The following is a 72,089-nucleotide window of genomic DNA, read 5'->3' as shown; positions in this document are numbered from 1 at the left end:
CGTTGCAATCTTGGAGAAGTGGTAGTTGTAATTAGAGGTCATACCTGCTGTAACATACGGCACTTATATTGTTGGATATTAATTGCGAAGCATATTTTTCCCCATTCCTGGAAATTTGCGGCATGGCTAGGCCGGTTCCTGTCTGATCTTGCTCGAATAAAAAGAAATGCTGTCTGACCGACGAACCGAAACTCTGCAGACTAGCACAGCAGCCCGTTGCGCTAACTATTAGGCCACCCACGAACGCGCGCCTTTTAAATCGAAGCTTTCTGTATCTTGCTGATTCGTCAGTGAGCACCGAAAACGCACTGCAGGACAGCCAACTAACACATCTGCGTAGAACACTACAGTTTACATTCGCAGTACGGCGCCTACGTCGACTGGCCGGCCGGTCAGTACCTGATAACGGCGAAAAGCGAGGAGCTCAGGAAGAGTAGCACATGGGCACAAAGTTCACTGGAAGGGCAAGATGCGTCTGCTAGGCGTAACCCCCCCCCCGTCGCGATTAACTGAGCTTCCTTGCTTATCGGAGACAGCAACTGCTCGTGAACGCGGGCTCGTCTTAGAATCTCGAAAAAACAAAAGATGAAAGCTCCTTTCTTAAAGAATGATGGTTGAACACCACGCTGCCCAGACGAACTGTGTGTATCTGCATTGCATTACGCGCGTCACGCAATGAATTCCCGGCCCTTACCATGGGTAGGCCGCGGATGCAGAGCACGGTAGAAGAAGAGGCTGCTGCATGCGAACATAAGCGAGAACGCAATCATGCCCGTAAGGCCGATCCCGTGAATCGGCAAAGGCACGCAGAAGCCATGTGGGAGACGCTTGTGCGGTCGAGATGCCTGCTGGTCTTGCGATCGTCAGCGTATACATCAGACCGAACACGTCTCCTTGTGACGCGGAAACTTTCCTGGCAGAAACGATGAAGACCTTAAACACACAAAGTACGCCGATCCTCGTGTGCGGTGACTTCAACATCAATGTGAGGAAAGAGCACGGCAAATGGATCAAGGGTTTCATGCTGGATCGCTACTCGTTGAAACTGAAGACGCTGCAGAGACCCACAACGCAACATCGTTCCTGCATTGGTCTCACGTTTGCAAGCAGGCTGTGTCACGTAATGATGGAAGAGCCTGTGTCCGTCTACCACAGCGATCACAAGGCAATACTGTGCAAGTACAGTCGCCCGTGAACGTGTGATTGTGTAAATGTAATCAACGGCTACATGACTTAAAATAAAGGCTATTCAACTTAACGAAATGTGTCTTCATTCAACTTCAACCTTCGAAAAATACAATACTAAACAAGCAATCAAATCACATATTCATAGCATCGGGTCGCTCAGCATTTCTTGGATTCGTTGCGTGGTCGTTGGCATTGGACTTATTCAGTTTGCATTTGGGGAAACCTTCGTGTTCAACCATCTTTATTTAAGAAAGGGGCTTTGATTTTTTTCGTTATTGCATGGAAATGTGTGTATTGTTCACATTCATATTTCTGTCATTCGAAAGCCAGCCAGCTCTTTGAAACACTTGGCGCATGTGACCCGTGCTACTGCCTTGTCTTCGTTCCTTGTGAGAGCTGGCGCTTTGAAGTGCTGAGTCAGACTGCAATATCTCCATGACCAGCCTACTTTCCTGAGTACTTTTCACGTAAGATGCCCCGTAAAAATTGTAAGGCGGTGTACCGGCGTGATAATCGCCCATGTTAATCAAGGCTTAACATTTCTTTCCAGATTATGAATGTCATCGCCATTTTGCATATATCACACCGCAGATACATACAGTTAAGTAACACGTAGTTGATGATGACGTCCCAATCTGTGTTCTCTTTTACTCTTATCCACTACCTATGCTGAAACCAACAATTGGCGTGTCCTAAGCTCGCGTCCAGTGACTGGGGCAGGTGATGCCACGGCCGCCATCTGATCGTCGTTAACGTAATCGTCGCCGTGTTTCGGTCGTCGCAGACGTACGTCCGCGAGATCCCCCACCACCCCACAAATATCAAGTCAATTTACACAAACAGGTCTGTTCACCTGGTTTCGCTCTGAGGAACCTCAAACAATGCTAGATAGACAGGTATCCGCATAATGCTTCGCATAACGTCAGTTTCCACAAAGCCTGGGAACTGCACAATTTTTTATACAGCCTTATGTCGGAAACGATTTCGTTATACTTACTGCTGCCTTTTCCACTTTTAGTATAGAGCGGCGTACAACTTTTTGAAAGAATGTACCGATCTCCCAGCCGAAGCAAATATCTTGAAAAGTATTTTCCTGCCATTATGAGTGGCGCATCCTTCGGCAGGCGTTATAGCCAAAGGACGTGTGGTCGACGTAGGCATTAGTATACATACGTCGTTCTAGTTCTTTTATTTATTTAACAATACTGTAGGCCTTTGCACAGGCCCAAACAGGAACTGGATTGTAAAAATACACATGAGCATGGAAAAAACAGGAAAAAAAGAAAAAAAGAAAGAAAATAGAAAACAAAACAAATCTACCATACAACACTGGTATTCAAAACAAGACACTTTCTTGGTTTCTCATGAATCAAGGAACACCAGAGAGTGCTCAAAACAATTGCAATATTAGTCGTATAACATGATTGTAGTTATCGGGGGTCAATAAACCACCACTATTCAGCACAATGCAGTATTTACATTTTAAATCGTAAGGCTGTATACAATCACACGTGCACTAGTGTCTAATCATTCAACCAACTCATTAACTTTAAACTACGCGCTCAAATGCTTTCATGAGCAACCAAAATATGGCTCCAATTTTGCGACATAGCCATCCACAGAATCTGATTCTACAATGCCCTTTGGCAACGCATTCCAGATTTCGATTGCCCTTGGGAAATATGAATATCTAAACGTGTCGCACTGTGTCGGATACCACCTGATGTGTTTATTATGACAGGTTCTGTTGGAGTGTCGGTGTGGTGACTGCAAGTAATCTCGCTTATTTATGTTAATGTTGTCATTACATAGCGTAAAACGAAATTTCATGACAGCCACACGACGCCGACAAACAAGCGTAGGCAGTGCTGCTTGGTTTCTAAGAGCACTTATGCTTTCGTGTCGAGAATACTTATGGCATATAAATCGCAACGCTTTATTTTGAATACCTTCTAATTTCTGTGAGAGACCTTTCTGGTGCGGGTTCCACACTAGGCTACCATACTCAAGAATTGGCCTTACTAAGGTTTTATATGCTGTTAGTTTCACATAGGATGCTGCTGCAGTTACTTTTCTTCGCAACAAACCGGGTGTTCAGAAGGCCTTTGTACATGTATTATCGATATGGGTATTCCATTTTAACGCGCTTGTAAAGGTTATGCCTAAATATTTTACTGTGTCACTTTGTATTAAATCAATCTAGTTCTAGTACAGTTCTAGTACAGCTCTAGTACGTTAGTACGTCTAGTAAGTTCTAGTACAGCTCTAGTTGAGAAGAGTATGGCAATAAAAAATAAATTTATCAAATGCCGTACGTTGTTACATGAATCTTTTAAATTTTTGTTACTTTTCACTTCTTAGAGATAGGCTTGAAGTCAGTGAGTGTGCCCATGCATTCCGCTTCACACCTGGCTTGCGCCGGCATTTCTGTGGTGTATGAATAGCAACCCTTGCCGTTTCTCCGTTTGAAGTTTTCTTGGACTATACGTGTTGAAGAACGTGTGAGGAACAGTTGTCGCATAGAAACTTTCTGGAGCCTTCGCATTACGAGAATTTTTTTCACAAGTGTTTGTGAACACGCACACATCGTTTCACAATTCTTTATGAAATCGTCGTTTGAGGCGGCGCCGACGACAACCAACACAGCACTTGACGGTCATAATGGAGATTCATCTGTGGGTTGTGAGTCATTCGATGTTGACATAGAAGCCGAAGCCGAAGAGGAAGACGAAGAGGACGAGTGATGAAAACTACATATTTCCGTCAAGTGGGTATGTGGCTAGTGGAGTGAAGTGATGCCCAATGATTACCAAATAAAACGGGCGAACTTTTTGGATAAAGACGTTTTTATTTACTGATACTACCTGTTAGATTTATTGTTGGGGACTTTGCACAATTGTAGAGCAACCAATAACAGCGACAGTTATGCACCTCAGATATGACTTTCGGCGACTTTCGGCGTCGGCATATTCTAGATCATGTTTGAAGTAGGTATGGTCGGTGAAAAATTCAAGCGCGAGTTATTCTTTCTTAAGTCGAATCAGACCTTCATCAAAATTCTCGTTGCTGTGTGCGACGTTTTCTTTTTTCTACTAGCCACTGAGAAACCTAGGAGCGGCGATTGGCGTAGGCATATTTATAAATGTCTGAGAAACATTCTGTTTCAAAAGAAGCCTTGAAGGAAGTCTGATGGGCCAGAATATTGACCCTTAGATATGAATCAACAGGTTTCCTTCAACGATCGTTGCGATTTCTAATGCAGACATTTCTCTTTTGTATTAAGATGCATATGCCCATGACATGGAATACGAGAAGAACGCATCAAATTACTCACTTTTGTTCAAGTAAAATTCTGGCTCTAAGCAACTATGGTGCAATGAAGTATACCATCGCGAGCAGTATCACTACAGATTTAGCATGATAACTATGTAGTCATCTTTGAAAGAAATAGCAAAGTGGCATCTGATGGTCCTTCGATGTTACTTGTTGGAACGGCACTTGTCTTGGAACAAACTGCCAAGCGATAAGAGGGCGGAGAACATAGGTTATCGTCATTTAAGGACCCACTGTGTTATGGACTAAGTTCTGCACGCAGCAGCGGCTCAATGGCCATGTCACTGTGCATCGCTGATTCGATTCCCAGCTGCGACGGCCGCGTGCCGATGCGGGATGCACCCAAAAACGATAACGTATATACGTATACGTTATCGTTTCTTGGTCCACTGTTAGAGGGAACACTTGAGTGCACAGCATGTCCCGATTTTCCTCTCCAGCAAGAGTGCGATCACCTGGATTTGGAGCAGGTAACTTGTAGCTGGTAGCTCTCATCTTTTTCGACGCACCTGTGCAGTGCACTGACATTGCTTCCGCAGCCACTTGCAGCTAGGATGCCAGCCAAGCGAGGGCAGCCCATTCGAGTGTTCCCTCTAACAGTGGAGTGCACTGTACACTTATTCCGCCTTAGATATTCCGAGCGGCCAAGATTAATCTGGAGACTCGCACTTTCAGCATCTGCCAAAGCCCGCGTTGCTTTGGAGCGTTAGACCTCTTCATTTGATATTATTTTGCATGCGATAGCAATTGTACGAGCCCGTGAGGAGCATTTACATCAACAGCCCCGCCGTTATCGCATTGTCCCACTCGACAGCGTATGCACGACTCTCGCGCGGAGGGTACAAAGGGCCTTGAGTGACGCGGAGTACGTTTAGCTGCAAGAACGACGAAGCTTCGAGGCACCCTATACGAAGCGGACTCGCCCTCAGCTTTACGTTCAATCGCTTCGGTGGCCGAGGAAGGGCCGTTCTGGGCTATGTAGGCAAGTTTTCAGGACTTAATCTAAATTCGTAGGTCTTAGTGCTCTTACTCCTTGCATCCACGTACTACTCCAGTAAGCGATGGGGGCAAGATTCGAGAAGGCTCTTGTATGAAATAACTAAATAAAAATAATAAAAACAAATAAAAAATACCGCTCGGATGAGTTCCTCACTTTATCAGCTTTTAAAGCGGGATTCTGCAGTTACGACTGTTTTCAGTGTGTTCAAATGTTCATTTCGCCCTATATGGCGAAAGTAAGGTTGACGATAACGAAAAAAAAAAATAAGTTCCAAAGCTTTACGTCCCTGGACGACGATTGGACTTTCAGGCACGCCGTAGTGGCGGGTTCTGGCTTAATTTTGACCCCGTGGTATTCTTTAACGCGCACATAAATTGAGTACACACGAGCATTTTTTTTTTACTTTAGAACGATTGAAACGCTGCAGTAGTCGTCTCGATCAAACCTGAGACCTCCGGCACAGCAGTTCAAGAAGGTAATATGGTGGCCTGGAAACAGCGACACGATAATGCGGACAACTTAATTTTGACGACGACGGCTGCGGTAGTTAATTACAGCGACGTGTCACTTCGTGACTGCGAGTTGCGCGCAAGCATATGGATGCCATTCCTATATAATTGCGACAGCGATGGGGTGTACATTCAGGACGCATTTCTGCCGTCGCCGTCGCCGGGATGTTCCGTATAAAGTCCAAGGCGATAACATCGTAACTACGCGCCGAGTACGAGTGAAAGCGTACGACGGTAAGCGGAATCGCGCACAAGGGAGGAAAGGCGGAAGGCTGAGCGGGAAGGAGGTGGGCAGGTTGTACTCTAGCTAACGCGTAATTTGGGCAGCGGCATGCGCCGTATCTTGAAAGCGATCTGCAGATGGCTCATACCATGGCGCGTGCTGTGCTCTCGCCGCTCAGTTTGCGTGGACGCGATAGACAGCACGAAGGTCTTCGCTCACTGCCGCGTTCGCCGTAACTTGAAAGCGATGTGCAGACGGCTCGTACCTTTGTACGAAGGTACGAATTTATAGTCACGAAGGTCACTTCGCTCGCTGTTCCTGGCGCGCTTCCTCACGCCAGCACTTATTCAGCTCTTGCCCGGTGCTTGGCCATAAAGAACTTCAAGAGGGGACACTCGGCGAAAGCTGCCAACAGGAAACGCGCCACGCCTTATGTTCGCCCCATCAGTTTGCTGACGCGGCCGTCGGAGGAAAAGATTGTCAAATTAACTTAGAGACGACGTTTTATATCTTTTGTTCTCTCGCTGAAACTAAAAAGTTCTGCGCATAAAACAAGTTACACATTGCGACCTACTTGCGTTACCTGGCGGCAAGACAATACACGTCAGACGCACCAGATGCATTCGACACGCGCCAGACACGCCACCGAAGCGAGCGAGGCCTGCTGCACATGCGAGTGCTCGTCTCCGGCGACCTGTCTGTCTTTTGTGGTTGTAACCTGGTTTCTTAGGCTCCTTGCGTATGCTGCATTCCCTCTGCACTTTTACACGGCACCACTACAGTATTGGACGACGGCAAGGTGAGAAATTTTGTTTGAATGCCGTTCACGCTGCATTTAAAGCGATATAGACTTATACGGCACGGTTACCAAACATTGTGACGCAGTTAGCGAAAAACAGCCCGACCGTTATGGCCAGTTATCTATCTTGGACATATTTGTGGCACTTTCTCAGACCTCCGACATTATTGTAACTAATTTCGCTGCTTTTTGGGCTACATTTGAAGCGCGGTGGCCGCACCCAGGTTTTTGACGCAGTAAGCGAAAACCAGCTCGGTCGTGCTGTGGTGACGCAGTTATTTTCGCGTGTACTGAAGCTTACTGGGGCAAGTTTGTGACGATTCGTAGGCACCCCCCCCCCAACAACCTACAACTTCTTTCGGTGCTTACGCTTGTACAAAACGCGACAAACGATTGCAAAGAGTTATAATACGGGAGTGTGTTGCTTGCACCGGCAGAACGCGCAAGTGATAACCCCGTAGAGCTCAGGAACCGGGAAATTTTAAATCGAAAATTTTGACTTCTGAACGACTGAAAACAGGCTTTGCACCAACGCATTTTCATCAGTGCGAGTAGAAGGTATTCTGCGAGCGTCTGGTTGGGAGCCTTTGTTTTGGCGCGCTGGTATACGCGACGTACCGTCACGTCGGCTGGGGCGAAGTTGAGTCCAAAACGGGCAGTCGTCTATGTATCTGTACTTTTAAAGAGCGGGAAATCATACCCAAGAATGGAGGAATGCTTGGGAATCGGATGTTATCGTCATATTTTATGTATGATACTGATCGGGATGAATCGGGTATTTTCGACGCCATATCTGTAAACGGGGATTTATTTTGTTTGTAATGTCACCCATTAAATACTTTCGCAAGTTTCGCCTGTACACGAAGTTTTCGTATTAGGTCTAAATGCCAAAATGGCACATGCTTGTCATAATGTTTTTTTCAGATGATGCCATCCGGTGGAACTTTGTACGGGAAGTACTTCTGTTTACCGGGTGCCGCAACATTGGATGAAGGCACCAAAATCATGAAACGAGCATTTAATAGAGCAAAATAAACATTGCTCCATTGCACAAGGCGTCTTGCGTCTGCTTCATGACATTGGACGTTGCACGGATTCGATGGACGTCTGTAAAGGCCGCTCGCAGTCGCATTTATTTTACCGTATAAAAAAATACTATTCCTCACTAAGACAGCGTGCGGTTGAGCAGCACAAGCTAAACCAAATGCCACGCCGATCAGCGCAGCCGGCGTAACGCGTAGCAGCTATTGGCGGCGAGGAGTTACGGAGTCGCCATCTATCGGAAGCGCCTCGCTGGCGTAGTATGAGGGATCACGTGGCGCGCTCCTCATAGGTTTTGCTGTCAACGCTCACTGAAAACACCACGCGCGAGCTCTCCCGGACATTTCTGTAAGTACTTTCGAAACGAGAGAAGTTTTTTACTGTCCAAATAATAATCTTGGGCAAACTGAAAGCACAGAATCGTTTACAGACGCTATCTCTTTACCGAATACGTACAGTGAACGCCACTGCGCGCGGTCGCCGCGATAGAGTCTCCCGAACCGGCTTTTTGCGTGAAAGGTAGGTAAACGCTGAGAGCAAACTATGTGAAATATGTTCTTATAGTGTTTGTATAACTAAATGGAGCGCAATAGAATGAAGCCTCAATGCAGCGATCGCACAGATTCGCAGCGACCGACTGCGCGTCTGCATGTTTGTCCGCGCACTGTTTCGCTTTCGCCGCGTGCGCGTTTTCGCACCGTGCCATGTGCTTTAGGCCGCAGAACATGAGCATTTGACAGTATACAAGCAACCATTGTTGCATGGGCACTATCAGAGCTGTTCAAAAATAATTTCATTGTAGAGACTTCGACGCCTGTGATGTGCCGTCGCGACGATTCAATCTTTTTTTTTCTTCTAAATTCTTGGACGTTTCAATATTATTTCTGGAGTTGCGTCGCACTGTATGTTTCTCGGTGTTCTCAGCGTGCGATTTCCTGCTGCTTCTTTTTTGTAATCCAGTCCATTAATGCATAACACAAACATGACCATATGCCATGCTTTTTTTAATGTGCTTCTTACCGCTCCCTTTCCACTCCAGTGAAATTGCCAGTATCTATAGCACCGACAAGTTCATAGACCAAACCTTCATGACATAAGTCGGGCAGCGGACCCGGGCGAGCGTCTCAGTGCGCGTTTTCCGAACATCGCAGACCCGGCGCCGTAGCAGGAACCTTCCTCACGTCTGTGCTTGCTGCATACCCGAGTTGTAGCCGATGACTGTTTGCCGATTTTATGTTTCGCGAGCCAAGCTTCACGCAGCTTCTTGTCCTGCGGCTACGTTGACACCAGGCTCCGTTGCGTACGTCCGGCACTGCGGCACCGAGCAGTAGCCTACCATGTTGCGCGCCTTCAAAGGCAGCCACTACCTATTGTAGTGCTTTCAAGCGTGGTAAAGGAGACACTCGAAGCGGGAAAATCTCGCCACTAAATGAGGACCGCAGCGTACGAGGGAATTTAAACTCTCGTTTTCAGCTCGCTTCGGCGCTCCCGAAGCAGCCGACGCGGCCGCTATGTCCACGTGATCCCTAATAGCACGTCACGCCGACGGTGGCGCCAGCTTTTCCAGTGGTGGAGCTCGAGGCCAATACCCTTCAAAGCGGGCGTACCCAAAACCGAAACCGGAAGTGTGGTTCAGGTTTTAATAATGTCCGCTTGGTGCGCCCCAGTAAATTCGTACACGGGGATCTATGGGAGTGTCCGCTCTTGTTGAATGCCTTTCTCTATCGCTTGGCGACCACTTCGGGGTCTCTCGATTTGCGATCGGCCTGCCGCCGCTTGCGTTGCTGCTGCGACCTTCTCGCACGGCGCTCGGCAATTCGATCACGAGACGAATCCGGTACCTTCGTAGCGCGCGCACAACTCGTTGCAACTGACACGGGAGGTCAACCCAGAACGCCTCGTCTACCCTTCTCCTTCGGGAAGCTTCGCCTTCTTTCTCAGTCTCCACTTCGCTCAACGCCACCTAGACTCCTCTAGGTGGTGATGGTATGCCGCGCGCTCCTTCGTGCCTTCTCCGGCGCGCGATTCCCTTCTCCACCACCAGGAGCCTCCCTCCTCCGCTTCATTCGCGGCTTCGCGCTACCCCTCGACGCACCTCGGCGTGGCTAGCCATTGACGCTTGCACGTAAAAAGATCGCCGGAGGACGGCCGTAGTCAACGCTTCTCCGAAAGTAAATCCGGCCGAAGAGCGCGGCGGCATTATGCATGTGTCATGCACGACGTGTTTCGGGTGTAGTAATAGGGTGCGTCGCCGCGTTGCTCTAATGCTAATCGCAGTAACTCTTTGTAGAACAACAGGGCATAGCGATCTTTTCAACGTGAGCGCCATAGCTATCGCTCTATTGCCACCCTGGCTGTGCTGTGCTAATTGCAGCGTGAACCCTCGCCCAGAAGCATCACGCGACCTACTGCGCATACCTTTGGGATTCCCTTGCCACTGTCCAATGACGAGGTCCTCACTCTCCGATAAAAACGTCCATACATGCCACTTTAATGTGCCCTCAAAAAACCCTTCTCGCAGCAAACATGAGCCTCATTTATTTAGTGCTGCCTCGTATCGAAAGGTTTCAGCACTTGATGAGCAAATCGTTTTGAGAATGGGTAATAGTTGGCGAAAAGCGTGCAAAGCCTTTAAAAGTTCAGAGAACGCCCACTATATCAAGATGGAAGACCAGTGAAGCTGTTTAGCACGACACAGGAGTGACCTCATAATATTTGAACAAACGTGCGAAGATATTTAATTTCCTGATTTGTAGTCATCATGGCGATATAGGTGCGCAAACACATTCGCCTATCACCTCTGGAAATAAATGTGTCCGTCACGTAAGACAATTAATGGTTCATTCCCCCGAGAATGCGGCCTCCCCATCAGGACAATAGAAGTGAAATTCTACGCTGGAATGATGAGCGGCAGCGGACCCAGCTGTGTAACAAGACGACGACGAACGCGCGAGCAGTGGCACTCATGCGTTCGCGCGGTTGGCGCCGAGAATTTTTAACAGTCTTTTTTGAAAATGTTGTCCAAAACATTTTTTCAAAAAGATCGTTCTTACTCTTGTGCCTGGGACCCCTTTGGGTCCCACGTGTGACAAGGGTGTTTCAAGGGCGCGTGCCCTTGAACTATCCGTGCCCGTGAAGCGTGCCTTGAACCGTGACCGTGAGAGGGGCACGTGCCATTGCGCTTGGGCCCTTGCTGCACTATCACCAGGATCGCCCCACGTGATTATTAGTTTTCGTCAACATCTCGGGGACACATCTTTTGCCAGACCCTAGCTTCGCTGTAAAATTGTTTTCATTGTTGGAACGCTTCCGGAACTTGGCGCGCGATGCATCGCGATGAATAACCTTTGATTATGCCAGTGAAGGTGTTCTTAATTCGAATAATAAAGCTATAGCTTTAGGGAACTTCTATGCAGAAAGTGCGGCGTCACTGGCGTTGCCGGTGCGTTGACTGGGAGCAAAAGTTTTCTAGCACTCACAGCTCCTCGCGCGCAATGTTTTCCGGTCGCTTCCATGAAGCACTACCAGAGGGCCCTCACCTCCGCGGCTACGGCGGTACCGGCCGTGCGAGTGAAAGATAAAAAAGAACCAGATAGCTTGCCTTTTGGCATGGCTTTCGCCGGTAAAGATTGCGTTTGCGTAAGCTGTCGTTGTGTGGAAGCGTGAGAAGTCAGAGAACCTTTAATGCTATCGCATTCAACACTTCAAGGCGAAGTTTATGCGTCTCCCAAGTTTTTTTAGATTGAAAGCTATAGCTCGCAACAGCCAGCAATTTCCCTGTATTGAATAATTATCTAGACTGCGAAAGTGTCTCTTGTGAACACACCTGCAAAAGCATCCACGTGGCAAGGAGGCGCTGATGTTGTTGCCGTTCGATGCACAGGCGAGAAGTGCGCACAAACATTTTTTATTGATATATGGTGCTTCGGCGAGGTTGGCTGTTTCAATTGGCGCCGGTTGTTCCTTTGCACATAGAGATAGGATGCAACGAATTGACTTAAGGGCGATAAAGCTGCAAGTCAACTTCGAACCACAATAACACAAAAGTCCACTCACATAAGCACACCACTAAAACAAAAGTAAAACTGAAAGTCAACTTCGAACCACAATAACACAAAAGTACACTCACATAGGCACACTATTACAACAACACTAAAACTGAAAGTAAACTCAAATACAGCAACACAAATTCCAATTGCATAAGTGCAATAAAGTCCACACAAACTCTGGTCACATAACTAGAAAAAAATCGGGAACTTAAAAAAGCACGCACTAGATTCAAATGAAATGCACGAATTCAGGCACTGAATGGGCCAAAGTAGGGTCAAATTAATCACATAGAGTGAGCTTAATACAAATGGTCTTCTACTCCATAGTTTCTGATAATATTGGCCACCTCTAGAAATGTCTGGAGTGCTAGCAACACTCTTCATTGCAACGAGTATGTTGGACAATGACCTAAGATCTTTCTGATGCTGCAAGGCCATTAAAACACTTGCTAAACGCTGTCACAGGGTGTCGTGCCGCGGATATTCTAACAGAAGATGCTGTATATCCTCATCCGCGCGGACACATATGCATTCCAGACTATCAGCTCTTGAAAGTTTCTGTAGGTGTTTTTTATACGCGGTACCGAGCCAGAGACGGTGAATGAGCGTTTTTAAAAGCTATGGTCGCATCCAGTGTGAACGAATTTTAATTTTTAGCGAAAAGTCAATGTGAAATAAATATGAAGATTTCGAAATGCTATCTCACGACGTCGATCTGCAACCACGGCTTGATATCTGTCTTGGTTTGTACCGCCATTTGCCTCGTGTCAGAGGGAGTCCATATGTGACGTTGTTAAAAAGCGCTTGTCCAGCTTTCGGGCACACTGCGACATACACAGGGACATTGCAGCATCCGGGTATCCACTGCAAAATTTTTTGCAATTCTCTTCACTTACTTTTGTGAGCTCCTACAGTTTCTTCTAAGCTAACGCCACGTTTTGCGAATAGACGATGCCACCGTGAAGCTTCCTGCGAGTCCCAAAGGACCAACCACGGTTTCCTTTTTTGCATTTAACTGAAGTATCGTAAGAAAGAAAATACGGCAAGAAGCTCTGTTATCGTTGATGAGGTGATATGAGAGAGTTTAAACATTTGTAATTGTTTCCATTCTGGTATGACAAAGGCGGATGTTGAAGAATTCGTTTGCCAAGAACCATCTTCGCGCACTTAAATATGACCAGGGTATCGAAACTATATCTGGTATAACGCAGGTTGTTGTGCTGCTAGCATAAACATATCTCGTTTCCGAATGATTCCTTCAGCTGAAAGATCTATTTTGGGAGTGATAAGTCGCCACTGAGGGTAGGAGATATGTGACATACAAAAGTTGTGATTTGGTAGTAGATTTTGGAGACGAGAATCACCGTATTGATACAAGCCCTGTCTCTCTCAGTAACTGCAATTGCTACACTCTAAAAAACGTTTGCACCCTTTGGAGTGTATCTCTGCCACACAAAAATAATCGTCATCTGCCTCGATGCGTTTCCTGACAGGCCACATAATAAATGGACCTAGTTAACGGTGTCGAAGGCTCGTTAATGTGTAAAAACACCACTATTGTCACATTTTCTTCATGGCCTCCACTGTGGTATTTTGTTCGTTGTGTTTCGGTTCATTTTAAGAGAGAAATGGTTACCTATAATTTGCGATTGAAGCTGTCGAATGTTAATGGAACAAATGTGTTTCACTTTCCGAAAAAGCCGTGTGGTGTTATTGGGACAGACGCTTAGCATTTTTAAAATCTAGATACATATTTGTAATGAAGTGAAATTAGTTATAAACTACTTCTAAGCACCCAATTTACCCATCTGACGAAAAATTGCCAGAGAGTTTGCTCCCGAGGGTAGTAGCCAGAAATAATTGTTTACTGAAACTCCAATGAGTCAATGGGGCTTGTGCGTCCCACTTTGTTGAAATATCACTAAATACTACTGTGATAAATAAATAAGTCCCACTTTTTAGGTGAACGCCTCTTGTGGAGAAGCGAAATTTGCAATAAACTATTTGTAAGCAATGCGTTTTTTGTTACCACGCAAACAGTTAAGCAGATTTGTTAAGAATATATGGTGCCCTAGAAAAGCGTATAGTTGATAGCCATCGGGAGGTGGGTTCTGCCTGAATGTTTTATAGTCTAAAACGCATAATACTGGTCTTATAAATATCTCCTAGTTCACAGGAAATTGAACATTTTTTATCGTTATAGAAAAAGCATGTGTACAAGTCGGCGCGTGTGTACTGGATAGATTCAATGTATTGTCACGGCAGTAAAAATGCAGGGTGGTGAACAGCTGTTTTATTTCCAACGTTCAGCCATGGCAACCGACAATGTTCGTTGCCTGCGGGATAACGTTTTCATGCGTTTTAGGTTGATTTCATAGTATTTGAAATGGCTGCTTTGAACGCTACGAAGGAGACTCAGCAAACATAGGTCACAAGGCAGGAACTATGACCCATTTCATGATGTTTTTGCTATAAGTGCCGTGCTATTTCTACATTTAAGTAAGGCGCGAGCGCAGCGACGTTATGTTAGTGACCTTTATAGGGCGTCCTCCCATATCGCGCGATGTTCTCGATGGTTGGGATTTCTGTCAGTAGGGCAACGGTTCGCAAAAAAAAAAATACTAAGCTACCTGTTCGGGCGGAAAATTTATAGTTCGGGAATTTTAATGCGGTTCTTTATATTTTTTTCAAAGTACACAGCTCATGGGGACTTGTCGATGTGAATGAGATGTATATATAGAGAAGCGGGTACGCGATGGTTACCACTATTCCACAGACCGACGCCAAAGTGATCTCGGACATGCTTCGTACACTGATGCTCCTTGCTCTAGGCAGCCTCGCACTTGTCGAAGGCTTCGTGCAGTATCCGGACGTTACTTCTTGTTCAGGCAAGTGTGGACCGCTGTAATAAGTACATGCACTGGCATTAAAAAGCTATAGTTGAAACATATCAAAATGTCGGACGCTCTTACCGACATTCGCCAAGCTGACTTTCCGAAGTACAATCTGCTTGAAACCCTATTGTTCGTGGCAGTGTCATTTCAAGTTAATGTGGGCACAAATGCTTGATTTTAGTTAGCGGTTGCTAGCGATTAACGGTCACCTGTTCTAATATGTTCGCAGGAAGATCGGTAGGTGCCTCTACTAAGGCACCGTCTAAGTGTACTACCGGCTTCATGAGTACGGACCTGCAATCATTGAGTTGACGCGTGATTGAATACTCGGAGTAGGCTCGAATCGCAGTCACAAGAGCACTCTTGCAAGTGGCCGTCTCACCTTGAACTTGATAAGCGCCAAGCCAGACCTTTTTCGTGTGTTCTGTACTATGACCCACGCGTCACCTCTGTAACTATTTGCCACATGCCTAGCGTGACTGGTACAGTGCAGTTATACTACTGGTCCATCAATTGTAGCTTCATGTTTCATGCGACATATAATTTCACGCGAGGGGCAATTCCATGCAACCTCGCGATCGCAAATCATGCCGCAGGATATTAAAGATTCGCAGCCTTGACTCCTAGACTGTCGAAAGGATGGGTGGCTTTAGAGTACCGACACATATTGAATGCATACATTCTTAGCGTAACTTCTGTATTACTCCTCTGGCGCAGACGCTGATGTAGTAACCATAAGCGACGTCTCGGTTGAGGACGCAGAAATCGGGGAAAGTAGGCGCCTTAACCTCACGCTCACCATCAGGGAGCCTTTGGAGTCAAACCCCACGTTGCAAATCAGCCTAACGAGGGCCACGGGCGAGAAACTTGGGTGCGAAAATTTCCTCGCAGCATGGTAAGCCACGACCGCCATCTGGCCATATGTAAGTAAGCTTGCCTCTGATTGCAACGCGATATCTTTTTTGCGTGGAAATTTAAGGACATTTTACAATTGCACGTTTCCTCCTAGTGACTAGATGAGTGTTCGTGCAATTCATGAAAACACCTTTTGTACCGCAGGCTACTTAATATCTAGTGCCGGTGCCAATATACTGCCACTGGGCGGATCCCTTTATATTATTGCCAGTTTGCTCATATGCTACCTTCTCTCGTTTCCAGAAGTCATGCGCAGACTTTTGCTTGTGCTCTTGCTCTTTGGCTATATTTTGAGTGCTTTTTTTGCGTTCCGTGCGATGGTCAAAAGCCGGGGCCACCTAAAAGTGCCAACCACACATAAAAAAAATACCGATCAGTAATAAACCAACGAGAGTGACCAACTTTTAAATCGTTTTTGTATACCGTTGAAGTTCCCAAAAATTTTCAAGCACGCGCAGTAACTAATCCGTATAATCGACCGCCGTGGCGCATTGCACTAATTCTTATTAATTAACGAGCCAATGCGACTCCTGGTCCCGAGGCGCCTGAGGGGTATTTTATCCGTCTGGAGCTCTTTGACGTATATTAAAGCATGCTACGTTAGCATTTTTGCATTTGTCGCCCCCTGAAACCAGGTGACCCTACAGGGGGATCGAACCTGCGACCTTTCTTCTCAGCAGCGGAACACCATAGCCCCTCACCGGCCACGGAGGATAAAACTTACACTGAGAAAACGACGAGGATTTCTTTATGTTTTTTTTTTTACGTTGAACCATTCTTAGTTTGACAAGTTTGTCCATTTCATCGTGAGATGTTTACAACAGAGTTTTCTTTTTTTTTTCAGCGATATTAAATTGTGTGGTGGAACATCGACGCTGGAACAGTATTTGGGACAGGAGTGGAACAATACATGCCCCGTTCCAAAGTTAACAACAAGGATAAGCGTTGAAACGCTGCTGACGAATTCATTTGATGCCCTGGTCGGAGTAAGTTTCAGAACGGTACTTCTTGCGAGCTATGACGTTAGTGCCCGCCCTATTATCCTTGCTTTCAGAGCGAACGTATTATAAACGCCGATGTCCGGTGGGGGTCACTAAATATTTGAAAATACGTTTAAAGAGAAAACATATATTTTAGAAAACGTCTAAGGTTACTCCCTGGATGACGCGCGAATTCTTCCACATCAGAAGGAAAGTCAAGGGCTTGAGACGACAGGGTATTTCTCGTTTGAAAGCTGCTAGCTTTCAAATAAAATTAAACCTAGAAATAATTAATGCCAAACTACGCTACGTTTAGCATACGTAGCCGAACTTCATTCGGACTGCTCCTAACAAGTTTGGGGGCTTTCTTAGCAGAGTGACTCAAGACAGGCGGTGCGAAACTTCGCCAAAGGCCAAATCTGCAGGGAAGCTGAGCGCGTACTGCGAGCGGTCAAACTAGAAGAACGAAAAGTACGACTCAAGTGGTTCCCGGTGCACGCGGGCGACGCGTCGGAACGCAATTAGAACCACAATGAGACGGCACACGCAGCGGCGCGAGCGCTAACCAACCGCGCCCCGGCGACAGACTGTCCGACGGGGTTCGGAACCAAGGACCGCATGACGGATTACAATGAAATCACAAAGGCCTACCGCCTGCCTCGCAGGGCTCTCCCACTCTGCACCCGAGACTGAGTCGAGTGGAGGCGGTAGTGCTGAGACAGCTCCAGACCGGATCGCTACCGAGCCCGAGACTGATGAATCGCATGTACCCCGAGACATATCCGACAGATATGTGCAGAGTCTGCCGGAGGGAGACCGCAGACAACACGCACATCTTGTGGGGCTGCTTTATATATCCAGAAGAAGCAAAATCAAGAACGCTCGCACCGCGGCTCGAGGCAGCCGCGAAGAGCTACGACCAAGACGATCAGCTCTGGGCCGTCCAGCAGGTCCTCGAGGCGCTCGAAAGGCACGGACCCAGCGAGCCGGCAACGGCGACCGGAGACCCGCGCCGAGTAACGGCGACTTCGAGGATGACGTAGGCCCTCGCCGGGGCGCGTGAGCGCCCAAGTGCAGGCATAAATAAAGTTGGCCCCAATCCAATCCTATAGCAGAAAACGGATATCAGTCGACCAGATTCTGCATGACGGATGTCTTATTACCGAGAAACATGATATTGCGGAACGGTTCGACAGGTACTTTAGCAGTATATTTTTGAGCTCATGAGGTCTCACTCTTCCTGATCGCAAAACAGACAATGATCACCTGTGTCGGCGAAAGCAGTTACTTGCTGGCGATGAACAGAAACGGTGACGTGAGCGCAAACTTTGCTGTCAGGTGAGATGCCAACATGACGATCACTTGTCGGTTGCCCTTCGCTCGCACGTAGGAAGGAAATCTGACAGTTTCCCGTATAGACGGCCTCACTCATGCAGGTCGCTGTTCCTAGTTTTCCCGAGTTGGGCTGGAGCCCCTGCGACCGACGGAATCGAAGGGGGTAGCGTTGCGGCTATAGGGGCCACAAAGCGCCTAGGAGACGGTGTTCGACGCTGCCGCCGCTGTGGAACCGCAAGACGATGATGTCATGCCGAATGCGCTTCGATTTCCTCAGGGCGCTCACTGCAGCGTGGTCAGCGATGCGTCGGGGAGAAAGCTGCGGATACCCATTTGGTGGTGCGTGCAGTCACGGTAAAGGTGACCGGCTGCCCCCACAGTGGTAACACAGTGGACGAATGTCGGCCGTGTGCCCCGCGTTTGCCTTCGTCATGTTCAGCTGTGGGTCACTGTATGCAGCTGTACGCGTAGTTGCGCCGCTTGGAAACTGCGGTGGTGCTGGTCCCGTAGGAGACGGGAAACTGACTTAGTTGGAAAATAGTGCGCGCACCCCTTCGGCTTAATTGATCAAAGGAGGGGTGCGAAAGGTTGCATTACCTGCAAGACCTGAAGATCTAAAGGTTTGAAAAAAAGAAGACGTTGATAATCTCAGGGACCATATTTTTTTCAACCAGAAAGAATTCAGAAAGAAAGAAAAAGAAAGCTTCCCCGCAGTGCTTCTGCCGCAATTCCTTTTAAAAGATTGCTGAAAAGAAGGAGTTTGGGAGTGTGCGATGCACCTGGATCCAACCACGTGGTGGCAAGGTCTTTGCTTGAACCAACCCTTGAGGCCCCTCGCCGGTCGTGTACTGCAGATTCCCCCTTCTTCTGGGACATGTGAAAGAAACTGTTCCGACTTTGGAAATGTGCACACCAGGCTACGCAACAGGCTCGGAGGGGATTGCGTGCAAAAACTAGTGTACGCGCACTCTAAACTCAATGTCCGGAAGGCTTCGTCCGCTGCACAGTGAACCGTTGACATGTCAGGCAGAAATGAATCGGACACAAATAGATAGAAATGTCAGTCTTGAAGCGTTGATGTGAAATCAATGCCTCGACCAGAAATCGCGCCCAGATTTTGAACCTGGAATCTCTGCTGGGACATTTGTGATGCAATTCTTGTGATGTGATTCTTGTCAGTGGTGGACAAACGAATGTCTCGGGTTTTTTTTTATATCTGTGTGCGCAAATGTCCCTTTACAGTATTTTTAATTTTTCTGAAAGAAAAACATGAAATAAACTTGTTTTTACGCCCCTCAAAATTTCATGAAATTTTACACCTCTAGCCGGATATCGTCACGAAGCAAATCCGTAATTGCCCCTTCACATTCGGCAGGCATCGCGCAGCTTGCAACTTCTCGAGTTATTACCTCCCCACTCGCCGCACGAGGTCTCTTAAACTCATTTTCGTTTCCAGCCGCGAGGGAGCAGGCGGTGGCTGTGAGACGATAATATTGCGACAACGGCTGCCGAAGGATCCTCTCCACGGTTGGTGCGTCACGAACAAACTCCTCTACAGTGGCAGGAGGATTACGCACAAGGCCGACAAGCAGTTACTTTGCAGTCTACGCATCAAGAGCTGCACCTTCTTCTCACTAATGGAGGGATCCGTTTGCCCATAACAGCCGCGACATGTTTTCGACGAATCTAGCAACGCCCTCCTGTGGCCTTTGGTTTCGTGACGCGAGCACTTGCTCGGCTTGATCTTTCCTTTCAGTGCTGCTGTAGGTGTCGCAAAGCTCTCGCCGAAATTTCTGCCTACACGTGAAAGGAAATTCGTGGTTCAGACACCATATGCGCGTTGAAGCACCGAGTGCAATGCGGACGTACCGGATCAGCTTGGTGTCGTCCCAATAGTTGAAGCTGGCAGCTTGTTAGAAGTCATCTAACTTATCTTCAACGTCCTCGAATGCGTCGCCGTGGAAAGATGGAAGCATGCGTGGAACATAAGCAATCCACGGGACAGGAGCAGTTTGAGTGCCATGCGTCAGGCCTGCCGCTGCGGCGGAAATGCTTCACGTTGGACTTGCCAGCAGGTAGAACTCATGTGGTAGCCCTTGCAGGCGAGGGCTTCTTTGGGGCGACTTTGGGTGGAAAAGCTAGTGGCGTCTGGAGCTTCAGGTCCAGATCGCCTAAGGTGTCGCCTAGGTCTACCCAGCACCTCCTCCAGTTTGTGGCAAGAGCAAAGGTGAGAGCTCCCCACCGCTGAAGCTGTTTAACGCACGGCACAGAGGTGACACAGAATTCTGAACGAAGGTACGAACATATTTCCTGTCCTGATCTGTGGTCGTCGTGAAGATGTAGGTCCGCACACACATTCGCGTACCACTTCGGTTATTAAATGCGTCCGTCACGTAAGACAATGAATAAGATCATACCCCCGTAAATGTGACGTACCCATTACGACGACAGAAGGGAAGTGAAATTCTACACTGGAATGATGACCGGCAACGGAGCCAGTTGGCGACGACGATGACGCGGATGGCGCCGATAATTTTTTAACACTCCTTTTTTGAAAGGTTGTGCAAATTTCTTTCTTCAAGAATATATGTTCTTACGCTTGTGCCCGGGACCGCTTTGGGTCCCAGGTGTGACAACGGTAGTTCAAGGATGAGTTACAGGTCACCGAGCCCACAGGGGTCTGTGCCGTTGAGCTTGGACCCTTTCTGCTTTATCACCAGGATCGGCCCACACCATAATAGTTTCTGCACGCAGATGCCACGAAACCCTAGCTGGATCTGAGCCACACGCAGCTTTGCTCTAAATGAAACCGACTCCTGCGCCAGAAAATATACTCAGTGCTTTTCTTCATAGCGTTATCTCACTTCTTAGTTATAATACTTCGCCCACCTTTGTCTTCACTTCTGCTTCCTACAGACTGCACTCTTAGACAAAGGTACACCCTTTGGGGTGTATAGGTGCCACACAATAATCGTAATCTGCCATGCTTGCGTTTCCTTTCTTTAAAACGCCGCCTCCACTACATTCCGATCGGGAATGCTATGTCATGCTGATAGCGCGCATGGTATTCATTACTGGGAAATACCGGGCTTGCAGAATTAAAGAAAGGAAATGCAGACAAGAGAGATGACGTTTATTGTTGTGTGGCAAGATACAACCCAAAGGGTGTAATTTTAATTTAAAGTGTGTCTTACTGCCCGTGTTATCTTAGTACTAAAGAAGGGCGATTCCACACTAGTAGCAAACTTTCGTCCCATATCACTTACCTCCACATCCTTTGCGCTTGTAGATCCTATAATAGCTAATGAAGTAACAAATTTTTGGGAAACAGAGACATATTGTCAACCCTGCAGCGGTTTCGAAAAGGGCTTTTCGTCTTTAACGCAATTAACAGCTCTTATTCACTATTTCGCTAGCATACTGGACAGTTATGTGCAAAATGACCTCATATTCTTTTGGATTTCGAAAAAGAACATTTGATCTTACACACTCTTACACACTAAACGACTTAAGCCGCTCAATTTATTGACGTATATATTTAATTGCACTGCTGCTTACCTTACTAACAGCAGGCAGTTTGTTGTTATTGCTACTTACTCTTCTAGTCAACTTCCCGTAACTTCTGGCGCTCCTCAGGGTAGATTGTTTATATCAACTAACATTTTGCTTTTCGTTTCTCACATATACTTGTGGCAATATTTTTGGGTTGTACTTCGATTTACATTACTCCTTTATTTTGTATTATCTTTACCGCTCCTGCTTGGGCCTTCAAATGACTGCATTATATCAAAAATAAATAAATAAATAAATGAATAAATAAAAATCGAAGCCCACAGTTCAGAGATGACTTCAACAGTCTTATGCTTGAGATTGTTGATGTAGGTGTTGAACTAAAGCCTCGTGCTTCTGTTTGAGTCATTCTATGACCTTCTTCTTTTGCCTGTGTGATGCTTTCCTCTGACATATTTATTTTCATTTTATGTGATAAAAGTAGGCGCGACCTTTATCAAATCTTATTTTGCCGTAAGGAAAAAAGTGGCCTTTTGGCATATACCAGCTGTCTTAAATCAATCCTACAATAGCTTATTTCGCTTCATAGAAAGGGGCCTGGTATTAGTGATTGTGCCGGTATAATCCGCTTCACACATAGCTTGCACCCTTTCTGTGGTGTATGAATACCAACCTCTTACGTTCCTCTGTTCAAAGTTTTCTTAGACGATACCTGTTGAAGAGCATGAGAGGAACACTTGGCTTACGGAAACATCGGGAAATTGTCGTTCCACAAGCTTTTCTTTCCCAAGTTTTTGTGAACACAAACGCATACAGATGTTGTTTCACAATTATTTATAAAATCTTCATTTCAGGGGGCCCCAACGACAATCAACATAGCATTAGAAGTTTTTGATGGAGGTTCATCTGTGGGCTGCGAGACATTCGATGTCCACATAAAAGCCGCAGATGAGGACGACGAGTGAATAAAGCTGCGTAAACCCGTGAAATGGGGAGGTCACTATGATGATGTGTGGTGTTTAATGGCGCCAGGGCCAGATATGACCAAAGAGCATCATGACACAAGATGTTTTCTTTAATGAATTATGGATGAAATAGAAAAATTGACTGCTAATTGTAGGAGTAATATTGGTCTAAAATGCACATAAATCTGTCATTGTAAATGATGTAAAATCTATAGCTAATTAAATAATGTCAATGAATAGTGTTGCCAAGACAAATAAAATTTCACTTGACTAAATGATGCAATAAACACATCAGTAACACTAGCAACAGTGCTCCATGAGTGCCCTTAGAGGCCAGCACTAATAGGCAGGCAAGGTGTTTGTTTTGTCCAAAAAGTTTAAAGCAGTTTTCAAGTTAAAAAACTGTTCTTTACTAAGAAAAAATGACGGGTGCCGAGGGATGTGTTCACGGTATGCGAAAGCAAAAAAACGTTTTCCTCTCTGTTTCTGTAGCAGGGTATTGGAGAAGAACATGAATAACTGTTAGAGTATTGCCGCAATTGCAATATGTCGGAGGGTTGCTTCCAGTCACAAGGCAAGAATGAGTACCGTAAGTGTGTCCTACTTTTAATCTGCAAACAATCACTTACTTGCATCGTGCTGTTTTCTCCGATATCCATTGCCCTAGTTTAGCTATCATCAAGTGCAGTTTATAGGATACCTAGATATCTCACTACATCTGTCAAAGCTTCTTCTGCTTCTGTGTTAAGTATGGTTTGATGTCGGTGGCTGGAATGAGTATGCTCGTCGGTGACGATAAAAGCGACTGAGGTAGCGTTCTCGTCGGCAGCTTCATTGTCTTTTGTGCCACTGTGACCAGGTGCAAGGCATAGTACGATGACTTGTTCACCCAATAAGCTTAGCACATCGAGACAAATTGCTCATTAAAGACAGTGTTTTTATGTTTTCGTACACTCATTGGGACTCGAACTACACTCAATGTATCCGTGAACACAGTGGCCATAGTGAGATTCGTTTGCTTGATGTTTTTAACTCAGAGAGACTCACGTGTTCTTCCATTGTAAAAGAACTTGTATATAGATTCAATTTACCGGATGTTAAATACGAAGGTCGTAGAGCTACGTAAGCAACACCAGAAGACCACTTAGAAGCACTGTAGAAAATACAGAACGGGAATACTTCTCAAGTTCCAAAAAATGTGAATGTACATGTGCCTGAAGTATTCGTTTTGATATTTCTACGAAAGAGACGTTAGACTGGATTTTCAGCCACTCCCAAGGCGGTGGAAGCCGCGTAGGAGCCGTTACATCCTCTAAAAGAGACGCCTGTTCCTTGGACAGTGCTTCCAACCGGAGGGACAGACGAGGCCTAGTGGCTGGGCTGTTATGGAACAGACTGGCCGTGGACAGGTTGCGAATAGCTAAATGACATGGATAATGAGCATTTGATTTCACCTTAAGGCACAGGACCAACTGAAATAGGTCCTTTGGAGATGTAGAGACCATTCCTTGGATTCAGTATATTGGCATTTTACGGGACTAGACCCGAACGCACCTCTAGCAAGACGGATACCCAAGTGGCGTAGGGAATTCAGCAGCTTCAAATTACTAGGCGTGGCACAGTTCTATAAAGTGGGTGCATAGTCAAGGCCATACCGTATGAGACTTTTGTACAAGGTCAAAAGACACCTTCTGTCACTTCCCCAAGATGTGCGGGACAAGAGCTTCAGTAGATTCATTCTCTTCAGGCACATCATTTTCAGGTATTTCAAGTTTGGGATAAAAGGTAATTTAGAATCTAGAATGAAGCCTATAAATGGTGTGTTTATGGCTCACAGACAGTCGTTCTCCATTAACATCAATAACGGCTCTGGTATTGCACTCGTCTTGTTCGAGAAGAGAATGCGCATACTTTTTTGGGGGTTTAGTTTAGAACCGCTCTCGTCCGCCAAATTAGACAATTTGTTCAAGCCAGCCTGCACTTGTTGCTCGCAGATACTAAGATCGCGTGATTTGTAACCTAGTTGGATATCATCCACATATAGAGAATAAAACTTTGTGCATGGTATGATAGTATGGAGCGAGTTCATTTTAAAACTAATGGAGTAAGCTCAGGACTCCATCTTACGGCGCACCAGTCTCCCGCGTGAATGGACGAGACAGAACGTTACCAATCCGAATGCGAAATCTGCGCTTGGAGAGGTAATTGTGGATAACGTTTAGCAATTGCCTCGGGCGCCCATTATAGCCAGATCACAAACTATTTCCGGACGCCAGTTAGTGTTATATGCTTTCTCCATGTCCGAAAATACCGATCAGAAAAACTTTCCGTGCACAAAGACAACACGGATATTTGTATCGATGCGGACAAGATGATAAGTTGCGTATCTACGTTCCCTAATGCCGCACTGCAAGGGGTCTAGTGTTTTCTTGCTTTTAACAAAATGGATGAGGTGCCGGTTAGAGATTTTCTGAAAAAGCTTGCACATGCAACATGTTAGAGCTATAGGGCTATACCTGCTGGCCGAAGACGGGTCCTTGCCTTCTTTGAGAATAGGAACTATCACTGCTTGCTTCCCGGCGGACGGAATAAATCTGGCAGCGAATACGGCATTAAAAAAGGATCGTTTTGTATGTTTCGGGGTGTAGGCGTTCGATCATTTCGTAAACTATTCGATAGTTTCTAGGGGCCAATTTATTAAAGCAATTTAGTGCACTCTGAAATTCCACCATGTTAAGTGGACGGCTGTACGATTAATTTTTTCTATTTCTGATTTAGAGGCAGTCACTACACTTGTTGCTGGTACCCCAGGAATGTATCTGAGTAATGGGATGAGCTAGAAGTGTACTAAAAATGTGCCCCAACACAGTCATCGTGATCCTCAAGAGTATTTCCCTGCGTGTTTACTGATGGTAGAGGATGAGTCTGTCGACCTTTCATTTTGTTCACTCTGTTCCAGGCTTTTCGCTCGTCAGTATAAGAATTATTTCTGGAAATGTATTTTTGCCAGGTTTCCCTTTTGACACGGCGGCGCGTTCTTCTACCCTGGACTTTATTGTCATGACAATGGTCAGCTTCACCGTAGCTGGAGAGTCTCGAAGATGTCTCCAAGCATTATTTTGACATCTACGCGCTTCCTTGCACTCGTCGTTCCACCAGGAGAACACGTCGCTTACACGGCAATCCATTTCTTTCTGGGATACATAATGACGCCACGTCAACTATAAACGCCGTGAAATATGCCACTGTATCATCGATAGAAAGTGTACAGATGTCATCCCAGGTCCAATGTGTGAGCTCCCTGTATTCAGTCCAGTCGCCACAATTGATTTCCACAGGGGGACATGGAGAGCACTCATAATCTTTATGACAATGGGGAAATGTCACTCCCGCACGGATTTTTCATCACGTTCCACTTCAGATGCAGCACGAGTGTACTCGATGCGATGCCTATATGGATAGATGGGAATGTTTCGTTGGCGGCGCTGTACAATGTAGGCTCTTGGCCATTTAGCAAGCATGCATATGTAGGGAAGAGGAAGTCTACTAAATGCCCTCTGGCATCACAACACCCCTCCAAATGGTGTTGTGTGCATTAAAATCTCCGACGCCAATATAAGTTTCGGGCAGTTCATATATAAAGCTGTGAAATTCTATTTTTCAAAGGTGGTACTTTGGAGGGATGTATAGGGATGTAATTGTAACCAGCTTATTAAAGCACCCCGCAAGGAACGCAACTGCTTCTAGTGGCAATTTAAGCTGTGATTGCCACCAAGCAACACCCTTATCTGCTGCTATGGCCACACCACCCAAGGCAAGAGCGTCGTTCCGGTCTTTTCGGTAAATGAGATACTGCCGGAGAAAGTTCGCGTGCGAAGCAGTAAGATGCGTTTCTTGGAAATACAGCACCCTTGGATTGTACTTATGTAGGAGTTGCTTAATGTTCTTTAGATTGTGGAGTAAACCCTGACATTCCACTGTAATATCTGTGTACTTATGTCACATGTGTTTTGTGCTGTGTGTCTAAGAGGTATAGATTAAGTTAGATAGATATAGACATTTAAGGTATAGATTAGACATTTCCAGACCTCGTGATACGGAATATTTCCTTCTCCCCGGCGCACTCGAGGGAGTTGCGCCGTTACTTGGACGTTTGAGCCGCCGCAGCTTTGCTGGATGTATCCATAACCTCCTATAAGGTGGTGGATAGTGCCCACACAGAGGGCTCGTACGCGTAGGTATTGGGGCTACCTGCACGGGCAGTGGCCTGGGGCCGGCAGGCCCGGGGGTCTGCTGGCCCTCCTTGGAAGGGGGCTGAACAGCACTGGCTGCTCGAGCCGGGGGGGGGGGAGGCTGACGGCGTGACTGCCGTCACACTTCGTGTGACATTTTGCGGCCGCCGAACGATGTGGGGTTTCTCCCGGGCGCGCCACATCGGTGTAGGAAGGACTGGACTGATCGCGTGAATAGAAACGATGGCGTGCCTCTGGGAAACATAGATTTAGTTTTACCTTCAGTTCTATTATTTGTTTTTCATTTCTCCACGTAGGCAGGATCGCAAGTAGGCAGGGGAATCTCCTTCACAGTTAGCACAGCGGGTTGCTGAAGTGCAGATGTCAGAAGAGCACAAGTAGCACGCTCTCTGAACCTTTGCGACCTATGTCCAACAGGTTGACACTTAAAGCATCGACGAAGATTTGGGATGTATGGTCTGACACCAAGCTTAATGTAACTGGTTTCGATTGATTAAGGAAGCTTGTTGGTTGCAAGGGTAATGATTATATGGCTAGTTGGTATTTCCTTGTAATACCACCTTATGTTTATCCTTTGCACCTCGACAACGTTCTGTTCGTGCCATCCTTCAAGTGGTTTGTTTTCGCTGAGTTGAAGACGGTCATCTTCTGAGATGGCACAGCGCATTTTGTTCATCGACCAGTGTGGGCCTACTGGAACTGGAATTTCCCCAAACGCTACATGTTTCGAGAGCTTGTCGTGCTGTGGTTTGTTGCGAGTTTCGGGAGGATCCGCCTTTCCCATCTTCGTTACTTTCCGTATTACTTGAACCGATTGCTTGAGTGAGAGATTTGAGTGGAATAAATGGTGAGAACAGTCGGACTGTCTTCGTCTTGTGCTCACTGTGGACAACGGTTGCATAAAAACGAGAATGTTCCATTAGTGCGCTCCCTATTCAGGGAGCGATCAGGTAGGGGGGAAATCATTTCCCGTATAAAATTTGAACATTTTGCGGCGATGGCAGGCTACCAACCCCCGAACCCAACAAAGGGACGCTACAAGGTTAAAGGGAACATCTACGAATGCCAGCCATGCATCGCCGCAATGACCTAACATAATATAACCAAGATTTGATAACTATGCGAGCTTTACCCTTGCCGTCCAGAAATTGGGAAGCGAGACGCGAAAAGTAGACAGGAAAGAAGAAAAGGCAAGAGAGAAAGAAAAAGGTTGATGAGCAGGACAGGAAAAGGTGATTGCTGATTTCCTCCAGGCGGGTCAAACTGGAAGTGCCGTCATGTACAGCAGAGGGCGAAGAGGTGTGTTGCCTCCGCCGGGGCCTTAAAACGTGCAAACACCCACCATTGGCCCAACCACCAGGATCCACCTTTCCCCAGGCACGGCTAAGCGACGTACGGCTAAGCCACGCACGGCTACGTGTGGAAGGGTCCAACCCTCATGTGCTCGGGTACGTGGTGTCGTAACACACCAAAGGCCTGCTGACGCACACACCTCTGTGTAGTGCTCTTTAATAAGCTGGTCAGAATTACCTTTCGACACAACCCTCCGAACTACCATCTTCGAAAAACAGAATTTCACAGCTTTATATACGAACTTCCCGGAACTTATATTGTCGTCAGAGACCACTAGAGAAGTGAAATCAAAGGCTACTGAAATTGGAAGTCTGAATTCTTGGACAAACATAATTTAGTTTGCATTTTATTAATGATAGAGCAAATGCTGCAAATACCAGGGGAACCTACATACCTCAGGTGTATCACTTGCAGCGTCGAATATTCTAGATGATGTTTGAAGTAGGTGTGACTGGTGAAAAATTAAAGTACGAGCTGGCCTTCCTCGGGTGCAATCAAACCTTATCCAACTATTCTCGCTGCTGTATGTGAGGTTACATTTTTTAGTGTGGGCTTATTAGTTATTATGGGGTTATTCTAATAGCTGTTTCGCCTGGCGATGGTGTCCGCCACCGCCTCCGCCGCCAGTGGCCGTCGCAGTTCTCGCTTCGAATGAGAAAAAAAATTCATCAGCCCTTCCCCTCTGTGAAGAAGCAGAAGCAGCGAAGCTGTGGTGTGTTTTGCCTCAATCGATGCATCTATGTATACATAGGTATTATTATTATTATAACTGAACCACACAGACAGCGAATACATCTTTTGATGGGGGAGTGATTAGTTTTTATGCTTTTATGACGTATTGGCGTGTGCAAGTACCGCCGCATAGCAGGCGGGAATTCTATAGTATTGACAGCTTCACTGTGAACTACACAAATATGAAAAGTAGATGAAATTCTGCTTAATGTTAGAGTCATCTTAGCGGCTAATTATCATATAACTTGGTTCGGCATAGTTGCGATAAAACAAGCGTTTAGCCATTCTCTGTAACCATACTCCCTCCGTAGACGGCCATGCATTGACAGCAAACGGGAATTTTGTAACTGAATTGCCACTTCAACGTGAACTAATGATGACAAGTAAATGAAACTCGGCGTAATGATAGTCACCTTAGTGACCAATTTCATCATAATTTTTTTCCAAGATACCTGCATTATATTGAGAGCTACAGAGCATTCACGAAAGACTGGAGACGAAAATTCTTTTTTCCGAGTCGACGCGACGCGTAGACGGATGGACATCGACCACCGCCAGAGGGTAGCTATATACAGCTTAACTGTAAAAATACCCAGCCCAGGTGGGATCGAGTGTGAACACGCTGTTCGGGAGTCAGCTATTCTATGAATCAGTCACGCCAGCGCTTACTCGCTCGCAGTGGAAGCATGTCCTATAAGCACGTCCTAGCTCGCCAGAAGACAAGACGACGACTACGATGACGATATCGTTGATGATGACGATGAATGGCATCACCTTTGAAACGGGACAGTGAAAAATAGTCACCTAGCCTGCTCGATTCAGTCAGGTGCGCTTGACGTGTTTTTCATTCTAGGATTTTTCTGTACATCTCCTTAATCTTCTTTTATTTATTCCTCCACACTTCTCTATTTTCTTCTCCATCTGTCGCTGGCGATGTCGCATGCGTGCCGCATGGTGGCGATATTTGCACACCTTGTATTGCAGTTGCATGTTATTATACCAGGTGGCACGCCATGTAGCAGATGCACAGTAGCGTCACAAGGTAGCTCGAGAATGCTTGAGGAAGAAAAGAAGTTTAAGGAGGTGCGTACAAAAATGCTAGCAAAATATGCATTGTGTTCTTGATTGAATCAAGCAGGCTGGGTGGCTATGTAACCGCCACATTTTAACGGGGATGCCAATAAATCATCCTCATTATCATTAGCACCATATCGTGCAACTCGTCTTGGAACGTGATACGTGTGCCGCGCAGCGTCTATACGCGCGCCCTTTGCATTGCAGTTGCATAGTATTACACCAGGTGGCACGTCATGTAGCTTATTACGGAGATTATGGAGGTGTATAAATATTGCTATAATGAAAGACATGTATGGCATATCTGATTAAATCAGGCAGGCTAGATGACTGCTTGCCCCGCTTTGTTTCATAGGGGATGTTAGTAAATCCATCTGCTCCTCCTAAGCATCATCTTCCTTAGCATCGTAGCGTGCTACTTGTCACGCGATATGAGATGCGTGCCGCCTAGCGTTGTTACGTGCACACTTTATATTATAGTTGCATATTGTTAAACCAGGTGGCACGCCACGTAGCAGTTGCATAGGTAGTTGCACAAGGTACACAGAGAAGCTTGGACCAAGAAAAATAAGATTAAGAAGATGTACACAAAATTGCCAGAATCAAAAACATATATCGCATACCTGATGAAGTCAAGGAGGCTAGGTGACAGTCACCATCCCTGTTTCAAAGGGAATGCCATTAAATTATAATTATCATCATCATTAGCATGGAATCACGTAATTTCCCACGCGATGTGTCATGCATGCCGCTTAGCCTCGATACGTCTAAACTTTGTATTGCAGATTCGTTATATATTTGCACGTGTCCATGCATGAAGCAGTTGCCTATATTGGTTGCATGCTGTATGTAGCTGGATCTGGCTAACTTAAGCAGGATAGGTGACTATTTGTCGCCACCCTGTTCCGAAGTGAATGCCACATAACAACCATCATTATCGTCAACACCATCGCATCATGCCAAGGATCAAGGGATGTGACATATGTGCGCCACATAGACTGGATACATGTGTTTACTATTCGGTATATGTTATTGTGCCTCCCCACAAGGTACAAACCGCTACCGATGAAGCGAATCGTATGCTTACGCACGCGGCTGCAACGAGGAAACATTGGACTAAGCAGAGTGCTGTGCAGAGTGCAGCCCAAGTCGCAGCACAAGCAGCAGCTCGCTGTCGACGCCGGGCGCACAGTTCAGATCACTTTCGTCAAAACGACGCGAAGAGACTTCGCCACGAAGACATTGGCAGCTATTTTGTAGCGATGCCTTATGCCTTATTCTATGCTATTCTTATCATCCACCATACATGGCCGCCTGATCCCGTTGATAATGTGGGCAGACCGTCGCTCTGACCACTGGCCAAGCGCGAAAAGCCTGAAGAAGCATAGAATCGGAAAAGGCATCGCTACAAAATACCGACCATTGTAGTGCGTGGTATCGAAAGTGGAGCTCCTATGGAGTCGCTGCTCCAGCTTACGCTGTGACTGTGATACGTGCGCTTCGCAAGTCTTGTGACTTCTTCTTGAACTGCCGACTTAGAAACGTAAAAGGAACAATTTGCACTCGCAAACTCACAAATGCATGAGAAATGTTCTGCTTCAGGAGGAACCTTCAGGAAGTCTGATGGGCTAGAATGTTTACCAACAGACATGGAGCAACCTATCTCCTTCAACGTTCGTTGCGATTTCTAATGCACATTATTCTCTTTTGAAATAAAATGGGTATGCTCATGAAGTATAGAATACGAGAATAACGCCTCAAATTACTTGTTACTGTTTCACTAAAATATTACTGTGTGTAATTATGGTGCAAGGAAGTATACCATCGCGAGCAGCTTCATAAAATATTTAGCTTGAAAACTATGGAGTCAGCAAAGTGGCATCGGATGCTCCTTGAATGCCACTTCTGTGGCTGGCGCGTATCGTTTCCCCGTTAGGGGAAGATAGGTTATAGTCAGTTAAGAACCAGGGCCGGGGGGGGGGGGGGGCTTATGGGGCTTCAGTACCCCCCCCCGAAATTTTTTCGTGCTGTCCATGCACCGCCGACCAAAGCGACCCCCGGCGCAGGAAATCATTCTGCATTTTGTCTAGAACGTCTTTTTCATGCTCGAAAAGCCATTTCACCGCGAAAATTGCGAACTCGGGCTAGATTTTGCGGCAACGCCCATACACCGGCAGTCACATAACGCAAGCAATCCCATCCGAGCACAAAGTTTCAAGGACGTTTTGATGGCGAACGGGCTCGCCACGGCATATCGCGGAGGCCGCGGAATCTACCCTCTATCATGGAATCTACGGAGCGCGTGGATGACAATTCCGAAACTTCATGGGTATAAAGTTCTCATAAACTTTTGATGTGAAAGGTGCATTGACATTTCCAAACGTGTGCTTTAGATTTTCAATTGCGGAACTTTGTAAGTTTAATGTTCCGATAAATATTTGACGCCAAAGGTGCATTAACTTTTCCAAAGTCGTACATCGGGCCATACAACGAGACAAGCCAAATGAACACACTATCAGACAAGTTGACAAAGCCCGCAGCGAGGCCCGATGAGAGGAAGCGTTGTGAGGGTTCATTCGTGCCGTCATGTCACATAAAAAAAATATCAACATTTTTTTTTACCTGCGCCAAAGCATCCAGTGAAGACACTAAAGCTAGCCAAGGTAACTACGTTCATATTTTTTTTTACTTTGACTTTAATCGCGAGGACACTTTGAGCCTCTTCAATTTTTTTTGTTCTTGCTCCCCTACCCGGGGGCTGTCAGAGCCAGCGAGAGCGCACGCGTTTTTGTTGTGTTGCCCCGACCACCGCGCGGCGCACTTCGGTGCGCGTTCGGTTTTCTCCGGCCGAATGCATTTTCGCCTGGCAGAGTTTTGGACGCTTTTTAGCTAGCAGACGAGAAAAAGAAACAATGGTCGCTCGCCGCCATCACTGTGGGGACTCGACGGATTGCACCGCGTTCGCTTGAGCGCAACCTCTCCAGAAAGTCTTGTCTCGCCGGTGTAGGATAGCGAGCAGTATGCGCATGGTTCTTGGTGGACCAAGCGCCCCGCGTTTTCTTCGTTATTCCTTTAACAACCACATTAGTTGCGCAAAGTAGGCAATCGATTGTGACCCACATACTTTCCTTCGCGTTTTTTTTTTTTCATTACGGTTCCCCTGCCCCACAAAAGGGAAAAAAAAGAACGTTGCGCGGCAGCGAATTGTCGCATGGTGAAAGTTCTATTTTTGTTACTTCTTTTGCGGAAAGTAATGGGCCACGGGACGCTTCAGCTGCCGGATACTGTTATTATATTATTGCGATAGCAATTGTATAGAGACTCTAGGCGCATTCCTGCCGTCGCCGTCACCCTCATGTTCTGCATGAAGTCGAAGGGCGATAACACAGGGGACCGCACGCCGCATGCTGTATGTGCGAGTGAAAGCATAGGGAGGGGGGGGGGGTCTGGAATGGGTGAGACGACAATGGTGGCTCAGTCTTGTGTGCGCAAAAGAGAAAAGCAGGGAGCAAGCGCGCCGCCTTCCGTGGCGCGCGATACATCGGGGGGGGGGGGGGGGTATAGGGGATGGAATGGAGGCAAGATGTAGGATTCTGTGAATCTCTGATTGCACATGTTTATTTGCCTTGTTTGACTCATTACATACCGTGACTTTTTCTTAGATACGTAGGTTTATTGGAGGCGTATACGTTTGTTTGATATCTTGTTGCGAGGTTTTGTGTATACGTGCAGTGAACTTTGTTTCCAGTGGAATTTTTTTGCCTTTTATCAAGCTGTATCTTCGCATTTGTATATTCCATTGTATCTTCGCGTTTCTAATGTACGAGGGCGAGTCAAATGAAAGTGAGCCTACCCACCCTGCGCAATTATGGTTCTCGTCATTATCTGCAAAGCCTGCGCGTAGCACGCAGGCATCTCTATTTACAAAAGTGACACGCAGATTTGAGGATAAATGTTCTTTAATGCGCTCATACACTTAGTTTAACATGGTTGGGTGACGTAATGGACGCTCCAGAAGTTGAACAGCGTGGTGCCGTGAGGTTTTTGACAGCTGAAGGTGTTTCCCAAAAAGAAATTAGTCAACGTATATGGCTGCCGTGTACATTGAACATTGCATTTTATTGGCCACTGTCAAGCGTTAGAACAAATGGTTCAAAGAAGGACGTGAAAGTTGCAGAGATGGTCCCAGACCGGGCCAAAGCCATCGTGCAATCACTCCTAACAAAATTGCAAAGGTTGATGAGCTGATGACACAAGAACGGAGGATAAGCATCGATGAGCTGGCAGAGCGTGTGAACATCAGTCACGGTTCGGTTCACCGTCACCGTTCACGCCATAATTCATGAACATCTCGGTTATCGGCTCTTGTATGCGCAATGGATGCCCAAGATTTTGAACCACCGCCAGAATACGGAGAAGTTCGGCTCTGCCTTTACTCATATGATCTGGTATCACAATAAGGGTGACAATAAGGGTGACAATAAGGGTGACGAGTAAGCTTATGTGTCCTAGTGTCCTAGAACCCTGGCTAACACTCCCAGGGTTCTACTAGGACACATAAATACCCAAGAAAGTGGATGGGGAAACCGCGCCGCGGTAGCTCAATTGGTAGAGCGTCGCACGCGAAATGCGAAGGTTGTGGGTTCGCTTCCCACCTGCGGCAAGTTGTTTTTTCATCCACTTTAATTTCCATAAAGTTATCGTTTCTTAAGTTCATTTATTAAGCTCAAGTAATTTCCCCTATGTTGTCCTTGGTGTCAGTGTTTGTTGACTTCTTATGATATGACTATATATATATATATATATATATATATATATATATATATATATATATGTGTGCAATTCGCAGAATTGTGATATAAATTTTCGTTGCTGATTTACAGTGTTGTAAACTTCATTGTTTCGTTTTCTGAAAAATTTCAATTTCTGCCACTTTTCAATAAAATATTGACGACCTAAATCGAAAATTAGAAACAAACAGTCACTATCATTTAAGCTTTTCTTTTAAATGCAACAAACCTCATCAAAGTTGGTGCAGTGGTTGCCGAGAAAAACGAATTCTCCTTCTACATGTATTTAGATAGGAGCATCCGACCAAATGTTTCCTCTTAAGAGGACACCGAGCTGCAATGTGACCCCCCCCCCCACCCCCCCCCTCCCCCGAACGAAATTTCTGGCTACACCACTGTTAAGAACCAAATGCGCCATGCATTAACCGTTCTGCACGCAACAGAGGCTCAGCGGCTATGGCGCTCAGCTGCTGAGCTATCCCAGACGCCAACGTTCTTCGGCAGCGCTGCCGAAGCTAAGTGCACGCGCTCGCACGTGCAGAGAGTCTTGTGTTACTAGCCAAGTAGCCCCGACGTTTTGCTGTAGTGTAGGGGACCGAGAAAACCGGACATGGACACAAGAAAGCTGGAAAACTAGGAACAGCAGAAACAGAAATCCTTTTCCTAAGCAAATTTATTTGTTATCAATTAAATCTTGAACGAATATCAAAAAATATTTGTTAGTGTTTGTTTTACGTTGCGTATCTTCTAGTTGCTTACATTTGCTGTCATTTGCAGACTACACGCAGATGCGTAGTAAAAAAGTTCGAGCGACGTTTGATTTCGTGAAGGTGGGTGACGCGCAAGCGTATGGGCGCTATAGCGCCCTCACAAGGCCTACACAGTTTTCATCGCAGATCGAGGCTATACTGTCCACATGGCTTATCGTTCTCAAGACAGGGCTCACGCGGCCGCAGGAGTAGACCGGTCTTCACCTCCTCCCTCCCCCCGGTGCCTTGCGTGCGACGGAAGACGGTGCGCTTCCTCCCCGTGTTCCTCCCTCGCGCGCACGAGATTGAGCCACCATCGTCGGCTCGCCGTTGCCGGCTTTCACTCGCACATAAAGCATACGGCGCACGGGGATGATGTTATCACGAGACAAACCCGGTAAGAATAACATCCCTGGACATTTCTTGCTTTTCAAAGAAAGCAGAAGGTCCAGGGACTTTAGGCACGTTCATAGCGGAGAAAGAAACCGTAGAAACTGCCAGAAGAGGTCAACCCAGCGCGCCTCCGCCTACCCTCCTATGACGTTCCCTTGGCGGTGTTGCTTTGCCGCGCGCTCAGTGCTCTCCTTCGTACTTTCCCCGGCGCGCGATTCTTTTCTTCCCCTCCAGGAGCAAAAATTTGACATACAAGCTTACTCAATTTTAAAGACGTTCTAAGGCAATCGGAGAAGTAACAAGTTGAGTCCCAACTTGTCTTTCTTTCTCGTTATGTAGCAAGCTCCTACTTGGTAATAATGCACAAACGCTGTCATCTGCTATTTGCAAATCAGATTTACGGGCATTACCACGGAGTATAACATGCTCCCTCATAGCGTTAATTTGTTACATTAAACTGAAAAGAATTTTAAAGCGTTTAAAACCACTGAGTCCAATTTCCAGGAAATGATGCTTCGTGTTCACTGAAACTCCGGCAGTCACTCTTCAACTTTTTTTAAATTTAAACTAAGCGGAAGCCATATGCCATTAAAGAGGGGAGTGGGTACAAAGCATTAGAGTGAAACTAACGAACAAGAGCAGTGAGTTCTGGTAATACAATTATTCGCTTGAATATACAATGTTAGCTAAGGTTTTGCAAAAAAATGTTTGTTATCGGTGATAGCTACGATACTTGAGCGAAGGTGGTTCCGTTCCTGAGATGTACGGGGGATAAAAGGTTGAAACACAGATTTCATGTAGCAAGAATCAAGCCCTGCGTTACTGCGATGATCGATGCAGTTTGAAATGCACTTGAGGCCGCGGTATTAAGTCGTCGTGAATTGTGGTATGACGGAAAATTTTATGAAAAGCGATACATGGCGACTGCGGCGATTAGCTAGGGGAATGAGTGCTGTTTAATTTCATTAAGACTACACTTGCCGTCTGGTATAATTAGAAATAATGAATCGAGAAGAGTTATTTTTTTACTAGATCAAGGGAAGTAATAAGACAAACGCGACTAGGATCCCATATTGCAGGTGCATATTCAAGTTTTGAGCAAATTATCGCCTTGTGAAGGTGTAGTTTTAGAGTAGACAGTGCTTTGGAAAAGCGGCACTGCAAGCACCCGAAGTGGTGAATAGGATAGTTAATTACATACCCTATATTGGTCCAATTTAAATTATTTGTAATGTGTACACCAATATATGTACAGGATATGACGAAATCTAAGGGAACATTCTTAAGATGGCAACTGATAGGATTAGAATTTGATCTGGATGTTGATTTTTCATAAGTTAACTACAAAAGGCTCACTTACAGCTTGTATGAAATCGGTATCTAGGCAAGCCCTGTACCGTAAGAGATGACTAGAACAGGCAACTTCACATAGCTGGCGGACTATACACTTCTCGAACATGCCAAACCAATAAAAATCAATTATTATTTCTCTTCCAACAGCAGATGACATACCTGAGGGCAGTGCCTTCATAAAAAGTTTTTGAAATATACTTGAAGTTTGGCTTAACCAATAAAAAAACAGTGGACGAGCAAGGAAAGCCTCAGCGTGGGAACTTATCTTCGTTACGGCCCTCACAAATAGGTTTGATTGTTGAAACATTGGCTGCAGTCGGAGGCTTCCCTTGCTCACCTCTGTTACTCAACTGAAGTGTTCATCTCCTTGTAACCTTTTTTATTGTTTCAACATGCAAACCGAGATGTTTTTCAACGTGTCACCACAAATTGCATTTTACAAGGATTCGTGAGCATTAATTGGTCATACTTATACGTTTATTTGGTGTCCTTGTTTATACAGATAATTTGCAGAGGTCCTTGTAAGCACTGTCGCCTCCATAACGTTCCTCTCCTTCCTACGAGTACTCGACTTGTGTCAAAGCCTTTACTGCTCCACCTGAACACTAAATGTGCAGCAGAAATATCGAGAACACACAGTATGTGATCTAAAATTTAGCATCACGTTTTCTTTCCCTATACACTTGGTGCCTATCGCCAATGTGCTATGAAAGCAATGCGACATTCAAGCTGAAGCTTACGTTACAGGCAGTTAATCTTCGCCGAGCACTCTTTACGTTTCTTTTTTTTAAATCTAGCTGAAATCATCGAAGGCAGACAACATCCGTATAGTATGAAACACGTCAAGCGGCACTGTACGTAACACAATCACGAGTACAGTCGAGTACAATGTCGTTGTCCATGTTTTAGCGGCATACCAAACACGATGAAAAAACTTTGCTCGATTTCAGCTTTCAATTCCGTTAAATAGATTACTATCCGTGTTTCTGTACGTTGTAAACTCGGTGGCTCACTGCATTAGCTCCACCTGACCCCAGTACGAAAATTGTGGGCATGTAGTGCTTCAGTCACAATTAAAAATGAATAATGTAAGCTTACTTGTCTGACATGATTTTTTTTTTTTTGCTAGTTGAGGCCTCTCGGTCACCTGGCGATCCAATAAAGGTATTGGCAGTCATTTTAGAGCATCGTACACACGAAAACCGCTCCGAAAGCGGTAGCAAAACGCACAAAACCAGCGAGCGAGCACCGCAACGAACCCCACCAGCCGCTACCATAGCTACCGTAGTGGCCATATTGCTCACTGCGTAATGATGATGATATTAGTATTGATTTTGCCAGTGTCATCTCTCGGTTGCATAGTTTAGTTCACAACGCCACCGCTACCCTTATTTCCGTTGCACTGTGGAAGGTGCAGTGTCCATTCTCTAAGTTTTTATAGGTGCAGTCATATAGGTGTTCTGTGATGCAGCGCCGAGCGAGCGTGGGCCGGCGGTGCGTTGTTCTCGATGCCGCCGACCGCCGTTGTGCCGCTGGTTGGCGCATAACGCCGAAGGCCGTCGGAGCTTTCTTCCTTGTGGTTGGGCCTTAAGAATATCGCGTTCCGTTGTGCGAGTACTTTACGTCTGGCGGTAGGAGAAACCATATGACATAAATACCTAATTTCTTTATACGACATGCACCAGAACCGTGACCGGCGATATCCAATATACATAAGGCCGGCTCGGTGGTGGGAGGTCTAGGTTTGAAAAGTGCGCATGTGTCGTTGAGGATTCACTCAGTAGGACAGCGCGTGTCGAGGACATTCGTGTTGTACAATGAAGTCCAAGCGACATAAGTGATCGTTGGGAAATCAACACGCCGGTGAAATTGTGGGCACAGCAAGGTCGTCAGGAGGCCGGGAAAGGACGGGTCTGTGCGGGGTGTAGCGCCGCTCTGTAGGTCTTCTGGCAAGCTATAGAGTGAGAGGCGAACACCAAGACATTTTCATTTACAACTGATGATTGCTATGTCTTTTGTGAACTGCTGCCATAGGTTGCCTAGATATATGGCGCATGACTGATTTCGGTAAACATTTTGGCAGTTTGCAGCAAAGAAGAACGACTACATCAACGCTGGAACTTGCACGCCAAACTTTTAACCCAGTGTAAAGTCCGAGGAGCTCGTTGTACAAGCGTGTAAAGCAATAACTGTGTTAGGTCGTACGTGTCGCTATAAGCGTTTGGCATTGAGCGGTACCAGGCCCCAGTTTCTAATGGTGATTCCTTCGGACCCAAATTATTTTAGACCACCCACTGAGCAACACAAATTAGCTGACCTAAATACTAAATGACTAAATGAATGAACATGATAAAATAATAATGACCTAAATGCATCAGTATGATAACTTCAATACATCTCACTCAAAATTAATACAAAGTTTTCCCGTTTGCATGGCACTTTCGTGTTTCGCAAGTTTTTTCAGGCTTGGAAAAAACTTTTATTAGGTAGTAGGTATCTGCAGCAGAAAGCTGGAGTGTAAATTTTTCAGGATGGTCAGCAATTTCCGCATTGACACTTTTGCTTTGAATAATTCATAGGTTTAGTAACTATTCAATTAAGTAATTAGGCCAAACACAAAAAAATTACTTGTTACAAGCAACAGCAAAGATTACCTTGGTTCTGTACAGCTATGTGGCCCTTTTTCTAACCTGCGGCACAAGTTATGTGGGACACATGGTGTACATATGAAATTAATTATGCTTTAAGCTGTGAAATCAAATATAGAATGATTGTAATTCCGAAAATTGTAAAGAAGCTCTTAATATAGGAAATTTTACAACAATATTGTATAAACTCGCAGTTATAATATTGTCATACATTAGGTCAGTGTAGCAAGCTTGAAATTAGAACTTTTAAAAAATTTGCTTTTTCTTGGCTAAAGCTTCAAGCAATGTCACAAAACAGGATTAGTAAGTACACTTCAAAGAGAGTTTCCTTTGTTCAAAGTGTTCTTTATTGTGCCTGCAAGCATACTTGCAAAATGTGTGGAGCCGCAAGTTGAAGCAGAATGGTGCCTGTAGTTCCGAAAGTGTCAAAATAGAGACCGTGAAAATGACTTTTAGAGTGCTAGTTTCAACCAGAAATGTCCGTTTTTTTCTTTTTGTCATCGAAGCATGGAACTCAAAACAAAGCACCGATTCAAGTTACGCAGGCATGCGTTTGGTCATTGAGCCCTTTAACCATATATTACGTGCTCTACTCACCATGGAGCTTGTGCCAATAATGCCAATGAGGAGTCACACTTGCTGAACCCGATTCTGCGCTTCTCTCATTGCCAAAGACAACTTGGCCCAGCGGAGGCAGCACGGGCAATTGACGTAATCACTGCATCTGCTATTTTTGCAGCTGCCTTGGAATCTTTCCTGGGGCGGCGACTGTTTCGTCAAGCGACGGCTGCTGCTGTTGCTGCAGGAAAGGAACGCCGGTGACAGCGCAAGCAAGTTGCCGGCATCACATCCGCCAGGGGAAGCAAGCTTAAAGCCACTGGTGCTCCAGGACTACGGCCACTTGGCACAGCAGAAGCAGCACGGACAATCGACGTAATCGCTGCACCCGCTATCTTTGCAGGATGGCGCTTTTTCGTAGAGTATCTCTTTCAACCCAAAATATTTCTGTTCACGCAGCCTTGACTGCTGCCGTATTCTTAGCATTTTCTTTCTCTTAACAATTTACGTGTGTTGTACCATGGCTGATGCTGCTCGGTTCCAGGAGGAGCTAAGAAAAGAAATGAATGACTTTAAGGCAAGCTTGGAGCGTGAATTACGCAACGAAATCCGCGAACTTAAGTCAAGCTTCGAATTCAACTTGGAATTTGAGATAGTAAAGAAGGAACGTGACGGAGCTTGTGCAAGAAAACAAATCAATCAAAAAACTGATGAGAAGCTTGTTTTGGACTGCGAAGCCCTTCAAAAGCAAGCGTTTACGCTTGAGCAACGCATCACTGCCTCCGAGCGGTACTTCAGAAATTGTAACCTCGAGGTGAAGGGTTTGCCTTTCACTCAGGGTGAAAGCATTCCTGACACCCTGAGTGAGATTGGCAGACTTGTTGGTGAGCCCATTTCGGAGTCAGATATTGACGTCTGTCACCGTGTTCCAGCGGAAAACTCCAATGTTTCTCCTAACATTGTCCAGTTCAAATGTCGACCTAAGCATGACACTGTGCTCGAGAAGGCAAGAAAGCTGAAACTTTCGACGCGTGACTTTGGCCATAAGTCTAGCGAACCTGTGTTCATCAACGAGCACCTTTGCTTTGCTATGAAAGAGTTACTTGGAATGGCAAATGCTCAAAAAAATTCGAAATACTGGCGCTTTGCTTGGACACGTAGTATCAAGTTTTATGCGCGAAAATAGGAAAAACCTCGTGTCTTGCACATCCGTAGCGCGCATGACGTAGAAAAGATGGTGTAAACTGTTCCGGTTTTCGCGAGCCTGGGCCGTCTATCTCGAATGAAGAACATCTCACCGCGAGATGTCAGCAACATAATTAAAATCAACTCCGATGTATGTTTTCTTGCCTACACCTTAACATTCGTTCGGCTAGACACAAAGAAGATGAGTTATGAGTTTTCTAGACGAGTTTAGTTTCCAGTTTGACGCTATCATGTTGACTGAAACATGGTATACATGTGGCGAAGAAATTTAGAAACCGGACGGATATCACAGCTTCTTTGTGAATCGATCCCGTAGGATGGGTGGTGGGCTTGCTATCTTGGTTAAAAATATGTTTAACTCTGAAGGTCTTTCGGAATTTTCGTTTATAAGCAACGAAGTTGGATGTTTAACGCTGTTATCACACAAATTGTCGACATAAATACCTTTATTGGATTTCTAGACCGCCTCTGCAGCTACGTAAGCGACAAGTTAAATTTAATTCTTGGGGGCGACTTTAACATTGATCTCCTGAAACGATCTCCTGCGCAGGAAGCTCTTTTAATAACTGTGGAATCGAGTGGTAATTGCAAGATTAAGAGTTTAGGAGGAGACAGTTGAGGTTCAAAAGAAAATTTTAGTCCCAGCTTCAGGGTGTCCCTCACATACCCAGGTCTGCTCCTGTCTCCTGACTGCGCTCGACCATTCTCTCGCAGTTACACGATGTGCCCACCCCTGGTCATTTGGGTGTCTCCCGTACGTACGAGCGTGTGCGCAGGTCATTTTTCTGGCCTATGCTATATATGGCTCTGTTCGGAGCTACGTCGCTGCCTGCGAACTTTGCCAACGCTGCAAGAAGCCTCCGTTGACCCCCGTTGGGCACCTTCATCCTATCGATATCCACAGTAAGCCGTTTTACCGCGTCTGCCGGGACCTCCTTGGCCCCTTTCCAACTTCATCATCTGGCAACAAATGGGTGGCCGTTGCGACGGACTATACCACGCGTTATGCCATAATGCGGGCCCTGCCTACCAACTGCGCAACTCATATGGCTAATTTTCTCCCCCATGAAGTGATCCTACATTACGGTGCCCGACGTCAGCTACTCATTGATACAGGCCACTGTTTTCTTTCTAAGGTTGTCGACTGCCTTCTTCACTGTTGCTCCATGTCCCACAAGTTCACGACGCATACCACCAATGGACAAACGGACTTACTGAGCGTGTCAACGGTACACTCACGGACATGCTCTCCATGTACGTGTCTGATGATCACCGGGATTGGGACTGCACCTTACCCTTCGTGACATTTGCATAGAACTCGTCGCGTCACGATGATACTGGTTATTCTCCGTTCTATCTGCTTTATGGCCGTGGCCTATCCCTATCGCGTGACTCGCTGCTCCCTTCCGATGCCGACACTACCACGCTCTATGCCGAAGAAGCCATTGTTCACGCGCCCACAGCACGTCGCATTGCCCGTGACAGTCTTCTGACGTGTCGGACTATCCAAAAGCACCGTTACGATAGTCGTCGTTGGGACGTTCATTTCACCACTGGGTCACTTGTTCTGCTTTGTACAGCCCCTCAGTTTTGATGTTTTCGCCACCCCGCTCTCCCCGACGTTTCCTCCTCCACGCCTCCTGTCGCCCCAACGTTGTGTCGCCCCAGCCTCCTCCACTCCCCCGTTGGTCCTGCGCGAAGAAAGTACGCGCAGACGTACTGATCGAGTCCGTTAGCGGAACAAATCGAGTGTGTTAGAGACGAGAACTTGATTGTGATGCCGTACTGCTGCGCCTTCGGTTGCCGCAACCGACACAGCGACGGCAAAATGCTCATTTCGTTACCATCCGTGAGAGTGAAACGCAAAAAGAAGAAATGTGCGGATAAATAGGATCGGGCGGGCTGACTTCGAGGAAGTGGCAAAAAACGCGCGGCTTTGAGAAGTGCCACAGTTTTTCGCAACCTCTTCTTCTGAGCATAGTTGACGCCTGCTGTTTCGAAAAAGTGTATGCGTTCATGCTGTGCGTGCTTTCAGCTCGTTTACGTTGACTTTTTTTTCAAATGTGCTCTCTTTGTTTCATGTAGTTTCACCTTGCGGCGAAAGTGCACGCATCTGCAGCTTGCCTGTGCCATAAAAGCGACTTTATTCATGCTGTTTTTGAGCTCGACCAGAGGTTAGCACATTGTCGACGCTTTAGCAAGGCTCACCATGACTTACAGATGCCGTCTTTTAGCTTCAAACGTACGCCCGCATGTATTGATTTGCTTTGCGGTGATTAACCTTTTTAACATCGCGAAGCGACTAACGCTACGAGGGAGGTCGTAGTGAATGGCCACAGACAACCTTAGTTAGGTCGCCTGGGGATGTTTAACGTGCACTTTGATCGTAGTTGTACGTCGGTCGGTAAATTCCTCGTTGGCGTTTCGTAATTCTCGTGCGAGCGCGATAGCGCGCTAGATTGTATTTCTTTATGAGATTTTATTTGCTGGTTGTAACAACGCGTCATTATTTCGTATTATTGACGGCGCCTCCAGGGCACTAAAGTGGCAACGGGAACGCTTGTAATGTCACGTGCTCTCCAGAGGCCTCTATTAGCCGTCACATGTGCCCTCATGGAGCAGTACTTGAAAAAAAAAAACAATTTATTATCGCGATTACCAAAGCACCCCGCAACGAAAAAAGTGCCCCGCGACTGCAGCTATGTACCGCGCCCGTGCGAGGAGAATTACGGAATACCAACGAGGAATCTCTCCACGGGCCTCTTGCATTTCGCCTCTACCCCGGCTCCTGCCGGACGCGTCCTCAATATTTGAGGCATCAGCAGCGGCTACAAGTAGCTTTTGTGTTGATGATTATAATGGCAGAAAAGGCCGCAAGGGACAGCAGGCCCGCTGATAAGGATTAACATTTTTGCAGCTCAACGTTAACATTCTTATGCGTGCGATTTAGTAAATGGGTATCGCATGCGTCATATGCACCTCTATCTGAACCTACGAAACCACGTGCACACACGTTCATGCTGTCAAACCCTGATGTTCTGGTAATTACGCGCATGTTTGAGCACACCACGCGCAAGCGTCGTGTTTCAGAAACACGAACTGTCAACGTGTACGTGCTTTACGGCTTAAATAGTGGTTCGTTTCCTTTTTTTTCCGCAATTCCAACACGACATGTTTAAAGCCAGTTACCGACTGACGAAGCACGATCTCAAGTGAAAAAACTTGTCCACAGGGCTCCAACGAACGTTTCCGCGGATTCCCTCCGGTAGCGCGTTAGCCGTCGTCTGCCACGGCAGGATGGATGGATGGGTGTTATGAGCGCCCCTTTGGAACGGGGCGGTGGGTTGCGCCACCAAGCTCTTGCTATTATACTGCCTAATGTCCTACCTAGGTTAAACAATAAAAAAAAAGAACACTATGAACTACCGCACCCAAATTTTCTGATCCCCTAATGCGAATTGTGCTTTTGTACATACCCGTCTTTTGTCGTTTCCCTGCTTTTCTTCCACCAATCCTCCAATCGCCTCTTACTAATGCCTATTGCGGACATGTTTGCTTTACCACTGCTCACGCTGAGCCCAAGGGCTTCAAGGAGGCCAGTGGTGCCTAAATTGACCGCTGGGTAGACGCCTTCACATTCTAATAAAACATACTCCATAGTTTCCCTGGCTTGGCTTTACCGCAGCAAGCACATGCTTCTTCTTCCTTTTTGTATGTCGCTTTATAGGTGCGTGTTCTCAGGCATCGCGATCTCGCCTCGAAAAGTAATTAGCTTCCCTTAGAGTTATCATAAATGGTTTCTTTCCTGATTTCGTTTTTTCCTCTTAAATAGTTACTCATGGCAGGTTTCTTTTCCATTGCCGCCACCCATGAGATTATTTCAGCCTCTCTGACTTTCCGCTTGACCTTCTTTATTGCTGTGTTGCCCACCCTACAGGCTGCATACTTGCTGGTAAGCTTTCTAGTTCTTTTCCTCCACTGTGAATCAATGTTTTTCGTGCACAGATACCTGAACACTCTCCCAGCCTATTTCTTTTCTTCCATATTCCTCAGCCGTTCTTCATACTCAATTTTACTGCGAGCTTCCCTCACTTCAAAACTAGTCCAGCCCATATCACCCTGCACAGCTTCATTTGTAGTCTCCCCGTGAGCGCCCGATGCGAGGCGTCCCAGTGACCTTTGTTTCCCATCGAGTCCTGATTGTACCCCTGATTTAAAGCAAACAACCGCATTTCGAAAAGTAAGTCCTGGAACCATTACACCTTTCCACATACCCTGCAGCACTTCGTACTTTTTGTACCCCATCGCGCTCTGTGCTTCATTATGGCTGCTTTTCTTTTCTCCTTCACTGTTGTTTTTCCTGGGTTTGCATATATCTATTGCCTTCGTTTATCGATATACTAAGGTATATATTCTCTTACCCGTGGTATTTCACGGCCCTGTGTTGCCACTGTCTGTTCACTATTTTCATTGAAGACGTTGCAAATCACTTTGCTGGTTAGCTAGACACACAATCTCGTTCGCATCAAATAAACCTGCAAGATGCTGCTCTACTAGTGCATTCGCGTGTTTGTAAGAGAGATTAAACCCGATATTACTTCCTTCAAGCGCCCTCTCCATCCTCCCAATGTACACCGTAAACAGCAGTGGGGATAAAGGGCACCCCTGCCTCAGTCGCTTGTTGATAGCAACTTTCTCTACGCTCCTCATCCTTTCCCATTCAGCGGAAACGGTATTTTCTAGGTAAATCTCTCTCAAAAGCTGTGGAGACTATTCACCTAACGCTAATTACAGCGACATCTGGGGGCGAGGCCGCTGGCAGTCGACAGGCTGAAGACTTCTGATCGACGCGAGCAAGGACGGGCACCGATGTGACGTCGACTGCAGCTGAACGGAATGACCGGCTTTGGCTCAACATAACAGTGGTGATCGATGGCTACGCGGTTAGCGCTTTAGTGGATACCGTTGCCGACTTTTCAATTCTAAGCGGGAAGAAGGCGTTGTGTATAAAGAAAGTAATTACTCCTCGGCATGGGTGGCAGATTCGGATGCCTGGTGGTCACGCCATTACTCCGCTGAAAACCTGCACGACTAGAGAGCGGATTCGAAGATCTATATTCGTGACCAGCTGCCTTGTCCTGCGCGAACGCTCCCGTGATGTCATTTTCAAGGTTGGCTTTCTGCAAGAATATGGGGCAGTTATTGACCTACGGGGAGATGTAGTCACTTTCTCGGCCGATCGAGCCATCGACGGGTAAGACGACAACCGACGTGGCGACGCCCTTCGTGTTTTCGCCGAGCGTTACGCTTCCTCCACGAGCCAGTGTCCTCGTCGAAGTTATGTGCGCTGGAATGCGCGAAGGTGTAGTGATAGCAGAAATTAACTTGTCACATCTACTGACGCAAGGTGTTTTTGCGGCTAAGAGTGGGCTCCAGCTTAGTATTGGCCGTTCTCAGTTGTTTGTCACAAACTTCAGTAACTAGCATCGGCACCTTTTTCGCAGCACTTCGATTGCGTTTGCCGGCGAAATCGAGAACGTGGCTGAATGTTTTCCCTCTGAAGCAGTGGGGATGGTTGACAAGTCACTGGTTAACATGACGTTAATTCAGAGCTATCGCAAGACGACCAGGCAGCACTGCGCCAGCTCTTGCTTGAATTCAGGGCACGTTTCGCAAGTTCGTCTAAGGTTCGCCAGACTTCAAGAACAACGGTGACGGCATCAGGCTATCGAGCGTGCCGGGGGCGGGGGAGGGTAGCACGCGCATTTCTTCCATCTTGGCCTTCCTGCCTCTTCTTTTTCACTGTTGCCACTAATGCTAGTGGCAATATATAGGCCACGATTCGTTATGTAAGTTCGGTTGCTGGGCAGCAGCAGCAACCACGATGAGCAGAGTCCGGGAGGGTTTGCCTGAAAGCTTAGCTGTAAAATGAAGAAATAATGTACTTTCGTAAAACAATTTGGTACACAGCATCCCTGTCCACACCAATCTAGTAGTTGAGCTAATACACAAATACAGGCTATCAGTGTTATCAGCTTATTAGAACTTTTTCATAAACCACTACAGGCTATCAGTGTATCAGGTCTATTTTATACTCCAGTAGACCAATACTTGCTATCAGCAATATTAGTGTATCAGCCTAATCATTTCATTATCCAATAATATGAAACCTATAGAAATCAACCAAATATTTCTATTGGAAATTTTCCTAAGGAAATATAACACAACACGAGTAGAATTAGTCATATAAACAACTGTCCAATGTCTTGTGCGAGTGTTTGCAAAAAACGTTCTCAGTGCATGCCGTAGACACGAACGCTGTGCACTGCATCTATATTTTTTATTGATATTGTTTATTTAGACCTACATTAACTCGGATGAAGGGGCTCAATGTAGATGCAGCTGCCTAAGCAAAGCACCCCTACATGTACATTGCACAGAGGCAGAAAGCAACAAGAACACTGCGAAACAATACAGAAACAGAGGAAAACAAAAATCTAAGCAAAAGGCAAATGAGAAATTACACAAAAAGCTTAAAGTTTGTGGCAGTGTATACTTGCATCATTCTAAGTAAAGCGAAAACAATTAGGAATAATTCTGACAAACAACAATGCTGAGCAATTGCGCAAGAGTTTAAACAAAACTAAAGAATATAGAAAGGATTGAAATGACCACAGCTGCACAACATATCGCGCGATGAGCAATATTCAATACAGCTAAGCCAAAGATAAACTTTTTTGAGGCTATGAACAAACCTGCATTGGTGAATCATATTAGCAATTTCGCGATTTCTGATTAGATAATCAGGTATTACGATGAGCAAGTGCCTGTGTTCCATATTTAGTTCGGAACATTGGTGTTCTAAGTCGAGTATTTCTGAGATGATATTGTGTATTGTCAGGCAGAGAAGATAAGGTATGAGTATACTTGTCACACATCATGTCCTTCTGTCTATGCATAGCAAGCATTATTTGAGCAGCTAGTTAACTTTGGGTATGTTAAGCTTAGAAAAGAATAGTGCCGTGTTGGCCTTTTGCTCTAGATTTTTTAGGATGCAGCGCAAATCTCTTCTTTTATAGCTGTGCATTGCAGAGCTCTACAAACCAGTCTAAATTTGTCGTAGGAACGATATCCCAGATTAGTAGTCAGTAGTGAACATGAGAATGAACAAGGGCATAATATAACTGAAATTCTAACCTTTATGGCACCAGATTTCAAATATTGTTCATTACTGATATTGTCCTACACATATTTGCACAGACCTTGTTTATGTGAGGTGTTGTTCTCTTCGAAAACAACACCTAAACATCTTTAAGTATGCACTCGTTGAATAGCACATGTTTATAAATTTAGTACAAGCATTATAATTTAATAATTATGAAATTAGTTTACTTAATGTTCAATTGAAGTAGATTTAAATTCAATCAATTCAATCACAATGAAATCGACAATATACTAGCTACCTTTTCAAGATCGAGTGAGTGTATGTTTATCTGTAAAACTGAACTAGTGTCGTTTGCATATAGTAGCATATATATAGCATATAGTAGTTTGTAAAAGTAAGGAAGTTGCGGTATATACACAATATCGGTTATTTATTTATTTATTTATTTATTTATTTATTTATTTATTTATTTATTTATTTATTTATTTATCAAAAACTTCAGGCCCTTACAGTGGGTCCTAGCAGAAGTGGCATAAATATACAACAATGCATAATATCGATTCAGCCTAGTGACAGCACAAAACATAAGAGCTCATTTACAATGGGACAGGTCGTACAGTAAAAGGAGAAAATTGATACAGCATGAAACATGACAATGAATAAGAAGCAATAAATTTGTGAATAGATTCAATGGTCATAATAGCATCAGAAGGCAGTTTGTTCTATTCCTGAATTGTAAGTAGAAAAAAAGAATACTTAAAGGCGTTTATGTTGGCGTGGTGTGTAGTCAGAGACTGACTATGTAGATGCCTTGTACGACGAGCAGTAATTGGCGTAAGATAAGGTAGAGAAGTCCTAGAAATTTGCGTTTCCTAAGTAAAAATAGACATTTGAGTCTTTGAACTTTCCTTCGTACTTACAGGGAGAAATTCTTTCTTTCTTTTTACATATGTCAAGTGCGTTGCTGGTGCAGTTTATCAATGCGGGACTCGTGAAAAATGGCGCAATGGGCAACGCCTTGCTTAGTGTTCCGTGTTTTGAACGTATTGAATCATGTTTGAATGTCGTCAGCATATCTGGAATTCTTTTTTTCGGTAAGCTGTTCTGGCTGTATAAAACCCTGTATCTCACTTTGTAATAGCTTCGTGATTGCTCTGTAGGCCAATTCTTTAATAATAGTGTGGGTAGCATCAATACAGAAGCAACGTCTCCATTGGCATGGTTCCTCAGCAAGGTTCCAGCAATTTTTGACTGGAGTTTCCACGCCTGAAATTCAGTAACCGTTGTGATGTGGCTTCCTGCTTTGCGTGTCCGTCATTCAGGTTGCATACGCTGGCAGAATGAGTAAAGACCGCAAACCTTCCCAGATGGGTTATGGTCTGCGTTTGTAGGTGGTCGGAGTTGTCAGTGTTTTTTGCTACTGTCACCGAAACTTTCACGATCCACTTCACAGGACGTGAAATTGGCAGTTTATTTGTAGCGTGAATCAAACCTTGGCTCAATACAAAGCTTAGTTTACCAGAAGAAAGCAGTCATTCTCGCTTTATAGTATATTGCAGTTCTTCAACCAACTGGCCTACAAAGGCAGACCTGTCAGAATAGCTTTTCAAAGAATGAAACAAACGAATTGGCGAAATTTTATATTGACATTTCGTACTCATTCGGGCCACTCTGAGAAGCCCTTTGGTCAATAAAACACGTTGCAGGGTAGTTGGTGCATATTGTTATCTACTGTAATGAATGCAAGTCTGTGGGAGATCGCTCTTGATTATGCCCATGGGCACGATTATGCCTATGCGCATGTGCTGTATATACATGTGTCTATATAGTCTTGTGTTCTTCTGGAAATAAATTAGTCGGAAGTGTGCACCAGGCAACGTTATTTCTCTCGTCCCTGGTCAGTTGCTGCGCCACAATTCTGGTAAAAAGAACACCTTGGCTTCACCAGCTCTCAGAAAAAAATTTACGATTTAAATTTCCATGTTAATGGTAAAGCGCAGTAAAGCGCAGTTAATAAGGCATTTTAATAAGGTTGAAGTATTAAAACAGCAGATACATTTTTTGAATAAACAGGTGCCAAAATATGGATGTTGGGCCAGCAGTATAAAGGCAAATCAAGAGGCATGAAAGATTGATCTGCTAGGTATGTAAAAATATTGGGCTCTTCAATGAAGTACTACCATTGCCATATCTTTCAGTTAAATCATGTTTCATAAAAAAATACTAAAATCACCTTTACAGCAACGTGGTAAGCAAACAATTGCCCATTTTATCAATCTTAACTGCACTTTTAAGGCTGTTGTGGTTCATTGCGCAGGTTTATGTACCAAGAAACAGTACACACCATTTATACAGAAATTGATATCAGAAAAAAATGTCACGATCGTGTTCGCATAACAAGATATTAAACATAAAAGTCAAGTACTCAGTAAAATAGAACATTAAATTTTTGAAACAAATATACATGTACGAAAACAAGCTCCGTATCCTTAAGATCCGTCAGGCTCATAGCTTGGAACCTCCTTGGAAGTGACATGGTCTGAATTTGTATGAGCTGCAGTTCCCTTTTATTTTTCTACCGCAGTGTGTTCCCTGTAGGCTGATGTACCGCCTTCTTTTTGAGGAGTTGGTCGGCTAAGAACTTGCACAGAAAGTCTTTCAGCCCAGAACTTTTCCATGACTCAAGAAATACTACTACTTCGTCCTAAACATAATACACTGCGAAGTCTGAGCTCCAAAAGAAGAAAACAAGCAAACAACTGGCAAAATGAGGTTTGCATGACTAGTTTGGGACATGTCACAATCGCTGTATCATAAAAACAGTCTTACAATCGCCTAAGTCAGTCACATTTCTGTCAGTGCTGTTTCTGTAATCAAGCAAGACTTGAAAATAGATTTATATTTATTTCATCTCAATTGGTTTTGGCTTTTGACATTATACGTCACGTTTACCAACTTTACATTAAGCAATAGTTGGGAAATCCGACGGAAAGTTGTAGTGAAAGAGCACAATATAGTTTTACGAAGTACTTAGTATGATAAATGAGAACAGCTAAAACTAAGACTTTCAGCACCTGAATGTTGCTGAAGGCTGCCACCATCAGATGTTCGTCACTAATGTTCAAGTATTCTGAATGCTTCGAGGAGTTTTCACGTACTCGCAGCCAGCTCCATGAAGCTAAACTACACATGGCGAGCTTAATAACTTTTGAGGGCATCAGAAAAACACAGATTTTCAACTTCACCTTTAAACAGCTCATAGAGCGCGGAATGACTACAAACATTTTTCTCTAAATGGGCAGGCCAACATATCTACTGCTGCAATAAACTAGGCTTTATGTTGTGAAATGGAATAATGCCTACGTGGGACACTAGAGCTTATCAAGCATTACCGAGAAATGGGGAGTCTTGCACACTAACCAGCCAAAATAATCCTGGTTAAATTAAGCTAATCGTGCACTAACTGGGAAACTTAAACAACATATATTTTGTGGGCGACCTCATAAAATTCAACTTTCTTTAGTTTTAGGGCCCCGTCCACATCTTTATCGGAAAACAAACTCCTCTTCAGACACAAGATGAACACCTGTGACCTGCCATAGTTAATATTGTTTTATATTTGTGCTCTTTGTGGGTCTATTTCATTGCTGCCATTGCAGTCTGTAGGCATAAACTGTAGGTCAGAGCAATAAACCTTGTTTGTAACCATAACTATGGTTTAAAGTCTTTCTTTCTAGTCCATTTCCTTTCGTACTGTTTACTTTCATCATGAGTTGACGAATTTGCTGAAGCTTCTTTGTTAGCGTATGAATAAAATCAGGGGTAAATCGTGGCACGACCCTATTGAAAATTCCAGCATGGCCCATCATGAATTTTATGCTGGGCATGATGGAAAATGTGCTGCGTATGATGGGATTCATCGTGGGTATACTGGGTGGATAGTGGGTGCAGTGGTGAATGGTGGGATGTATTGGTGGGATACGTACTGGGTGACTTGTCTCAATGATGGGCGCGTTGAGTGAATGGTGGGTGTGCTGGGTGGACGGTGGGATACATACTGGGAAGCCTGTGTAAATTGTTGGTGAATAATGAATGTGCTGGGTGGAACCGTGTGTGTGTAGGTGGATTGTAGGATACATACTGGGTGGCTTGTGTAAATGGTGGGTGAATGGTGTGCATGCTGGGTGAATATTAGGTGTACTGGGTGAATTGTTGGATACATAGTGGGAGGATAATGGGTGAATGTAACGACAGCGAGAAAATAATAGGTGGCTTATGGGATAGTAGTGACACAGTGATAATGGCAGGTTCATGATGTACTTTGAATCATCCATTTCCCAAATAGTATCACTGTTTCAACTGAGTCAAACCACTCCCCCCAGATCAAGAAAGTCATCGACGCTACCTATGCATGCCTACTTGTCAGCTGAAGTCTGCCGCTCTGTCTTGTCCCACCTCATTTCCTTTAGCCTTGTTCGCGGTAGTAACAATGTCAATGGAGCTGCATCGACACCAACTACCCCAAGTTTCTGCATTAATTTCACAATTATATCTCTACTGTTCCCAGAATAACTTCCACTGGCGAGCATTTGAAGATTTGAGGAGCTTGAATTTCTGGAATTGATACATGAAGACGAGTATTCACTGTGCTGTAGTTACTACAGTAGCGAGGAATTTTCTAATAAGTTCGCTTTTTCTACCTACTTTATTTATCTTCTTCTTAAGCTATCCCCATCCATGCAAGTCGGCATTGTAGCAGTTGGGAGTCTGTGACTATTTGTATTATTTTTCACTTTCTGTCTGTATAGCATGGAGCACATAGTTAACTGTTGGGCAATGCAATCTATTGATGCTTTAATATTAAAGAAGCCTCCAATTTCGCACATCGTGCGAAATTCTCTGCTTGATCTTTCTATGCGGTTTGGTGGTTATTGCGATGTTCCTCATCAAACGAATTTTATTTCAACAGCACCACGCAGAACATATGGAGCAAGTGTAATTCTAAGAGTGACAATGAACCAAAAAGCTCTTATTCTACAGATGTCAAGAGTTAATTCCACTACTTTGGGTCCCTTTCCATGCATTTGGTCAGCGCAGTGGGCAGCCTTGTATTTATTCTGCTTGATGTTGTTTAGGTCAGAATGTGTTCCACCAGCAAACCTGAATTATAGCGCTATTAATCGGACATTACTGGGCAAATGAACTGAAAGCAGTATATGCGATCCTAAAAGTATTTTTTTTTGCAAATATACTAATGTCTAGAACAAGCATCATATGCACTGCAACTCATGGTTTTATGTTGTGTATGCAAGTATTTATAGCTAAATATGATTTAACATGTACTTTCCACATATTAGCTTCTGTTAGAGCTACATGAAACAGCCTATGTTGGGACTGCAGGAGTCAAACTTGTGGTTGACGAATTTGCTTGTTTTGTTCTGCACTTACAGTTCGGTGGTGTCTTAAGCATTGTAGCAGTGTGACAGCTGAAGTATTTCAGCAGTGTCACAGCTAGCCTGCACCCACTATTGCTAAAGTATGCCAACAGACACCTGTCGCCATATTTGTGTTTTCTGAGAACCAGCTGTATCCGCTAGGTGAAATTTGTAGTGTTTGGCGTTTGCCGCTAAGTTAATATAAGTTTCGAGGACAAAATTTACACAGGGCGTGAAGGGAGACCTGACAACCTGACCAGTTTTAAGAGGAAGCTTTAGCTCGGGCCCAACTCCGACGCGGCGTATTCAAATACATGTAAAACGAAAAAACGTTTTTCTGAGATAACCCCTGGACCGATTTTGATGAAGTTTGTTGTGTTTGAGAGAGAAAGTTAAATTCTAGTGATTGTTGGAAGCGCGATTTCGATTTATGGCTTGAAGTTTGTAAAAAAATTCAAATAATCGACAGTTTGAAAAAATAGAAGGACCAAGTTTACAAACTGATAGCTCTGCGTCAAGAACAGATACCGCGGTTCTGTAAACGGCATCCATTAGACCATTTAAAGCGGACAAATTCGATATGTTATTTTACATCTTACGTGAATTTGTTACGTTGTTTACAAGGGTTCTGCAAAAGCTGTATTTCTTTATTAAAAAATTTTTTATATTCATCTGTAACAAATAAATTTTGTCCGCTTTAATGTACTATTAGATGCAATCCACGGAATTGTATTATAATTTCTTGTTGTTGAGTTACAGAGTTGTAAACTTGATAATTTCGTATTTGAAAATTTTTGAATTTGCTAATTTTTAATAAAAAATTTACGACCTAACTCAAATATTCGAAACCAGCAGTCACTAGACTTTAAATTTTTCTTTTAGTTGCAACAAACCTCGTCAAATTTGGTGCGGGGGTTGCCGAGAAAAACGAATTCTGCTTTTACATGTATTTAGATAGGAGAACCCGAGCTAAAGCTTCTTCTTAAGGACTATTTTGATAGAACAAATAAATATAATAACACTAGATGTGTGCTTATAATTTGCACAAGTTCTTTCAGAAAGTAAATGTGAGTTCTAATACAAAGGCTAAAAATCTGAGCATTACATGACCTGCCCAGCACCATTCTTTTCTCTTAATGTCTACTATAATATCGTCTATACCCGTTTGCTCTCTGATGCGAACCGCTCTATTTCTGTCTCTTAAAGTTATGCTCAACCAACCAGTGCTCAAGCTAGTGCACTGTTCAAACCAGTGCAACTTTGAAAGGCATGAAGACCAAAGTCATTGATGTTTTCACGGACAGTGCAGAAATGTTGGCTGTGCAGAATATAATTAAAAAATTACTGCATCAGTAAAAAGGGGCATAACAGCTGCAGAGGGTACTCATACTTGGAAAGAAAATGTAAAACACTCTCTGAATCGGGTACAGAGAGGTAAGGGTCATGCATTTGAAGCAACTTGGGTTGCGTTCGCAAGAATGTGGACAGGGTGCCTTGCCATGAATATTTTTCTGTTCTAGTCGGCCTAAGTGGCATCCCCTCGCTGTGTGTTTTTATGGAGAAAAACATATTCAGGAGAACCCTTTTTGCACCAGCTGTAGTCTTGTTCAGCCTTTCCAAGTTCATCTCATCCCATAGAGCCAAAGCTATCTTGTTTATTTCTTTCTATGAACACTTGACGGGGAGGAAATTCTTTGATATTGCTTGCTGAGCTGTTTACGAGAAGACTACAGCAGAAAGCACCACGAATCCACCCTCTTTATGAGACGCCAGTAGTGAGACAAACAGACTAAAGACGAACGAAGAGTGCTTTCAGAATGCGTTGACTGTCTTATGTCTAGATGACTGCATACTAACGCCAGTGTTCAGGTTTGGGACACCGTTAAGTGTTTGAAGAAAAGTAACTCAGCGCTACTGGTGTCTGATAAAGAGGGCGGATTCATGGCACTTCGTAAGGTAGTCTTCTCAAAAAAGCTCAAGAAATAGCATCAAATAATTCCATGCCCCTCAAGTGCTCACGGAAAGAATTAAGGTGAAAGCTCTGGCTCCTTGATCTAGCTCTTAAATATATTTCTCTTGCGCAATGCTGCGGAGAAATACGAAATCACCGCTACCTATATTCTGCCAAAAACTCTCTCCAATCGAAATAACTCGACGACAACGATTTTATGTTATCGTTAGCTTGATGTTGATGGCGGCAGTAATGAACTCCTGTTGCTTCCGGAGTTATTGCACTCAATAAACGAACCCATATCTACACGTGCGGGGAACTAAATCTCAATCCAATCGAGCAAATACAAAGGTTAGGCAACTGCCTCTTTTACTTGGAAGGAAGCCAAGTAACGTCGGGAGGGAGGTGATTCTGCTGGGCAGTGGTGAAAAGGTGTCGGTACACACTCATATACTGAACTCACAACACTAGTTCAAGTGGTCTAACAATATCACTTTCTAAAACTCGAGGCATAGTGTAAACTAGAAACTATAAGTGCATGAATATAATAGTGCACGTGATCGCACATAACCTCAACAGTGTTATTGGAAGATAATGAAAGTTTCATGATGAGCCTCGCGCGGTCAATCGGTAGGCGAGTGCGATTATCCGAAATGTTGAATACGAATTGAATAGTATTTGCAATTCAATTCGTATTTGGTAAACATCTCTCTCTTCGGAATTGCTGAATATTGATTTATGCCATTCGAATATAAGGCATGCGAACTAGCATACGTAGGATTCTACAGGGCGAAATATGACAAGTGGTGACGCTCGAATGCTTCCGCTGCTCGGGAACCTTTATAGTCGTGCTGGGCCGCGATTTCTGAGGCGTAGTTCCCGCACGAACCTATGAAGTGGCTGACTTTTTATCAGTACTTTCCAATCATTAAATAAGAATTCCTCGTCAATGTGGAGCTTACAATTTGTGTTCTTTATTTAGGCAAAAGAACTTATTATTTAGGAAATCTTTACGTCTCCTTGAAACGATGCTCGTTGCTGCATGACTATACTTTGCTGCAATGAACAAAGCGCACCACGTGCATCAAGTGACGTATGGTTTTTATGCATTATCAGTTTCACTGTGTTCGTGCACACAAGATTCACCGTGTTCACCATATTACGAAATCCTCAGTTGTCCTCATTTTCAGTGAAAAAGGGCAGTACAAATGGTAGAAATAAATATTGTGCTACTTTTCGAGTGAAACCCCTACAATAATTATTTCTACACCTTAAAAAGTTACGGTGTTTTACCTGCCGAAACCCCGATATGATTATTAAGCACACTGTAGTGGCAGGCCCGGGAATAATTTAGTCTGCCTGGGGTTCCTTCACGTGCACCCAATGTCCGGTACATAGCTAGTTTTGCAATTCATGTCTATCAAAATACGGCTGCCGTGGCAGAGATTCGATTGCGCGACCTCGAGCTTAGTAGCTCGACATTCAGATTTCCTGGAAATTAGAAAACTATTCTTTACTCCAAGGTCATTTTTCTCGGATATTCGCATTAGATTAAGTTAGAAATTCCTGCTCAAGCATCCCTGAAATACGAGCATGGATTTGTAGTCAAGAATAACGTCTGTCGATGGAGTGTATTGGTTTTCTGAATATCGTATAACAGCTAACAACATCTGCAGGTCAGTACTCTAGTAATGTTGCAGGCGGAAATGGCAGTTATACTGAACTCCCCAGCTGTATTAGAGAGAACTGCATTCCACGTTCGGTTATCGACTTGAGAGTGGAAGTACTATGAACTTTAATATGTGGATAAACATTGGCAGGAAATGCAGTTTGTGATAAGGGTTTCTGACTTCCAACAGTGGTATCTATGCTTTGAAAGGCACAGAACCAGTCTATAAAAAGCAAACTTCATGCTGCCATTCGGCATTCTCGAAGCCTTGGAGAACTATGACGACGCTGGCGATCACCTGCTTCGGCTTTCTGGCCCTTCTCAACCTGGTTGCCGCGGAAGGATCTGTCCAAAATCCGAATGTAACGCAGTGTGAAGGTGAGGCCCTTATGATCCTAGTTTGTTCTTGTTTCGAACTACTTCCGAGAATGAAATTGAAGGTGTAGTCAACTGAATTGCCAAATTTTTTATTGAAATGTAATCACTGTCAGCGGATTACAGGTGATTACATATGAACGACGTTTTACTAATTTCAATGAAGAAAAAATTTTATACATGTCAAGAAAGAAATTTTATTCACTTCTAGGCTGTCATCTGTTTTGAACCATGAAATGCTTTTAGCTCCCGTTGTCGGCGAGCTTCAAGTGACTTTGAGCCAAAAGCCAGAGTCGAACCATTATCGGGGCACTCGAACGAGAACACCCAGGCAAGTTGTGAGGACAAAACGAGATAATCCGGCAAACGAGTCAAAACTTGGGAAAATGTGCTCTCTAGCGCTCAGTATTTGTACAGGGCTGCATTACATACGTAGTTACTGCGCAAACGAGTTGAAAAAATGCTGCTTCCAAGTTCCTCCTAATTTTTTTTTCTCAATATCACTCAAGCTGTAACTCCTAGTACGCTGAGTTTTATTTATAATTTCCAATAGCGGCGTTCAAAAGGGAGATACAGAGCCCCATCATACACTTCAGTGTCATTTTTTGGCAATCTGCTCTTTTGAACGCTAGCGGTGCGTGAGTTCCGCGGCGTGAGTTTTGCGTTGCGTCGAGAGATGGCGCCACGCCGCGTGGCGCCTCCTTGAGGCACTTCTCCTAGCTGGGCAGTGCGTATTGTCGTCCTGGCGTCTTTTGCTGCCTGTCGTGCTGCCTTCAGCCTGCTTCTTTATTCTAGCTGGGCAGCGTTCATATTGACCACTGCACAGTATGACGTGGTGTGGTGGCGTAGACTGCGGTGTGCCGTCGCTAACATGCGCTACCCCCATCGTATTATTGTATCTAGTATCATCTCCAACGAATTCGCTTTTCCGGTTGCCATTTCATGCTTACATCTACTCTCATTTACGGGAGAGCCAGGAATTTGTTTTCATGTCAAATGTACACGAGGAACCCAACAAGAAGAACAAGAAGTTATTTTTCCATTGTCTGTGCAATTAGTGCGCTTTAGTAGAAGCGCACATATAGCCCATCGTGAATCAGTGCAGAATTAATGGCTCTCTGAATATTGTTGCGCATCTCAAACCTTTCACTCAAGGAATCCGAAAAGATACAGCTGATTCCAAGGCGCGAGAAAAATTCGCGATGCTCGTACCCTATAGGTAACACGTGTATAACACGGAGGAGAATTGGGAGCGAAGCGCATGTCACAGAAACGTGTTGTATAGCACGTTGTGTCACCTTTGCGGCGCCATGTCACTTTTGCTACGGGACATATCGAACAGCATAAAAGCGGGACTGCGATTATGTAGCTAACTAAATTTGAATATGTACAGATTACATCCATGCTAATGCATTTTCTGTGGCGTTATATAGCTTCTTACTCTTGTATAATGACAGCGAGACAGGAGAACATCAAGGGGAGGGACGGAAAAAGCTCCAGTACATGCCCTGCCTGAAGTTTTGCGACTCGAAAAGGAAAAAAAAAGGAGGAAGAAGCTCTGAGCTTTCATGTGCAACAAGTGATACCATTTTGCCGCTCAGCTATTTGTGGCGTTTTTTAAAGAATAAAGCACTCCTTCAGACACCTAAATCTCCTCGACTCTATGAACATTGCATATGCAGGGAAGGAAAATCATTCGGCTATCTTAGTATAGTAATCTTCATTATCTGAACTATCAGTATCTCACATACATCATTTTTGCACATTTCCTCTTTGGGCAAATGCAGTGCAACGGAGGTGCGATGCGAATGATATTATAAGTATAACGGAGTGTACTGGAACAAATATTGCATTTTTGGCATAGTGCTTCGAACTTCTTGCAAGGTTACCAGGAAAACATGATTCTCAGCCTCATTTATGCCGCGTTGCATATGCCGCATCAACTTGAGTGCGTTGTTCATATGTTAACGTATACAAGTCGAATAAGCGCGTACCACGAAAGCGTTATTTGCCTAATATGACTGCGGAGAATCCAACGACCGGCGCGCTAAAAATAAAAACAAGAAAAAAAAACCTAAAGGAAGTGTAGACCTGCATATACACACGAGTGCCTATTTTTGTATTATCTGTCCAGTTCGCGCTTTTTTAACGCGAAGCTGTATATGGCTACCCGATTCCTCCGTCCATCAGCCTCTCTCCTGTAGGCCTAAAACTGCCCTGGTGCAGCCTCATGCGCATGTGCGAAAACAAACAAGAAAGGTTTGCGATTGGCTGCGTCAGTAGTGACGTCGTTACTCTCCGTGCAGCCGAGCGCGCACAGCAGTTTCTCTCCGGCGCCGAAATGGGTCGGCCATACGTCATACGTACTCCTGAGGAACAGGTAGCTTTCGATCAGCAACGCCGCGAGCAGAACCGGGAACTAGCACGTCTGCGCCGTGCCTATGCTGCAGCGCGAGCACAAGAACTGGCTCGTGCAGCCGAGCGAAGGCAGCATGTCCAGCAGCCTAATAAGCTGTTGTTTATTGAACCTTCGGGAATAACCAAGTGATACACACCGGGGCCGCAGGTTTCAGCCTCGCTGGTTAGCCATTCGTACGGTGTGCTCGGGTGGGGATTTTTTGTTCTTCTTAAAGGAAGTGCCTGCTGCCACATTCTGTAATGTCGCTAATCCCCTGACCATAAATATGTCCATGCCCATAAATAGCCTCACCACGCAGTCTTTCTCAAAGGATTTTACCTGAAAAAAAATAAAGACTTACCTCGTCGTAGAAAGTTCGGTTTATATAGACGGAAACACCGTACATGCGCTTACTATTGTTCTTGACTATCGTACAAGCGAAAGAGGAAAACAAAAGCCTGTGTCTTCACGGCAGGTGGTGGCACTGCCCGGACTAGCTACGTAGAAAACGTGGCCAAACCGCGTTGTCGTCTGCTCATGCTCCTCGAGGCGTTTCTCTCCTTGATCGCAGCCTGGTGCTACCGTTTACGGGCATTGCAAATGCAGGTTCCGTGGGAGTGAGAGTGCTTGTAAGGAAGAGGTAGTGGAGTGGTGCGACCTAGCTGGACACGTGGCATGAGCATAGGCGGCGACTGCGTTGGTGTATGGCTGGTGCGCTACATTGCGCAATGATCTCCGTCGCACGGCTTTGCGTAGAGGTGGCTGTAACAAAAGTGTAGCCGTAGCAGAGCGTGCGGAGTGCTGATGGCTTCGCGGGCGCTGTGTTCTCTCCGCTCACTTCGCTTTCACGTGAAAGGCAGCACGATGGCCTGTTCGCTCGCTGCTGCTGCCACGCTTCCTCACGCCAGCGTTTTTAGAGCGAGTGTGCGCGATCATAGATTGACATGGCTTCCAGTTTGCTTGTGCGTGCGTGACACCATGCCTGTAAATTTAGTTAATAAGCGAATGTTTACAAGTTTATGAGGCCGTAAATGATAATAATTTACTATCACAACCGATGTGTCGCCTTATGGCAAAAATTGTGACTTTTGTCAGGTGCAAGCAAATTTTACAATGATTTTTTTTCTTCTATTCGATTTCAGGCTCGGATGACTCTTACTTAGTGATTCAGGATGTCAAAATCACCGACGCCGAACTTGGGAAGACAGCGCAATTTGACGTCAAAGCTCAAGTAAATGAGGCCTTTGGCGTCAATCCCGTACTGAAAATTTCTTTCGCGAAACCTGAGGGAAGGCTCGTGCAATGCGTTCACCTGATTATCCCAAAGTGAGTTTGCAATAACCTTGCATTTTGCACGGTGGCCGATGCAACAGTAGCTCCTAACACAGTGTGAATGACCGGCTTTAACGTTTGTGAGGTCATTTGGTCATTTCGTCACCATATTTGAACTCGCCCTTCGGTCTTCTTCTGATTCCCCTCCTTCGCAGCCGCGGTATCCTTCTTTAGCTGAATCTGCTTGCGCTCAGTGCCATGGAATTTTATATATAATATCTATAGATTAATAGTAAACTGCTTTGCTGTACTTCAGAATATGCCACTTAGCTGTACAATATCTACAGACAGTAAAGAAACACGCTTCACTAGGACATCTCTGTCGCTCTGTTCAGAGGTGGTACTGACCGAAAGTACCGACATTCTTCAACGAGATGTGTGACGTTATAAATCCTTAAAAGCGTCGTACAGGGCCTCCGGACTTCATTTAAAAATGCCGGTGAGCCGTATGCAGACTACACAAATATTTTTTGGACTGCACGCAGAATAGTAATAAATTTTTATGAGGGAACACACTGAGAATGGGACATACACGCAAGTGTCACTCTATCAAATGGCAGTCACACAAGGAAGCGTTTCCGCTCTCCGTGTGCTCTGTGTGCACCGCGCTTTTAGAGAAAAAAAAGACTGAATTTTAAAGAATCACCAAGCATCCGTTTATGTAAGACTTAATAGATGGCATCCAAAATTTTGTCCTCCCGTAATTATCATCTCCGTGCAACAGTAATCGTACGAGTGCTGAGCAGGAACCGTAGCCACAATGTCAAATACGGAATCATGCTTTCAATGTCGGCAAATAGAAACCTACTTTATTCCGTAGTTTTGGGGTCACCACTTACCACGTTTTGAGGTTACCAGCTCATGCAGGCGTGTAGGGTTTGAGCCAAGGTATTTTAACATATGTAATTGGTTTACAGAGGGGTATTTGGTGCATTTTCACGCACCTCTGTAGTGGCACAATTTTTTCTCTACTTCGCAAGCCTTCGACACCTGCATGAAGGCACGGTAGTTGCCACTTAGCAGTGTTTCGGCACCTTTATAAGCCATAGAAACATGGTTATAAAATTATCCGAAATAATGCAAGCGCAAACGTGCGTGCCCTGTACTTTTCTTGTACGCGCAGTATGCTAATAAAACTCACGAACGTTTTTGTGCCTACATCCCTATTTATATAGCATACCAGCCTGTCAATTAGGTAATTTCACAATCCGCTTGTCTCAGTTCCTTCACACTAGCATTAGCCGTTGATCACTGCATAAGTGTTGCCATATGCATGAAACATGCAAAATATTGACGGAACTGACACATCGGACGTGCTTTTCTGGTGCCACAAGCTCACATGCAACCAGCAAGTTTTCCCGCTAGGGCCTCTGACGATCTGGGTGGACGCTGAAGTCTGCGAAAGTAGGAAATATTTTTTCCTCCATGTAGGCGTATTGTCACTGCAGCGGTAAACGTCAAAAATGAGATATGTCATAAAAAAGTTAGACATTTAGCAGAAAACGAAAGCTATGAGAGCATTCCGAGCCTAGGAGATTTCGATTATCAGTCCAGCACCACAGACACTGGCGCCGCAGGACAATCGCAGATGCGGTGGAGCAACGGGGGGAAATCGATATTTCATATCGTCTGACCTCCGAGACAAGCTGCTAGCAACGGTGTCGATTAAGAAGATTTGCGACAAAATTTGGCCAAACAAAAAGTTTGGAGTACGCTAAAGCTTCGCCTTTAAGAGTGGAACGCGATAACATTCAAAGATCCCTGACTGAAACAGCTGTCCAAGAGGAGGCATATACAAAACGTGCAGTGTAAGTGTGTCGCTGCTTTCAAACTGCAAAATTTGTCGAAATTACGTTGCGACTGACGCCAAATAGAAAGCTTCTTGCGTCGTTGTAGAAATTGCAGCTACCTTTATCGAAGAGATATTGCTATTTCTTGCAAAGAAGCTTGGGCTACCTGTTCTCAATGTTGCTTGGTTGCCCCACTTCTCTGAATAATAGACAACTGAAGCTTTGTGGTGGTGACACGGAGTTTGAGAAACAGGTGACGGCTGAATGGAACAACAAGTGTCCTATTGAAGAAGGCACATATTCTCCACGTCTATCCATCTATCTTCCTGATATGAACTTAGCCAAGGGATGCATTGGGGTGAGCGGAATCTTCATACCCATGTCTTCTATACATAAGCTAAAATGTTAGGTTCACCTGTATTTCTCGATCAGCTGGCAGATAAAAGCTCTCGCGGGCTTTGCTGCACAAGAATTCATTTACGCCATAAATACAGAGAAATTTGTGGCATCGCTCTAATCTGATGGCTGAGAAATAAGTACTGAAAGGAGCTGTCGCTTTTGAAACATACTTTTCACGTAGCAAGCTGGCACTCTCGACTAACTTACCTGGTATTTTTGGATTGGCTTCAGGAATTAGGTTAACTGAAATGATATTGTTCTCAAAAAGGAGGTCCCATTCCGTCTATTGGTAAACACCCGATGGAAGACAAGTGCATCATATTTTACGAACTTATTATGTAATTTTTTTGTTTACAAAACACTGCGGTATCTATGATTGAGTAATATATCGTCTAAGTTCTGACGTTATGACCATCGTCTGAAGTATCAACGCCCCATAACTGATATTAGTGAATACTTCGCTTTACATTATGACCTGGATATGCTTCTTTAATGGTTCTTGTAGTGGCAGATGCAAATGAATGCATCAAAAACAAAGTTAATGAGATTCATTAACGGGGCAGCTAATATGCTCACGCTCACATGAAAAACGAAAAAAAGACACAATTCTGATACCGTACAGGCAGTAGAACGTTTCCTGTACTTCGATGCTCCCGTTACTATTAGCTTATCATGACATCGACGTGTTGACTTCATTTTCAACAGCACGTGCAGGATATTCATTGTCACTCATCAGAGAATCCACCGTGTTAACTAAGGCACCAAACTTCTTGCCTTAATGCGTGACATACAAACACACTTAAAGCAAGCTTAAACATATTGAACCCTCACCAATGATATGTAATATACGAATTGGAAGCCTTACATATATCGGTTAGGTTCACCACCAAAATATTCTTCCAATTAAAGCATTTCAGCCAATAAAATGAGCCTTGATCTGCCATCACTGGAGACTACAAGGGAAACATTACTTCTAAAAGTTTTTACAAACTCCATCATAATACAACTAACTGAAAAACAAAATTATATCAAATGGCACACATTAAATTTGCATGCATTCATCGCGACTTCAAGGTTCAGCCTCCCTTTGCACGGACAGATGTAATGCGCTTTCCTTTTTATAATTCGGCCAATAAAGTGTGGAAGTTCCTTCTCGAATCTCACGCTTGTATAACTCACTATGACCCCATTCATGAATAAACCGCTGGCCCCAAGTAACCACACTGGTTAAGCGAAACATCTCACACAGCATCACACAGGCATTGAAACAGCAGCCCACATTCTCCTAAAGATAATCCCGTCTGCAAGGTGCACGCAACAGAGCGTCTTCATCCTGAATGTGTACAGCAGCCCGAAACAACAACATAGGTTTTTACGACTTTTCACCAAAGCGGATCATGTAGCCAGGGGAGCCCCCTACTCATCGCAGGTGACCTAAACGCCCCTACGGTGGCATGGGGATACCCAATGGACCGCCGAAAGGGTAGGCAACTATGGCTCGACGGACAGAATCTAGGTCTTACTCTGGTCACGGATCCAACTTGTCTCACTCCTATGCGAAACAGCGTTAGCCGAGACATTACACCGGACGTGACATTCGCAAAACGAATTCCACAGGCAGATTGGACCAACACACAAGACAACTTGGGCAGCGACCACTATTTAAGCCAAACAACAGTTCCAGGGGGCCCGCGAAAGCCCAGGGGCCGTCAACTCCGCGTACCGAACTGGGACGCTTTCCTGCAGGCCAGAGCACTCACCTCTTTCTCCGGTACACAACCCCCTTTCGAAGAGTGGGTCGCATCCTTGCGGCAACACGCGAGCGAAGCCACTAAATTGGTGCCTGAGGAAGTCACTCTGCAGGAGGCAGATAGCAAGTTGCGGCATAATTGAGAAGCCCTCGCCAGTCTGCATCGCAAATACAAAAACAACAAACTCAACCGAACGCTCAGGAAACGTATTAGCACTCTCACCCATCACATCGAAGACTATGCACAAGAACTTACTCGTCGAAATTGGCACAGCACATGCGACAGCATGGAGCGGCAACCAAACCTGCCCAAAACGTGGAATATCCTCCGTTGCCTCCTCGACACGGCCAACAGCAAGAACACACAACAGCACAACTTGCAAAAAATAATTCACACCCATCCGGGCACGGACGCACAAGTTCTTCAAGAGCTGAGAGACCGTACGTAGGACCTCAACCTACTACACCCGCTCCAGCATACACTGGCACCGCTAACGACCACCTGGACGCGCCCATACAAGCAGCAAAAGTACTTGAAGCTATCCTCCCACTACGCCCTAACTCGGCCCCGGGACCTGATGGCATTACTAATAAAATGCTTCGCAACCTAGATCAGGATTCTATACTAGCTCTCACAGCTTACGTTAACGCATACTGGGAAACTAGACACCTCTCCTCACAATGGAAAGACGCCGAAATTATTATGATTCCCAAACCAGGGAAGCGCCTCCTACTCGAAAACCTCCGCCCTATCTCCCTTACTTCAGGTTTCGGAGAGATCCTCGAACGCGTCATCCTCACACGCTTACACAGACATATGAACGACAACAACGTCTTCCCCAATACCATGGTTCGCTTCCGCCCGAAACTTTCTGCTCAATATAGTGTGATTCAGCTATGATTTATCAATGGCGATAAAAGCTGCAGGCTGGACACCAGAGCCATCTTGTGGCTAGACTTAACCAAGGCCTTCGACAACGTCACGCATAAGGCCATGCTGAACCAACTGGCACAACTTCAGGTTGGACATCGAACGTATAACTACGTGAAGAATTTCCTTACAGGTCGCACGGCCACCATTACCATCGGATGGTTGCAGTCGCTAATTATTCACTTCGGCAGCAAAGGCACGCCGCAAGGATCGGTTCTGTCCCCTTTTCTGTTTAACGTGGGCTTGCTCGGACAACCGCCTGTATTAGCTCGCATCCCAAACCTCAAGCATAGCCTCTATGCAGACGATATCACCCTGTGGGTCACCGGGGGCAGCGACGGGGGCATACAAGACACGCTGCAGCAAGCCATCAAATGTCGTTGCATACGTAGAACCCCGCGAACTGGAGTGCTCCCCACAGAAAGCGGACCTCCTTCTGTACAAGCCTAATTGGGGAGGTCGACGCCCAGACCCTCATCCCCCCGAAGTAGAACTCCACGTGCATCAGCAACGCATACCTACTGTACGTAGCATCCGTATCCTTGGCTTACGCATCCAACAAAACGGCAGGCACACGGAGATACTCAAGCAATTAGATACTCCTGTACACCAAACCACATGCCTCATTGCACGCATCTCAAATCGACATCACGGCATGAAAGAAAACAACCTTATACGCCTGGTAACCACCTACGCCCTGAGCAGGATCACCTATATCGCCCCGTACCATAGCCTCAATGCAAATGACATGCTGAAACTCAATATCATGATCAAGAGGGCCTATAAACAAGCCCTACATCTTCCCATCTCCACCTATAACGAGAAACTGGACGCCCTCGGCATTCACAACACCACATACGAGCATACAGAAGCGCAGCGTATTAGCCAATGTGAACGACTCGCCAATTCCACCACGGGCAGACACATTCCAGCACACCTAGGCATATCCTACATCACCCAATTCGGAACAAAAGTACCCCTCCCTCCATACATTCGCGCTCAGCTAGTTATCCCACCCATACATCGCCATATGCACCCTGAACACAATCCGGAGCGGCGTGCAGAACGAGCTAAAGAACTACATAAGCGCTGCGACCAAGCCGCTGTCGTAGTGTACGTGGACACTGCGGAATACCCCAACCAAAACGCCATGGCAGTCGTCGCAGTCGCGGGCTCAAAGTAACGCCTCGCCGCGGCCGCATCAATACTCACCACGCAACCCGAATGAGGAGAAGAAACGGCCGTCGCTTTAGCCTACGCGGCTACCAATGCACACTGCATCATCAGCGATTCAAAAACGGCCATTCGCAACTACACAAGAGGATTGATAGCGCCCAAGCGCAGAAGATACTCTCTGGCACTCGTCCCTCAAGGTAACGCCGCTTCCAGGCCATCTGGACCCCTGGTCACTCGGGTCTGGCTGAAAACGAAGCCGCCCACGATGCCGCCCGAGCTCTCGCACACCGGGTGTATCATCCTTCTCCTGAGACTTCCGATCCTGACCAGCCCTGTGTTCTGCATCGCGGTCACGCGCGGGAGCGAATGGTCACGATTAGAGAAATACTCCTCCACTACCGCAGAGAGCGGTTACGCTAACCCCCCCCCCTCCCCCCAGCACACAAAACACTGAATAACTCTCAATCCACCAGTTGGCGACTACTTCAGGCGCGAACTTTCGCGAACCTCGTGCTATGCAACCGCATTTACCCCGATGCATACTCTCCCCTCTGCAAAGCGTGCGAGGCCCGCGCTGACCTCGATCACATTATCTGGCAATGCCCCAAAGCCTCAACCACCAACACCTACTGCACTAACACTTCACGCATCATAACTACGGCCGAGCAATGGAAGATTTTGCTGCTCAGCTTGGACCCAGAGAAGCAGCTCTGGGCCGTCCGGACGGCCGAAGACGCAGCCAGAAAGCAAGGACTGGCCGCCGTCTGAGGAAGGGGGGAGTGGGGGTTAGTCTCCCGACCCCCGCCACCTCTGGACTCCATCAACGACACAATGAAGTTTTACCTCTTTAGTAAGAATGATTAAACCAACCGCAGCTGAAGAAGTATCTGTCCCTTCGATGTTTTGCTATACCATGTAGTATCAAGGACGAAAGGTATTCATTTTCCCATGGTGCTTGATTTCATTTGTGAGGGCAATTTCAGTTTTTTACAGGTAAACGGTATCTCTAAAATTAGTTAGAATGAGTACACCGTAAGATGATCTCTATTTTACTTCCAAACTAAAATAACATTGCGCATTTACTGTTGCTGAATTGGCGTGCAAATTTCTACTACGAGATCAATATATTTTTTCTTCGCATTGAACGTGGGCCTCTGCATATGTCATCGCGTATTCTGAGATGGCGCTTTAATTGCCGTCGGCGATTACCAGCCATGTTCTTATATTTATTAGTTCCCCTTGTATTCGAAATTCTTTCTGAAAATCTCAGTAATACATTTGCAATACTTAAAACGTTAGCTAAGCCGGTACCTTTATGAATGGCTTACATTTGTTTATGTCCATTAACAAACGCACTACTGGAATATCTCACAACGATGGCACGCATGTGCTATTTCCTTTACATCATGAGAAACCCTGACACTTCTTGCTACAAACCCTGCTACACATTTAACGCCAAACTTATGAGAGAGCGCTGAGCGTATTGCATTCAGTTCTAAAGTGATAATACGAGTTTAAAGGTGTTTACTTGTCTCTTCAAAGGGCAGCGAGAAAGGCAGCGCTGGTGCCATGCGTCAGCAAAGCTGGCAAACTCGTTCCGAGGCCGACCATGGCGACCTGACCAGTGTATCAAAATTTTTCGTTACTAGACCATTGTATATGTGGCGCAATTCTCAAAACCTGTCGCTCACAAGTTTTTTTTTTTTTTTGCCTTGGTATAACATACTCCAATAAAAATGTGTCCAATGTCAGGGTTTGATGAAATGTGTACTTAAGAGTAGTTTTAGCGCAGGAATTTTTCAAGAACAGGGCCCCAGTTTACAACGTTTCTCGCCGTACCTAAAATTAAGCTCCACCAAGTGTCTGATTTTCTTTTTGATGTTCACTTTCAGGATGGCAAATTTATCGTCACCCTCACGGTCGCAGATCAAGGAAAGACTTTGGATTGCGTGTCCTTCCCTGTATCAATTGATGGGCGCTTCGGAAGTATTCTGCCTTCCAAAAATATGGTTCTGTTTTAGAGTGGTTACCCTGAGAATGCGAATACAAGTGACAAAAATGTTTACCTATAGATAACATGTACGTTGAGAACATAGCAGTCTGATCATTTATATCAGTGTGCTCTTGGTGACACGATTAAATGATTAATACAATATCTGATCAATGCAGAGCATTGTATTCTAATTTCACTATGAACGAATCCTTTATCTCGACATTGTATACTGTGAAATTGAAATGTTGGAAACCCATATCAAGCTAATTAAAGCAAAATTGCCGTGCAGCTCGATAAAAAAATCAGATCAAGCAGGCGTCGCGAGGACGCATGGCATAGAACTTTTTAGGGGCTTAGCTTGGGGTGTAACTAGAGTGATTCATTTTTTTCTAGGAATAAACTTTATCCCGTAGTTTCCTTGTCCCAGTGCGAATTCATTTGAGTGTCACCTCTGCATCACTCCGAGAATTAAAAAAATACATGTTCAGCTTAAATTGTTTCATTACGAGACAATAATTACCGTCTGGCAGCCTCAGCACCATCCCCAATTTTCGATTTTCGCCAGGTCAAAACATAAAGCGTCAAAACATGTTGTACAAGAATTGTACAGGACCAGTGCACATGTCGGGACCTATGTGATATGAACATTTCATATAGCGGATAGTGAAATTCTCCAAGACTGCTCATTTCTTACGTGCGTCTTGGGCGTAACAGAAATGGATGCGCACGCATGCCTTCTCGCGTACCCGTGCTACGCCATGGGATAAATCTTGTATTGTCTTGGGTTTCCTTATTTATTATTTATTGCAAATGTGTACAGGCCGCTTCCTGACCAGTCCCCCATTGTGGGCATTTGCCACGTTATGAAAACCGTCATCATATCGCCCATGCGGACACGTTTCTTGGTCGATCCTCTATTGTCGGTATGTGTCGTACTATAATAACCACAATCATCAGCACGCGGTGATCATCGCCGAGAACTAGTTAGTGTTGGCACGAGTGGAGCGTGCTTGTTCTCTGTTTCAACGAAATGCCTGTATAAAAATACTGACAAATATATCCAGAAAACGCAACATGCGTTTTCCGCCTCCATTATACGGATCATTGTACATCGACTTACTTCGACATGACGTGCTTGCACGGTTCTGTAATGTGCCTATTTCTCCGCACTCTCAGACATTCTTCTACAAAGTGCTTAGTGAAACGATGCCTCGGAAAGCTTGGTTAAATAGGAAAGGCATTTTTGTAATATCGAATAAGTGCCGTCTATGTATTGTACCGGAAACCATAGAACACTGCTCTATCGACTGCACCAAGTGCTTCGGGCTCGAGGCACTTGGTGAGAATGGAAATGTTGCCTCTGATGTTGACCACATTCTTGCCAGTGCTGTTTATCTCATTTGAGCAAAATCTGAAAAATATTTAGTTTTATTTCACCTCAGTTATTTTTTTTCCTTTTCGTACATGGCATGCTTAACAACAATACATTAAGCTATACCTCGAAAAACAGGAAGTTAGGCTTTAAGCACTTCAATGTCGCTGAAGGGTGCCCCATCATATGTTCCTCACTACAGTTCAAGTATTCTCAATATATCTGGGAGCTTTCATTTAAGCGCAGCAAGTTCCATACAGCTAACGTACAGCCTGCTAACATAATTTTCGAGGGCATAGGAAAAACACACATTCACTACTGCACCTTTAAACAGTTCAGAGAGTGCGAGAAATGGAATTATGCCTTCGCGGGGCAGTGTAGAGGTGATCAAACAATGTCGAAATGAGAATAATCTTGTACACTAATTGATTAAAATAATTCTGGTTGCAGTTATAACAAAGCAAGGTAATCGGGCACCAATATCAGAAAGTCTAATTAAATTT

At 45.1% G+C, this 72,089-nt stretch overlaps 2 long non-coding RNA genes across 4 annotated transcripts; both read left to right on the top strand.

The window, feature by feature from the left end:
* The first annotated feature begins 15,614 nt into the window (after window positions 1-15,614).
* Window positions 15,615-23,016, top strand: LOC129387959 (uncharacterized). Of its 3 annotated transcripts, none has more exons than XR_008615103.2 (3): window positions 15,615-15,959; window positions 16,796-16,937; window positions 22,631-23,016. It is a non-coding gene; the product is annotated as an uncharacterized lncRNA (long non-coding RNA). The 3 variants fall into 3 exon arrangements; XR_008615102.2 differs by having other exon boundaries at window positions 15,618-15,931; XR_008615101.2 differs by lacking the exon at window positions 15,615-15,959 and having other exon boundaries at window positions 15,969-16,937.
* A 38,984-nt stretch (window positions 23,017-62,000) lies between these two features.
* On the top strand, window positions 62,001-71,277 carry LOC129388096 (uncharacterized). Its single transcript, XR_011890483.1, has 3 exons — window positions 62,001-62,169; window positions 64,176-64,323; window positions 70,114-71,277. It is a non-coding gene; the product is annotated as an uncharacterized lncRNA (long non-coding RNA).
* Window positions 71,278-72,089: the final 812 nt, after the last annotated feature.

This window comes from Dermacentor andersoni, chromosome 10 (genome assembly GCF_023375885.2).
Source record: "Dermacentor andersoni chromosome 10, qqDerAnde1_hic_scaffold, whole genome shotgun sequence".
In the NCBI taxonomy this organism is placed as follows: Eukaryota; Metazoa; Arthropoda; class Arachnida; order Ixodida; family Ixodidae; genus Dermacentor; species Dermacentor andersoni.
The sequence above is the reverse complement of the archived record's forward strand: the minus strand, read 5'-3'. Positions and strand labels throughout refer to the sequence as shown.